Genomic DNA, 72,089 nt, shown 5'->3' on the forward strand with positions numbered 1-72,089 from the left:
AAATAAAATAAATGTAAATTTAAGAGTCTAAATATCAAATTTACAGAAACAGTGCATGATATTAACCACCATCTCGATGATAATTAAGCGATTCTCAGACTGCTTCTCCAGTCCTAGACAACATGATGAGGAAAACAGCAGGCGAGCTCTGAGACATCATCACAAAGAATGTCTGCGACAAATTAGCTCATATGCTGAACAAATAAATTCATACGGTTCAATTTATCATCACTGATTAGTATAACAGTTGGTAACGATGATAAACTACCGACGAATGTCGAATGCCTGTACTGTCATTGCACTCATCACTCGGCTTAGTGGTTCATGATCGGACTAATTCCAACTAAATAAAAGCGTTCGTTTCCCTCTTTTTTTTGTACAGGCAGTGTAAAACCCAGCGCACATGCGGTCCGATGCTACGCATTTTTTTTAATAAATCACATTTTGGAATACATGTGACATATCCAAGAAGCAAACTTATTTTATTTGAAGGTCGGCATAATGATAGCAATTATAAAATCATAATGTTGCTTGGCGGTGAGCCCTTTGTTCGGAGTAAAGTCCAAATCGGTTTCAAGTCGCAGGCGACGATGACGTCATTCCGATTTGGAATTGATTTTGCTTTTATACTTTTAGGGAGGCTCAAACTTTACTGAATTCCGATTTCAGTAGTCCAATCACAATTCTGAATTCTGATTGCTAAGATTTTATTGGTTGGAATGTTCAAGTGTTTGAAATTCAAATCGCAACGAAACGCATATTGTGCGCCGGTTTAAGTGATGAAGCAACCCGCGATACTGCGGCGAACATCCCCCTCCCAACAACAAAAGGGTGGAAATGAAAAGGAAAATTGTTAAGCCTTAAAATCCGATTCTACAGGTCGCCCCCATTACCACGTTTTAAACACGAAACTTAACATACACAATGAAGTTTGTGTTAGGCCACACACACACACAATGGGTCAGATGCATAAAAAAGGTAGCAATTGCTTTTGCTTGACTTTTGCTTGATTCCGTATGTATAAAAATGAGCGAGAAAATACGTGTGCTAGTAAGTTCAAGCAATCGCTAACTGCTAGCATTTTCTTGACTATTAAGTTATTGCTAAAAAGCGTTTGCATAAAGCAAAAATTTCGCTCGTGCGTTTAAGCACTTGCTTGGGGGTTTCAAGCTCTGTCAGAGCAGGTTGAGCGTTTCCTTGATCAGGGCGTTCGCGTTTTTTTTTTTTTTAGTCAAATGCACCTGAGAGAGAATCCAAGTGTTGGTATGTACATGTTTTCTTCTTAATAAGTGCAAACCGAATGCCAAGTACATAAATTCATCAACAAGAAACAAGTCAGTTTGGCACCACGTCTGAGGAAATGATGTTAAAACAAGCGGTAATTTGCACTGCCACACCTTTTGTGTTCGAGTCCTGCCTTTTCTGTGATTCGTGTTCGCACCAGCTTAACGCAACGATTGTCCAAACCACGAGCAATTACTTTCTGAAGGCAAGAAAAGGCTTCAAGCACTATCAAAGGGTTATCCTGCCGTCCCCAAACCACCAACAAGTTGACCAAAATGGTTATTGAGATTTTTATTCAGCTTTATTGGTTTTAATTAATTAAATTGATTTAGCATTAAAATGATATATAATATGTTAACATTGACCAACAATAACCAATACAAGTACTTGAATAAATGCAGAGGAAATTCAGCAAGAGCTTAACAAAATAACTAGAAAACAAGTTTTGAAGTTTGGGTTCACATAAGCATGAGATGTGCATATTAATCTTAATGAAACTTCCAAGCAGTCTGAAAAAGTGGTGTCCAAGAAACTCTTTTTTGTTATTCAACTTCACGACTTTAAATTTTCACTTTAAGAAGAAGAATTGCTCTTTCAGATAAGCTATGTGCTTAATTTTTGGATTTTAGAGACTAAATTACTATTTTGGCTATTGACAGAGAACCTAACCTGGCGACTTAATTTTATTGGTGGTTTTGGGGTGGTAGGTCTCATATGAAATAAAGCAATTGCTGAAGCATGACCGTTTGCTTGGCTAGCTATAGCTTGTGGTTGCAGCAATTGCTTCTTCTTACGCATCTGACCCAATGCCGGAACACCCATTTAGACTCACGAAGGCATTCGACAGAAGATTGAATAAGTAAATTGAAATATTGTTAACAAGTGACAGGAAGATATGAATGAATAAAACATTTTATATTTCCCTTATTCATTTACATGAAAATAAAACATGGTAAATTAAGTGACTTAATACAATGGTATAATAGCTTTAACTCTCGCTATCCACTGCTCATTTAACCACCATGGAAAAAACCCCGATGCTTTTTCTCTCGTTCTGTCTCATTCTCTCGATCATGATAGGCAACTTGACATTCAAAACATTATCCTCCTCTTCTTTTTGAGACGAAAATGTGTGATCTTGGAGTTAGCGAAGCGGAGTAATAGAATGGTGTATGAAACGGCGCGTGTAAGATGCATCTATTATAGCGAGGGTAATCATTGCTATACCCACCCAGCCGTGTATTAAGGACACGTCCCAGCTCAATCAGAAAGACCAGCATGTAAAAGAATCGATGCACGGGGAGATAATGTTGAAATATGTTAACATCTGCAGCAGAAGTCGAGACTCAATGGATAAGGGTAATCAAGAGAGTCAAGAATATATCGAATGCTTCTTCAAGGAACAGCACATTGTCGATCATGAATAGACTCAACTTTGTTGAATGCAACCGTTGCGGAAAAACGTTTTTTGACTCAATAAAATCTACTCTCATTATTTTTGCAAGAATTAATTAATTTGGATAATCCTCCGTGGCTTTAATCCTTAATCGACTTCCATATTTACGTAATATCTTGCTAGCTTACAATTATAGGTTCTATTGTTCATACTTGAAATCTAATGATTATTTTATGGAAGGTGGCTTAGGGTTATTTTCAAATTAATATGAAAGTCAATCAAGATTTGCCTAAATACCAAACGCTGCCAATAGAACGTCCATAATGCAGTACATCTATAACTAATAATGTTGGTGAGACGATTTTTCTTGGATTTTTCATATTACTTTCAATCGAATAAGTATGTTTTTTAAGGTAGAAAACAAACTTTTCCTATACTCGCTACATCACACAAAGCAAGTTCATTTTTCAACACGCACATACACACACCCACACACACACACACGCACACCCCCACACCCTCATTTAACAAGAGTGATTCAAAATACTTAAACATAAGATAAAAAGCACAGTGATTGAATGTGTTGCCCAAGCCAGGACCTAGGTGCCGTGGCCGGGTTTGGAACCTCGGACTTGAATTCCGCACATCCTCACATAGACAGCACACGACACACGTCACACACCCTCACGGAATATCCAATGGTCCAATCTTCCAAGCTTCTGCTCACCAAAAGAACAACTGGATGATGCGTGAGAGAGATTAGACCAAACCGAGCACGTAGCCATTTAGAAAAGAATTGAAAAAGTCACGAACTACTCTCAATTCAATTGTCGGGAAGATATGGCGCTTTCCGCACCTGAAACACTAGAAACGAGAAACGGTGGATGGGCGGTCCTTCGTATTCCGTGTGCTGATGATGCTTGTGATAGCTTACCATAGGCCTGGTGCCGGCTGCAGTCACACCAAGAAAAACAATACCACATCGATCGAAGCCTTTTATACATATTATACCATTGACAGTGAGCAGTTGGTTCCTCGGTGTGACTGTGACATAAGAGATTGTGTATGGTATAACCTAACGTCGTAAATCAACAGAATGTCAGACTAGGAATACAGAATTTTGGCATCCATTTTTTTTCCGGGGGTATCAATCAGTGGCAGTATATCTATTTAAATTAAAATCACGTTATGATATAGGGAATAACCTGTGTTTTATAGAATCTGTACAGTGTCCACTGATCAAAGGTGACGGCGTATCCAGATTCGCAAAAAAAATAAGTACAAGACAATGAAATCCCCAGGCGAGTTCTGGGCAGAGTTGGGTTCAATTACAAGGTAATTGATCAAATACGTAATTAATTACATTTTTTGAGTAATTCGTAATCGTAATTGTATTTAAAATTTAAAAGAGAAAGATTGTAATTGTGATTGAAAAAATGTACATGTAATTGACTTCAATTACTCTTTAATTGCAATCAATTTCTTCACAATAAACTTAATTAAATTATGATTTAATTTCATGACCATTTTCATGTCAACTGATTCAGCATCAAAGAGAACGATAGACATAATCTTTAACATAAACCTTCATCTTGTCAGTTTAATACATGTAGGTGGTGATAGTGCATACAGACTACTAATTGATTCCATTTCTGACTTTTATAGAAAGTTATTAAAATTGGAATCGATGAAAATAATTGGTAATTGTAGGCCCTAATTGGTAGGAAAAAAATGTAATCTAATTCAAAAGTAATTGTTTTTTTTCAATTACGTAATTGTAATTGAAGAAAATAATTGAGCCCTACCTTTGTTCTTGGTAAATCTTGTCACAATATTTCTCATTGGACTACCATCGCAAGACATCACATTCATTCGCCATATCCCGTCAAAATTCTTGGCCGACAAGTTGTCAGATCTGACAACTCTCCTTGATTCTGATTGGCTTAGATGCACTTTTACTACGGTAACTGTCGGATAAATAAGGACTTGTCGGATCAAGTCCTTTCATGAAACGCTCCCCTGGTATATCGACATGTGCACTTCGTCAAGTTCAAGTCACTGTGACACTATTCAAACCGGATCAAAGCAATTATTGTGTGATTTGGAGTGAAATACAATCGGTCGGTTTGGGGTCATTTCTGTGTGTGTGTGGGTGTGTGTGTGTGTGGTTGTAATGTTCAGAGGATAATTTCATATAGTTTTAAATCATTGTTGAATATTTGATACATGAAAGGAAAAGTGTTATTGTATATGTATTTTTTAAGGGGATCCTAGTGTCAGTATATCTATTTGTTTATTGGTTTGTTTTGGATTTGGGTCTCCTTTGTTTGTACTTTCTTTGTATTCCATGTATAAATCGCCCTCCACAAATGAGCAAGGGAAGACTTTTTGTTTGGGGCGGGGGGGGGGGAGGAGTGGTGTTTCAACCATTTTTATAACTGATTTCATTGTTTCTCCTTTAAGTTATATATGATTTATGCTTGTATTAAGTTAGTGAAAAAAGTCCAAATATGAAATGTAAAATATTATTTTACGTGTTTTGAAATGTTAAATTGAAATGTTATATATTTTTGTTCATGGAATCAGAATAAAACAGTATGAAAAAAAAATAGAGGATTTGCCATGAGTACATGAGAGAAAAGAGGACAAAACAGAATCATTCTCCGCGTACAGAGCTAAGAGCCATAGATTACGTGCTCGAAACAAAATGATAGCACGGAACTGGAAACGTCTTCTTGGTTTTATGTTCATGATCATTATATGTGTCGATCTTTCATAATATTTCGAATAATTTTATAATTTCGACCAAACATGACTCTTTTTTTATTTTACCTGAGTTATTTTCACCGTATTGGATCACGTAGCTAATATTTTAAAATAAAAACATAGTAGTGTACAACATGTACAAAGTGTAACGCTATACGCGTTTTTAGAGTGAAAAGTTCTCATTTTAGTTTTTAGCTGTAATATTTTTTTCCCTTTTTAAAACATGATTTCAGTCAAGACGCAGAACATGAAAATATTGTCAAATATCAAAAAATCACACAAGGTAAACATCAAGGCAATAACATATTGATGAGCTACAAAAGAAATGCGTTTTTGTCTGTATACGCACGGGCTTCTAAAATGCAAATGTGTTATTCACTTGACCATGTTAACGAACGGAGCCGTCCTTTTGATTTTCATACCAAATACACATTAGATGATATAAGGATGCACTCTCTGGAATAGTTTACCGAGTAATTCATTCCCTGCTTAACAGTTCCTATAGGAACTGTTAAGCAGGGCCAAATACACCAAGCGTACTATTGTCCAATTACAGTCACATACCATCGCAGTATTCCCCCCCCCATTCCATCATGTACTCATGTACTTCTGATTAGTTTATTGGTTGATTCGTGTCGTTGTTTGAACTAACATTAGTCTTTTTCATTTTGACCCCCACCCCGCCCCCCCCCTTATCCTCAGGTAATACCGCTAGAATACCAAGTGGAGTAGTGATTGCATGGTGATAAAAAAGAAATCAAGGAAAAGAAATATTTAAAGACAATATAGGTACAACACATGTCATTAAGTAACAAATAAGCTTCAAAATATCGCGGGAGAAGAGGGGGGGGTGAAGAAAATGCTTTTGTTTGTGTGATGTGAAACGGAAATTCAGAACAGCCATCCAATCATTTAATGCCTTTCCTTTCAATATTCCAAACTGATAAACATTTTTTTATCCTCCTAGCTTGCACAGATATTGTTGAATTGTTAAGAAAGATGGATTACAAGGCGCCCCTAGGATATAAAAAATGTGGGGTGTTTTGTGTGTGTTTGGTATTACTGGTTTTGATGAAGGTACTTCGTGGTGTAATCCATACTTCGAAGGCACTAATCAATATTATTGCAAGGATAATGGATCGATGCGAAGGAGTTATGATTTCAGTTAGAATCAGGATAGTCAGTAAGACGGGATATGAGGCGTCGATAAAGTGTTGCAGGTAAAAAATATCACAAGAAGAAAAACAAAAGTACCCGGAGATATATCATGCCCATCGCCAAAGACATTTTTTTCGTAGACTGTTGTATCTTTTTAATAATACTTAATACCGTGGTGAAAACAATATTTTAATGGAAAATTCAGGCTTTCTTTGATATAAATTTTGCTGTTTTAATTCTACATCATAGTTTGTATATTGATGTTGATATTTTGAAAACAGAAATGATAAAGGCGGGCTATTAATAGCGAATGCATTATATTTAAATGAGTGAATTTTCGCTCTCGGGGTAATGACTTAAGGGTCACTCAATCTATGGAATGAACTCAGAGTGAACATAATTTCGTGACTGCTCATACCCATAGGTTATGAGTTAAAAGCACCTTGTTTATAATTGAAATAAGATAGGCAGTCTTAAATATAAACCTTAAAATCGTGTTAAATGGCCTTTCCCCAGAAAACAGACGGAAAAAGCCAACATAAATCTATAACGGCCTTCAATGAAATGATGAAGGGTGATTTTAATGACTCTTTACGAAACAATTTGAATTCATCGTCTTGATTAATGCCGGAGCGGAAATTCGAACAAATCATTGTTTTAATATATACGAGGTTATAAAAATTGTGACACTAAAATTTCGATTGAAATAGCATTTCAAGTGCAAATATTTAGCATGAAACCACATACACCACTTTTCTGACGTCAGTATAAGCTGGGGAAATTAAAATAAAATTTCAAATCAATTCATCTTATTACACGTATATAATGAGATTCATCACCATTAACAGTTTGATATTGTGACAGATTTAGATCGCTTAAGAACTAAACATGCTTATAAACTTGACTATTCCAAATGTCATAACCCACGAAAGATGGAATGACTACATTTCGTGTAGTGTGAGCTTGGGCAAACAAGGCGTTATTCGGAAAGCAGTATTATCCGCCGTTTAGAAATATTAAATCTTCAGTTCAAAACATGAGCAATTGCGAGCGACGGTGTAGAATTTCACGCCCAATATCATGGGACAAAGCGAGATGAATATTTATAATGTATGAGAGAAGTTGAAAAGATAATGAACGTCATTGGAGAAGCTCGACTTTTAGAATAAAAAAACCTCTGACGTCTCCGATGGCACATACATAAAACCATACATGCTATATCGGCAAGTTTGTTTAACGGCGGGCGCGAATAAGAGCTGAAATTGAGCGCATTAACCTGCCCCCGTGAGGAACATAAAAGAGGTTATTTCTTATCCGTGTAATTAGTGGCGTAGTTTCCAGCCCTCTATCGAGATTCGCTTTCTTGTATGGTTTATACGGCTCTAATTTCTAATAGTAACGTTATACATTACGTCACTATGACGTCGGGTAAAGGGGAAGGGCCACTGGGGGGAGACTGAAAAGAATAGTCGAGGGAAGCATATAATCTTGATGAAACCTAGGGGAAGGGGAAATGGCGTGCAATAGATCAAAAGATTATCGAAAGTATGTCAGAAACATCTAATTATGGCACAACTCCAACGGAAGCAACTGAAGGGTGTAAATTCAGAAAGACTGAACTCATTAATAATGGAAATTAAACCACTGGTTTTCATACATTATTCAACTAACACGTTCTTCGACTGAATCACCCTAGCTAATTAAAAAATCATAATTTTGAAAAAAAATATTTTGCTTACAATTTGGCAAATATGACTATAATAATCAACAAACAAGCGAGTGTTTTTTTTAATGTAGACACAAATATAGATTGGGGCTTTTTATGAATTATTGCACCCCAATGTTTGGTCAAGAAAAATTATATAGCAACCCCCCCCCCCTCCCGACATGAATAACGCATTTTGATCGGACCGAGCGCCATACATCGTATCCATGTTTAATGGATTCCATAAGTGAATCCCGTCAACATTGCCGTAGAAGAGTGAAGACGGGGTGGGGGTTGAGAAGAGAGAATGGGTATGACCGAAGCCGCAGTCACATTTAGACAAACCGACTCTTAACCGAACAGAACGATCGCGTTTCTTCACACCCTGGATTACCGGTTGGGGCCACACTATCATTTATGGAAGGACGTGTCGGACATTTTATCCGACAGCTACCATAGTAACACTGTCTCTTAGCTAATCAGAATCAAGGAAAGTTATCAGATCTATCAACTTGTCCGAAAAAAAGAACAATTGATGAAACGCTCCCCACGCACTTCTGGTAGATGACTGACCCATCCATGTAAAACAAAGAAATCTATAGGATCGCATTTTCCAACTTAATCACCGAGGTCATTCTAAAATGGCGATGAAATATAGATCCTCACGATATCCATTCCAATTCCCACTTTTAAACAAATGTCATCCCTCAAAAATGATAATTTCTACAAAATTCAGCATTGTCAATAAGAAGGATATCAATGACTTCGGTATTATTATCCCATTTTTTTTTCATTATAGGCACTGTTATCATCTTCAGTTTTGCATTGCAATTTTTATATTACTTTATTTGCTGTTATCATTATCACCATCATCATTTGTATTATCCGAATTTCATGTAATGTAATGATTTTAGCGAAGGAAAATGTGATGTGTGAAATATAGCTCACGAATTGAAACGGAGTTAAAAAGAAAGCAAAAATCTTGTGAAAATCTTTAAATTTTTATAATTTTATTTGAAAAGAAATGTCATGTAGACTAATAATTCTGGTGAGAATTTACATAAATCTAGCACTGCGAGGCAACATCTGAACATTGATTTGTCATTTAAAGTACACACGTTATGATTAATGTTGAAACGTTATGTGACTGTCCTCAGACGAAAAATATCATATGATATGATGAGTATCAATCACTGCATTAATACCTTTTTTTTCAAGTGCAATTCAATCCAAAGTGTTTTTCATATACATGTACTAAAGTGTATTTAAATGGCGCCAAAAGTCTAAAGTGTATTCAAATGGCGCCAAAGAAAGGAAGGTTGAGTGCATTCGTGCACAATGAGATGACATTCGCCTGACATTTGCATTAGTCAATGACATGAAAATGATAACAAAAAAATAAATTGAACTACTTATTTTCGAGTTCATGAAAGTCCTGCTGCTCCAGGAAGGGAATTATGACCGTGGTTTTGATATTTCCCCATCTCCAGTAATAATTATAGCCCCCCTTCCCTTGTGTGCCGCTCCCATCTCATTCATTATGTTTTCATCATGCTTTCACCCGCTACATAGGCATGCTTCTATATGTACTGTCGCTGCGCACCCCCATCCCCTTTCTCTCCCCCGTTCCTTTTGTATTTGTTTCTCACTTTATTTGTCTTTTGTCACATCTGTATCACAAATTCTTGCTTCCATGTATACAATTTCATGTCTGTCAATACTATGCGTCTCTGTAACATACAATCACACCACATCTGTGCGCACACAGACACGCGCACACACACTCACCCACACACCCTCACAAACACACAGTATTTGATTCCAAAGTGGTTAGATTATGTCTACTTCCAAAAGAGTCGATTAAAAAAAAACGAAAATTCGAAAGGATAAAAATAAATGAGGACACGAAGATTTCCAACACTGAAATACAGCTGAATATTAACAAGAAAAACCCCTCATGTTTTCAAAATGGGTTAAAGAGGACCTAACCGCTTTTCGAAACAAACTCTTCATAGTAGGGTTTTATATAACCTACAATACGGAGGGGGGGGGGGTGTATTGATTAACTGAAACTAGGGTTTCCTCCGTTGGAACCCCATATCTCCTAATTTCAAATGTTTGAATCAGTAAATGACAAAGCCTAGGAAAGTTGTCAGATGCCTATAGGGTCTAGAATATAAAATATCTACAATTAGCGTATATTGAGCATACGAACGATTTCATTATCACGTCATGCGTTTGCACAGAACAATTTACTCGCATGGCCGATCGGGCTTGAGGCTGCAGTCCCATTTTCCAAATCAGTGTGAAAAAACCCGTAAAAATGACCATTTGGGGAGCGTTTAATCAACATTTTGCCCGATAAATTTTAAGATCTGAAAACTTTCCTAAACGAAGAGTTTTGTTCCAAAAGAAGCTAAATCCACTTTTGGTATTTTTTTTTCTGTTAAATCAAGTGTTTTTTAATTCAGCACTTTCGCTTCGAACTACCGATTTATTTTGACATGTTATGATAGTACTATCATCTTCGATGAATTGAATAATGATTTAACAAATCATGTATCATTATCAATTTATAAAATTTTATTTTTCATGGATCTAGCTCGTTTTGGAACAAAACCTTAGTAAAATGTCAATTTTTGCAAATTTGAATATGTTTTATGATTAAAACTGAACAAGAAACACATAAATGTGGCTAGCAGCATGCATTTCACTTCTTTTCTGACATGTATCCATTGAAAATTACAAAAAGACAAAAAAGATATTGTCATCTTTTCTAAGAAAGGTGACTTTTCGAAATATAATTTCAAGAGGAGCTAAATCCAGAAATATCAATAAAAAATGTTATTTTTAGCAAAATTTGCACTGATGGTGTGAACTTGTATCCACAACATATACCTAAAATTGAATGCATTACTTTAGGTGAAATAGAAAAAATACAAAATTTTAAATAACTGTATAGTGGATTTAGATCCTTTTTGAACAAAACTGTTTTTTGGTTTAGCTCCTTTTGGAATAAAACTCCAATTTTCAATCAATTTTTACCAACCTTTCCATTGTGATGTGTTGCATTATATCCCACGTCTAAGATACATATATTTGTATTAAAAAAACATAAATTTTGGTCAAAGGTGGATTTTGGAATCAAGCTCTTCAAATGTTGATTAGCCAGGCAGCATTGTTACTAATAGTAACTGTTGGATAAAATGGGACTTGTCGGATAAACGTTTGAGAAGTCCTTTCATAAAACGCTCCCCTAGTTGTATTTTGTGGTCAATCCCTCACCATCCGCTTAAAAAAACCGTAATTGTTTATCAAAATGCTTTACTACAAAAAAATTGTTTCATGAAATGTTCGTCCTACTGTAACTCCCAATGGTTTTATACCCCCTCCCCCATACAAAAGCCTGAACCATTTTTGTTGAAAAGACATTCAATTGTAAGTTGTGCCTCTTTTTTTCCCTAAGAGACCCCATTTTTCACCGAGCTTGTGTTTCGTGATCATCTTTCATATTTTCATCTAACGTTAGATTCGAACCTTGAAGAAGGATAATACTTCATGTAACCAAAATGAGCAACGATCACCCGATATTGAAATATATCTATTATCACAATCAGGATGTTTGGGTAGACCTACATTTTTTCATATTCCTTTATTAATTCGCAGAGAGTCGGGGTGCTAGGGTGCACGAGACTTCTGCAATAATACCACGGGGTGTCTAAACGCTTTCCACTTGTAAAGAGCAGACCGTTTCGAGGTGATAATATTCTCAATGAGGAATATAATTATCAGTGAAACTTCAAAAGCTGATGCCGACATACCTTCGCAGAAAGACAAATCTAATACAAGAACGGGGTTATTTTTTTATTATATTATACAATCATTCGCGTCTGATGAGGTCTTCAGCGTCGCAAATTTGTCTTGTGGGCTAGGTTGGATATTGAAAGAAATTAACTTCTCTTTATCATGTTTATTGATTAAATCCAGTTTCTATCTCGGCGCCTCTTTGTGGTTAAACGCACATGTAGGTTGAAGTATCCGATATGCACTTGCAGGTGACGTGGTTTTTTTTTTCAATTCGTTATACTAAACCAGAAATAAGTAGACCAAGGTAAGTTTAAATGTCACACACTGTCTGAAAAATGTGTCATTTCTGGAAGGCAATTCGTGACTCCGAGGGAAATTCCGTATCTTCCTTTCATTTGTAAACACATATCTGGTGCATTACCTTCCGTGCCTACATATCGAAGAGATATATTATAAGTAAGTATGGGGATATAAACACCTGCAAAATTATCAGACCAGGTCTAAAGGGATATCCCTCGAGGGGTACTTTTCTTGTTCAGTCAAACTAGCATAATGGAGGACGTTATTTGTTTTGATTTTCCTTTTGAGTTCTCGGTGAAAAGGGGAAACTTTTAGAGGTGAATCAAAATAGAAGTTTGGCTGCTTTTCATTTCGCTATCTCACAATATTATTTTCAAACATGTAAATTGTACCAAAACGCAGCTCCTGCTTTGGCTCCATTGCACCACTGAACGTTTTGTGCCTTTTTTAGTTTTGATTGTCTAATTTAATTCAAACAAACGAAAAAAAAATTGTACCAACGTCGGAGATATATCAATGGCAAAATACCTAGACTTGATGTTATTTTATCATTCTTATAAAAAAAGGAACATTCATTTTGCACGTGAAATTGTCTAATTTTATACCGTCTGTGCTAAATGAGTTTTAACAATTCACCCATTATGAGATCATTATGACTTATATTCTTGGTTTTACATGATCCATTATCTAATCACATTCTATAATGTCAGATATCAGGATACAATTGACGTGTTAGATCTCGTCTTCTACAACAGTTCAATTTAGAACGTAATTGGGTAAAAATGCACTTCGGGGACAATAATTGTCGTGCCCACTTGTAGTTAATAATGAAGAGGTATACGGAGGGCCACGTGGAATGAGTATAATATTTCACACAAAAAAAATCGCTTCATAAAACAAACTCCCCAAAATATGTAGAAATGGAAGGGGGGCAAAAAAAAAGAAAAAAAAGCTACTAGACCACCCCCTTGCAAAGGACAGAAAAGGTAAAAGAAAGGGGGGGGGCGGAAAAGGACATTGGAAAAGACATACGGTATAACTGCTGAAGGTTTCCATTGCGAAGGAGAAGAGTTTAGTAGTTTAAAGGTACATCATGCACACTAAGAAATTCGGGTTCAATTTTACATCCCCAGGGGCGCACAGGCTTGTCCCTATACGAGTCTCGTGATTCGTGAGATTTTCTTTCTCTAAGAATTTACCTGTTTTAACCTCATGAAATATCATTGCACCATCAGATAGAGTAAGAAGTTACTCTTTCATATTGGTCATTTGTTTTGTGTACAATATTTTGTTAAATAATGCATAAAAACTGAATTTTCTTCCTCTGTTTTCTTTTGCAAATTGTGCAAGACTTTTTATTTTGAGCCTTAAATGATATCTATATCACCATAAAGCTGAACCTCTGTTTTTTCTCACAATGCCACTCTTGAAATGCAGCACCTTTTAATCGGGTCAAGATAACACTTTTCCCACCAAGGTACAAGACGAGATTTCTGAAATGTTGTACTTGCATGAAATCCAGAGTTCCGATTGGCTGGATAAGGTTCACAGAACAACAGGCGCGGGGTATTTGAGATTACCACATGGGGAGTGTGACCTTCCCACGGACCTAGGCACTGGAACCGTTGGAATTTGCAATTGTGTGGTCTCTTTGACCAATCAGAGTGTAGTATTCTTGTTTTCAAGCTGCTTTATGTACTTGGCAAATGAAAAGTGTGATCTTGACCCGATTAAACAAATTCTTATTTTGAAACCTATATAATTTTAAAGCATACATATTCAGCTTTATCATGATATAAGAATCATTTGGGCTCAAACAAAAATAAAGTGTGAAAATAACAGCTTTTGTCAGGTGAAAATATTTATTTTCTAGCATATTTTAGATCAAAATTTTAACCTATATCATAAAATCTTTGAATAAATTCAAACGCATGACCTGAAAGAATGATTCTTATTCTTTACAATGGTACCAAATTCATGAAATTCGATGCTCAATTAGAGCAGCAATGACTGAAATAAAAGATGTGTTTTGGTTCGCATCAAGCTCATTAAATATGCAAAACATCTCAAGTCATGAATATCACTTGGATGAAAGAAGCCACTTTCTTGGGACCTGCCGTCTGACTGTAGTTACATTATATAGTTGGGACTCGAACTCACCTCGTTTTATCTGTAGTCAAGATTCTTCCCGCTATGGATATGCCAGCGAGAAGCACTTAGACCAGATGAGGTCTCTAGCGACATGATCCGATTTTTAATTTTTTCTTCATTTTTTTACTTGTGCTGATGGTTCTGATTCAAGTAGCTCTATTTACTGTTTCTCCAAATGTATACCTAATCAAATGTGTTGTTGAAACAATTATCATCACATAAATATTACATATATAACAAATCATTTCAGTTAGGTAAAGTGTGGCGTTGGTGCAATGTTTTTTTTTTTCGGGTAATCTTCGATCATTAATCAACTTTATACCATACGTCTAGCACGCAAAGAGTCCATGTGTGCACTACAGACACGGACTCTCGCTTCAGAGCTAACTTGCACCTCGATGGGATTGCGAGGTGTGCACACGTATCACTCACCCCATTTGCACCGTGATTGTTTAATGTGTGTGTACTTTCCCGGGCATGATCATGTTGGTCCTGAAAAGAATCACCCAAGCTCAACGTTCCGAATAGTGTGTTCTTGTCGTCTTCAGGAGAAAGAGCAAAAAATATAAAAGCAGGTTTTATATAAGACACCTTAATAACAAAGTACATAAAGCCTGCTTTTGCAACTTTTACATCAAAGACGACAAAAGCACACCTGTCGAAACACGGCGATATACCATGTTACGTATACTAAAAACATCATGTAAAATTTATCAAAAATTAAGATTTCCATTGCCAAAGGGTCAACATTTTCTGCTCCCTTGCTACTTTTCAGAAAGTTTGCCTCTTACACCATATAGTGCCACCTAACTTTACGTTGCTCATTACGTCACTGCGCCCATTGCTGTACACCCCTATATAATACTCCTATCCAATTTACGGAGTCTTCCACGAAAAAAGAGCCAATAGAATATTTGGCGAGTGCCTTTAGCAATTAAATCCCTCTAAATCAGCCGTCCACGAGCATGACTAGAAATCCTGCGACATTCCGTAAAAGGATCAACGTTGTCACATTAGTTCAAGGGAATGATTACGGAGCACGTGTGTGACTTCAGACAAGAAGTAGTATACTTGTTTCGTTCAATAACAGTATGCCCAAACTGTATCCACCAAAGATTATAGCTAGCTCTTCATCATATTACAGAAGGAAAGCTGAGACGAAATTTCAAATGTTGTAGTGGTAAAACGGGTGATTCATTTTGTTTTTCCATTATTTATCTGTATTTTTTTAATCAATCCTCATTAGGTTCTCGGATAGAACCTTTTGACAAACAATTATGAGGGTAAGAAAAGCATTATTTGGTCATTTTGCAATGGCCTAAATTATGTCAACATTTATTCAAAGACTCGTCCCAGCTAACCAGCAAATCGTTCTCATAAATCTTCTCTTTCTCTTTCACATACTTGTTCATTATTGTTTTTTTTTAACTTGAAAGCATCATGGATATCTTAAATCATTTTAAGATTTGTTTTTCCGATCGGTGTTCACAGCTTTTTTCAGGTATTACTTCCTGCCAGCAATTTACCTCATCTGGGCTTAGTGAAGCACAATGCGGGTAAATTTATTGGTGAAGGAAAACACGCCATGGCTGGGAATCGATCACGCGTCCCTCAGATTGAAAGATGGGAGTCTTAGCCACTTGACCATGATTTTGGCATTTGTGAAAATCTTAAATCATTCATGAAATTCTGATTGAGTAAATTGATCGAAATAGTTTCTGCAGTCATCCAATTAGATAGGTAAAGCACCACCACCGACTGGCAATATCGATAATTATTGTTCAGTTCATATCAGGAGAGGTAGTCATAGCTATTCCCGCCAGTCAAACTGATTTCCCACGGCTGGGTAAATGATGGCTGAATTATCTAGATAATATTCTGATAGATGATTGGATTAGGTTTTAATCTACACGAAAACAAGATCTTGACCAAGTTTCTTTTTACTTTCCTAGAATGTGTCCATGGCTTGAGGCATATCAGTGGTCGAGTTTTGAAGTATATAGACGGGGTAGTACATCGGGGAGGGGGGGGGGGGGGGTAGGAGCAGGGATGACAAAATGAAAGAGAGACAGACGGACGAAAGAGTGGAAAGTCCCTGACAGTCGCATCTGCGTTACCCGATTCAATATAGCAGCACCGACCACAAACAAAAATATTCTCAAAAAAATATATATTCATAATACATGTATACATGTACCTTGTTCATTGAACCCAACTGACCTTTAACCTCGATCATGTGACCTGGAAGCCATGCAAAATAATCAGTGATACTTAATCGCTCTTGATCGTCCAAGTTTAATGGAATAGTCCTATATACAAAAGTTATCTATGTAATGACATGTCATGGAATTATACTTAGTTAAAATATCAGAGAGTCAAGAGGGGCCTAAGCTTTCGATCGTAGCAGAATCTTCTTCGGAGGCAAAATGACAAATATATAAACTGGAGCAACCATAATATAGACCACAGACATTCAACAGCAACACTAGAAAACATCAATGTTGATACCCCCAACATGGTCAAAGTTCACAAGAAACGTCGCTTATCGGAGCCCATTTAACTACCATAAAAGCATAGCATTTCTTCTCATGCATGTGGTAGGGTACTGCAATTTGGGTTTTGATCATTTTGCGTGACCTGTACTATTTTGGAATGTATAAATTTGGTCATGATACTGCTGGTTAGACGTAAGACGTTAGATTGTAAGAAGCAATCATTTGGGAGATTTTCCTCCTCTGTTGCAAATTGAAGTTATGAACAGGAAAAAAAAATTTTGATAAACAAATTTATGCACCGGTATCATGTAATGAACGCCTTTACTGTCACCTGGCAATATTCAATGTAAGGTTTTCCTCATCTTTCCCCGTATGGATTGCAAACAAAAATGTTAAGAAAGGTAAAGGCCAACTCGTCCAAGGCAGATTTCTCCAAAACGCACAATTTATAAGACCATCCAAACTATCCGTTGCCATGGTGAGAAATCAGGGAAAGGCGATTTATGACCATTGATAAGTGCCAAGTGATGGCAAAATTATGGAAATGGAATATGAGCATGATAATGATAAGGGGACGAAATCATTGAATAACCGCATTTTGTTGACGGAAGACATCGATAATTCTCCCTATCCCCCACCCCCACTGCGTAATTGAAGACATGAAAGCCTCCCCCTACCCCCACACCCGCTGCTCCATGACAGTAGACATCTAAGCATATATATCACTACTCCCCCCTCCCATTACGGAAAACATGCAAGCACATATCTCGCCATCCCACCCCACCATCGCAAGAGATTCAATAAAGAGGAAATATAGCGAAAAGAAGAGTATACTAAGGGCTAATATTACCTTTGCCGTGTAAAAAGTGGTATTTCAGAAGCACACGATGTTGAATTTCGAAAAATGATGAAGTCCCAAATGTCCTTAAAATGTTTTGCTCTATGAGTTCCCTGAATTTGCAGTTTTCTTATTTTTTCAGAAGTTTTAGAAAAGAAGAATAAAATTCCCCTATTCATCATTTCTTTTATATGTTCTTTGAAGTAGCTTCAAGTTTGGGTGTGAACGAAATTATAATCCATGTGTTTCTTTTCTAATCGGATTTGTTCGACAGAAAATAACGAAAAAAATAAGATTTTTGGTAAAGGAATTGCTGTTGCCATTCGCGACGCGCCATGCACACCGCAAGAGATCTTATACATCTGACACTCGGTACATCTATTTCATCTTTGATTTTGTTTAAGATTCTTCCTTAAAGGCAATATCAAATGAACATTCAATTTGGTTACTGTTACCGTTACCGCCCTAAAAAATGTAAGTTCATTCTTAACATGTTTGCTAAGGTGAAATGATTGATTAGAATAATGTTACCCACTAACATTATGTTACCTTTACTTCCTTAAACTCATCAGATCGGTACGTCGAAAGAAAAAAATAATTCTCGAAATTACATCAGTACATTCCGGCTTTTGTGTCGTCAAACTAAAGGTTTGCTTTTTTCCGTGAAACGTAACTTTTAAAGTAATGGCAAGAACATTCTGTAGTCACCAGATGTTAAGTATTTCGAATCGGCGTTATTTTTGGGAATAATTTGATGAAAACAATTGGCAAGACAAATAAATAAATGGTGACATAAAAACCTTTCAGCGCTCTTTCATGTGATCAGTTTTACAGAATGTGTTCATATCTCATCTAGATTTCTAACATTGCTATTCTTTCCTCGGTTAACTATCATGACTATAAAACGGTGATATTGACCCGAAGCAATTCTATTGGCTGAATTCAATCACATGACCAGTAATTTATTCTAATAGTCAACAGTACAATTAGCTAATGACTAGTAGATCTATTGACCGGTTATGTTGGGGTTTTTTTTGATGAAGATGGTTTATCGGTTAACAAGGGTCTACATCATAAAACTTTTTTTTCTCTCGGGCATCTTTTTTTTAAACAGTCCAAACGCCCACGTATACACCTCGGGAGTGTAAGAACTGTTTAAATGGTAACCCTGGCGTGTACTACAATTCTTAGTAATATCCTTGATTATTAGTATGTTACTATTGTGTAATCGTCAACAGGGACTCATGGAGGACCACCATCAATGGTGAAAATGATTCACCCTAAATATCACTATTTAGTAAATAGATGAATAAATCTTTGTGTATGATACTGTAACCATGGTCAAGTTGCTCAATTTCGTGTGCATTTCTTAAAAAAAAACTATGTTGATGATGAAAAGTACTAAAACACCCCCCCCCCCCTTTTGATACTATATAGACCAGGCAACGCTTTACACACTTTCGCGGCTTGTATTTATGCTGTTCATCTTATTGCTATTCCATCTGCACCCCTTGCCTTTTTTTTCATAGTTTTTGGCAGGGGAATCTTTTGTCTGGCCCATCCCCCTTCGAATGCCAAATGACATTATATAGGTCTACTCCTGTCCTCTACATTACATGAATGATATTCACCTCGTCTACTTATATTCTAATTTACATCTAAATTGTATTAATCACAAATAAAATGAAAGTTTCAGCTTAATTTCTTTATTTCTCGTGTAAAGAACAATTAATATGTTTTTTACGGATTCAAATTCACAGCTTTTTTTGTTAGAATTTAGCCTATTCATCCACACAAGTTGCTTAGTAAAAACATCTTTAAAACGGCGAAACATTTTACTAAAACAAGTGTAATTGTGTGTACTTTGTTTTCAAATATATATTACATTTTTGGTTCTTTATCGGAAGATGAGTGAAAGACAAAACCCCAAATGATCGAATTGCATCTATCCTATCAATTAATGTATCCATATTCGCTACAATATTGCTTTCTATTGTAATGGAATCCCCATTTTTATCAAAGTTATCATAGTTCCATCACACTTCCACATTTCTTGGAAGAATTCTCGATTGAATATTTCAGTCGTATTATGGGAACTACTCGCTGGTTCACCTTTTCTTCAGGGGGAAAAAATGAATAGAATGAACTTTCAGCGAGGATGAAGTTGCGTTGGCACGTAAGATTGACACCGTCGTGAAATTATTACCTCTAATTGTCTGAAACTCTACGCCCAAATTTGTGACCCGACCTGGCCGAGAAATCGCGCCAAATTGAGGCGGACATTGATTTCCATTTGACATCGATTTTCTGCCCCTATCTTTCTCCACCCCTCAAACTATTTCTTGACGAAAATCGACAGTTTCGGGAGGAGAAATGATTCTAAATGCCCGCGACCTGTCCAGTGGACATGTCTCACTTTCGTCTTAACCGTCATAACGTTTCAACACGAGGAGATCCATTATTGAATTTTGATTTTATTTCAGGCTTAAAAGGGGATGGCATGTGCCCCGGAGGACGTCATACAACCGACTTTAGATCTTTGATGTTTTGATTCAATACTTGTTAGCCTAGCTAATGAAAGACATTAATAAATAAATAAGTATTTTTTTATTAATTTGTTGATGGCTCGCAACTAAACGATTTGACCGATAATTTTGGGCTTGGAGCAGTGTAAAGTTTTTGGGATGACATGATATGGGTTCTTCATATACCTTTTCAGTTTTTTTTATAATGATGGGGATAATGATGATGATGATGATAGTAGTAGTAGTAGTAATAATAATAGCATTATAATAATGGCAATGTCATTATTAAAAAGTTAACAATAACATTTGGAAAGAAAGATTAAGAATGAAAAAAAAACAGAGTAGAAAACATGGGAGCTCGTCCTCCGTTGTCTTATGTGTATAAGAATTGCTCAAACATCTTGACATGGATTAACGAGTACAGGAGTGGTAGGTGGGCAAGGGTGTGAGTGTGTGTATGTATGTTTGATTGAGGGTGTATACATTACCTTAGTATTACTCAATATCCTCCCCCCTGTATTCGTCGCCCTTTCTCCCTGTTCTCTCCCTCTTGCTATTTTAAGTTTCCCCTTACATTCACACCCATACACACACCTTCAAACACACGCACGCGCACAACCCACAAAATACACATACACACACATCATCCCACACACCCTTACATGCATACATACATGGGGAGCAGGAGGAAAAAAGAAAACAATACCAGTATGCATACATACATACTACTACTAATAATGATTATAATCATGATTATGTTCCATTTGTAAAGCGCTGCTACTATAATTGCATATTATGTACTCTACTTTGCTTGATACTTGGTATCATATTGTTACCCCGGCTGTAGATGAGCCGCCGTATAGGCGCTACAGCAATCCGGGTACCCATTCACCTTACCTGGGTCGAGTGCAGCACAAGTTTTGTAAATTTCTTGCTAAAGGAAAACAAGCCATGGCTGGGATTCGAACCCACGTCCCACTGATCGAAAGACGAGAGTCGTAACCACTAGATCACGACGCCCATTATGTTATATATATGTGTTTCATTTCCAATTTTTCGCGGTGTCTAACAGTCTCAAAAAACCTTTGCCATTTGTCTCATTTTTTTTTACCACTCCCTCATTTTCTCTATCCAGCTAGTGGTGCACGAGCTCAAGTCGCCGGCATTCGACCCGATGTTCTACCAGTGTGTCGACTACGGCTTCAGGGACAAGTATTTCAAACTTTGGTGGCTTTACCATATCTTCGTCACTCTCATGATGTACGTGGTTCCCTTGGCAACCATATTCGCTTGTTATTCGGCAATCGTCTGCAAGATATGCAGGAGAACCAATGGTTGTAAGTTTTTGATATATTTCTAATCTAGAAAAAAAATATGTTCTTAGTATTCAGTCGATATGGATCTAGTATTACATACTTGTTTCGTTTCATTTTTCATCTTTTGACTAAACAGATAAAAAATACAATGAAAAAAAATCATAGTTATTACGATCGCCGTCATAACTTTTCAAAGATATAATTATCACTAACGTTATCACTGTCAATGTTATATTATCATTATTATTGTAAGCATTACTTATATTACTTTGACTGCCATCATCATACTCATCATTGCCATCATAATCACCATTACCATCGTCACCATCATCATGATCATTATCATCATCATCATATACAAGCGAACAATTCACGTGTATGCCCTACATGGAGAAGTTGTACACACACGCTCATCGGGAGTAGACCAATTCGATAGATGAGACTACTGCACAAAGTGTAGTCTTTGTCGATTTTTGTTTCGTATTTCTGTTTCTATATAAGGGCGATTCCATGCTAAGAAATCAGCCATTTTCGCAACATTTTTCAACCTATTTTCCAAACAAACGAAGAACTTAATTTTTTTGTGGTAATAAAAGAGTATACTACTGGGTAGACATATGAAAAATTGACAGCCAACAAAAATATGCCGTCCATGGGTGAATTAGAGGTGAAAAATGTTGCGTGTCGTACGGGACATTTCTGAGTCCCGCACGACACACAGTATTTTCGCCCTTAATTCAGCAATGATCAAGTATTTTTTGTTGGTAATCAGTTTTTCACATGACTACCGACTATAACTTTATTAATGACCAAAAATAATTTTTCATTGCTCAAGCAATCAGCTAAGAGACTAGAAACTCTGGATTAAATATCCCGTACAACACGTATGGAATCGCCCATAATCTGTACATTCTCTTAGATGATACATGTATATATTAGTTTTCAAAAACATATCTCCACTTTCCCCCGAGGGGAGGTTTGATTTTGTTGACCCCATAATAATCAGAATAGAACTGCAAATAACTGTATTAATGTCACATCGGTGGAACCAGCTAAGCTCGCTGTTCCTTCAAAATGCAAGCTTCGTCTTTCCATAGCCTCGGGCCTTTTCGGCTACCGATAGTGATACAATAGGATTACAACATACTGTAATGTACGAAATATGCAGCACATCACATAATGCATGTTTGTCATAGTCAATCATGTGCGATACACAACATCCTTTTCTTGATTATGGTATCGGATTCCCCAGGATAACCAACGATAAAATTGCTCTCAAGAAAGTCGATGCATCTTGCACTAAGAAAATGAAGCAAGATCCAAAGAATGTTGACTCTTTTTTGGTGCAATCCTTAGGTGTAAAATTCTTCCCGCGCAAATGACGATCTCAAGAGTGCAACACTATATAGGTGACTCCTTTTATGAATTACCTGTCATGCGGGTCTATCATGTACAGTATATACCTCCTCGGGTGGCTGTTCCAGTTCGTTCTAATCAGGCTACGTATCTAATCCCATCAGGAATATTTAACGGAGTCGTTTACACGCCAGCCAAAAATTCGGAGGAAACTAATTTGACATGGTTAGGGGGTTAGTGCCAACTTATAAATCGAATGGAATACACCTCCACGTTCTCGGCGGGCTAAAACGAAGCCAATGCCCGAGGATTCCACAGAGGAAGTGGTGATTTAGGAACGAGCTTTACTGGTTGCTGACAAGGAGGCAATGGTTCTTGTCATCCTCGATTATAAAGAGACATGGACTGTTTATCCATTCAGACAGGAAAATACCTCACTCTATATGATAGTACGTGTCGACACCGTGTACTATTTTCACAATCACCTTGTACTTTTCATAAAGTTTACTTTGAGCCAAGAGGCAGTTGCGTTTTGCTCCGGTTCAAATGTGAAGAAAAGGTACTAGAACTTGGAACATTAGATCTTCTTATAGTTTCCATTTAACTGTGGAGTAAACTTCAAACTAACGTTGTTCGGCACATATCTTGTTTAGAATGCCACAAGCAATAACTACAAAAGTTACGATGGCTCTATTCAGCATTCCATTGAATATTCATATCGCAGTGTTTTAAGCGCCCATCAAATGTTATTTGACCATTCATTGCAAACTAAAAGGAGACCGCAGTTCTCAGATTAACCCACTCGGATATTACGGATGTTACTTCCTTTCTTATTTCCTCCTTTTGGGTTTCCTTTCTCCAATTCACATTTTGATTACTATACAGTGCGTATCAAAAAAAAGTTTACACTTAGAAAAAGTCCTGTAAAATTTTATATTTGTAATATCCTGAAGACTTTATCACATTTTAACGTTGGTGATGATTTGCGCAGAGCTTTGAAAAAATTTATGCGAATAAAAGAAGCCCTTAGTCATGAAGAGCACATTGAATTAAGCTAGTAAAATTGATTTAAAGATATCTTTACCTTTTTTAACTTGTTTTCTTGCCCAAAACACTTCGAAGAGTGCATTGCGCCCCACCCCAGTCCCCAACACACCGAGGCCATTGTGACGATATTTCACTGTAAAAACTGCGGTGTTAAAACTGACACCAATTGGTGTTAATAGAGGACCACACCCTGAGGTGTTAAAATTACACCCTCTTGTTTGTCCGTCGATGCGACGAGGACCATCAAATCATCCTGGGGTTTGATCATTAGCTTGATGGGTCCGCAGATGGCTAGTCAGGCCAATCTGTGCCCTAAATAGTCTCTGGCAGTGTGGACAGGGAATATTGGCTGCTGCTACAGGGTTGGCAGTCCTTGCCTTCCTGGCCTGCCTGCGGGCTACGGCCACTATGGTCCTATTGGCCTCACATGTTACAGCACCCTTATGTACAGCTGTTCGCCATGCTCCTCTGTCTTGGGCTTTCTGTTCCCATGTGTCATGGTTGATGTTAAAAGACTTAAGTGATTCTTTTAGTGTGTCTTTAAATCGCTTCTTTGGGCCTCCATGAAAGCGTCTTCCTTCCTGGAGCTCGCCAAACAGAAGTTTCTTTGGCAGACGTTCGTCCGGCATACGAGCTACATGTCCTGCCCACCGGAGCTGAGACTGCATCAGGACGGTGTAAATGCTGGGCAGGTTGGCACGAGTGAGGACCTCAGTGTCTGGTATCCTGTCTTGCCACTTGATGCCTAGAAGTTTTCTCAGACAGGTGGTGTGGAAATGGTTCAACTTCCTGGCATGGCGCCGATATACTGTCCATGTTTCACAGCCGTACAACAATGTGGTAAGAACCATGGCCCTGTACACCTTGATCTTGGTTGTTGCTGAGATTCCTCTCCTGTTCCAAACGTTCTTGTAAAGTCTGCCGAAGGCAGCGCTTGCCTTAGCAAGTCTGACATTGACTTCATCGTCAATGACAACGTTTCTTGAGAGTGTGCTGCCGAGGTATGTGAACTTGTCCACCACATTTAGACGTTGTCCGCTTATTGTGATGTTGGGTTCAACGTAAGGCTTTCCTGGAGCTGGTTGATGTAATACTTCAGTCTTCTTTGTGCTGATGATAAGGCCGAAGTTGTTGCAGGCCTCAGAGAACTTGTCAACACTATGTTGCATGTCAACCTCTGTGGAAGCATTGAGGGCACAATCATCAGCAAACAGGAAGTCATTGATAGTGTCAGTTGAGACTTTGGTTTTTGCTTTAAGCCTCCTAAGGTTGAAGACAGAGCCATCAGTCCTGTACCTAATGCCAATGCCCATGTTTGTGTTGCTGAAGGCATCAGTCAGCATGGCTGAGAACATGAGACTGAACAAGGTGGGAGCAAGGACACAGCCTTGTTTCACTCCGTTGGAGACATGGAATGAGTCAGAGGTCTCGCCGTTGTCCTGAACTCTTGCCAGCATGCCATCATGAAGCTGTCGTACGATGGCGATGAACTTTTTTGGGCAACCATACTTCGCCATGATTCTCCAAAGACCCTCTCTGCTAACAGTGTCGAAAGCCTTGGTAAGATCGACGTAGGTGGAGTAGAGGTCAGCATTCTGTTCCTGACACTTCTCTTGTAGCTGTCTAGCAGCAAACACCATGTCAACAGTGCCACGTGCTTTCCGGAAGCCACATTGGCTTTCAGGTAGGAGGCCTTGTTCAAGGTGTAAGGTGAGGCGATTGAGTAGGACTCTAGCAAGGATCTTGCCTGCGATGGACAACAGAGATATTCCACGATGATTGTCACAAGCTTGGCGATTTCCTTTGCGTTTGTATAGATGTATGATGGAGGCATCTTTGAAGTCCTGAGGCACTGTCTCATGTTGCCAAATTTGTTGAAACAACTGGTGGAGTTTCTTAGACAGGGCCATACCACCTTCTTTGTAGATTTCAGCTGGAATGGAGTCCAAACCCGGAGCTTTGCCACTAGATAATGAATGGATTGCTTTCTGAGTCTCATCCAAGGTTGGTATGGCATCCATTGTCTCATCGACCGGGACCTGAGGTAGCCTGTCAATGGCTTCGTTGTTTACAACTGAAGGCATGTTCAGTACACCGTTGAAGTGCTCTGCCCATCTTTCTAGAATTTTCTCTTTGTCTGTGATTATAGTAGACCCATCAGCACTGAGGAGGGGAGACGATGATCCTGCGGTAGAGGGACCATAGACTTCCTTCAGGCCATCATAGAAGTTTTTCATGTCATTTCTGTCTGCAAAGCCCTGGATCTCATCCGCTCTGCTACTCAACCAGGAATCCTGCATTTGGCGCAACTTTGCCTGAAGATTGCTCCGCACACTCCTTCGTGTATCTTTCTTAGCTAATGACGTTGGGTCATCAAGATAAGACTTATAGACCCGACGCTTTTCCTCTAGCAACTGCTTGATCTCAGTACAGTTTTCATCAAACCAGTCCTTGTGTTTCCTGGTGCATGGCCCAAGACACTCCATGGCTGTGTTATGCAATGTGTCACGAAGTGCAGCCCATGCATTCTCGACATCCTGGCCTTCCAATGAAGTGGACTGTAAGCGTTGTTCCAGGGTGTCGGAAAAGGACTGTTTGAAGTTGTCGATTTTCAGTTTGTTGATGTCCAGACGCTTTGGCGCTTTCATGCCTTGTGGTCGTCTCTTGGGCTGAACATGGAGATTGAATTTGGAGACGACAAGGCGGTGATCTGTCCAACACTCTGCGCCACACATAGACTTAGTGACACGTACATCTTGTCTGTCCCTCTTTCTTACTATGATATAATCAATGAGATGCCAGTGTTTTGAGCGTGGATGCATCCATGAAGTCCTGTTTCGGGTAGGGAGGTTGAACACTGTATTCGTAATCAAAAGGCCATGCTCTGCACAGGTCTGAAGGAGTAGCAGACCATTGCTGTTGCAGTTTCCGACCCCATGCTTCCCGATCACACCTTCCCAGGAGACGCTGTCATGGCCAACTCTCGCATTGAAATCACCAAGGATAGTGAGTTTGTCAGCATGGGGAACAGCTGTGATGACACTGTTCAAGTCTTCATAAAACTTGTCCTTGGTCTCATCAGGGTTTGTCATGGTAGGGGCATATGCGCTAATGATGGTAATGAATTTTCTTTCCCCACAAAGGGGGAGTCTAACTGTCATAAGGCGATCATTAAAACCCTTTGGAGGACCAGCTAATTTGCCAACCAGTGCTGTCTTCATCGCAAAGCCAACTCCAGACTCACGTTTCTCTCCAGGTCCACGTCCACTCCAAAAGAATGTATAACCTGCACCTCTTTCACATAGTTCTCCCTCACCTGCCAGCCTGGTTTCGCTTAGAGCAGCGATGTCAATGTTGTATCTTCCAAGTTCACTCGCAATTAGTGCTGTGCGTCTTTGGGGTCTCTCTGAGACATCTCTGTCGAGAAGAGTGCGAATGTTCCAAGACGCAAAGTTAAGATGTGTTGTCTTTGTTTTCTTCTTTCCTTGTTTTCGACCGCAATAGTAGGGCCCCCACCAGACGCGGTATTCTGGTTAGGGTTAGGTGGAGCAGGCAATGTTTGGGACACCTTTTCCAGTCCTCTCCTCATGCCATGGAGGTGAGCAGTGCGTTCCTAAAGATCCTAGAGATTAAACATAACACCAAAGAGTGTAAATGTAACAACAAAATATGTTATAATAACACCTATAGGTGTAAAACTAACTGTTAGTTTTACTGGTGTTACACCACCAATTTAACACCGGTGTAAAATAACTGGTGTGGTCCTCTATGTACACCGGTTAACACCACAGTTTTTGCTGTGTTGCTTTACACTGAGCTATGATTTACATGAAGTGGGTTAGGCTTGATTTTCATTTTTTTAATCGTTGTCATGCTTGGGAAAAGTGTGGGGAAACAAAGTATTAAATGAAAAATAAAATGTAACCCCACTTTTAATGATAAAAACTTAGTAAAAAAATGCTGGATATGTCTGATATAAACTTTTGTTCAGATTCAGTTATTTTCCTCAGATCCAGCTGGCACAAAAAGGGTAAAGGTTGTACTTACTAAGTGTTGAAATTTCAATTTGGGTGGCAAATTTGTTACAAAATGCTTGAATGTATCCGTTTCATTTCTTTTGACTAAAAGTGCAAGGGAATTGTATGAGAAATGTTTCGCAGGGTAAGTTTGATTTCGCCCTTTCCCCTTGACACAGCGTGAAAACAAGCATTTCTGCGCAAACAGAATTCTGCGAGCTTTACAAAAATGGACAGTGCTCACTCAAGTGTAACATTCTGTCGAAAATTGTACTTTCATTGGATAGATGAGACCCAAACCCAAGATTATATGTGAAAAAAATACCCACATGCTGTATATTTTTAAATTCCCAGGGCTTTTTCAAAGTGTAAACTTTTTTTATACGAACTGTAGAGGGCGTCCTCCTAACCCACCCCACTAGACTTTGCTACACCCTATGAAATCTTAAGTAATTTCTTGGGATATTGTAAACTTGTCATTTCCGAAATAACACCGAAACTGTCTCCAGTGAAAGTATACAATCAAGGATTTCAGTATCCCACTATTATTACAAATTGCATTTGCCAAATCATTAGATGTTGTATGATAGGTTTTATAACCCTCGAGAAGTATTCATAATATTCTGTGGCGATGAAATCTATTACTATTATGCCTTTTGAGACGAAAAATTGGTTGGATAAACTACGAGCAGGAGATTAAATATTATAATGTTTGTCGCCATGGTAATTTTGCAAGGTGTAAGATTCACTGCATGTTTGACCCCCCCCCCCCTCTCTCTCTCTCTTTTATTTGCCTCATAACATAATATATTTATACTCTCGTTCCAATCAATATGGTCATTCTTTTCTTTCTCTTCTTCTTTCTTTCTTTCTTTCTTTCTTTCGGGCACAATGTAAATAAAATGAAGGTTGATAACGCATATAAGGGCTACCTAGCTTCCCCTCTTCCAGAAAAAGTTACTAGTAGAATCATTTCAGTAAAAAACCCTCCTCCTAGTGATACATTTGTGGTGTTATATACTCTGTGTCTTACCCAAGTCTACACAGCTTGATAAAGCACAGTTAATATTTTCAGATATTAAAGTATTTTTTTCATTTAATGATCATTTTGATGCCATAAAAACATTTTTAGGATCACATACACACTTCTTAGGCATGTGAGAAGCATATTAACACATAACACAAAGTTTATAAAACTACACATTGTTTAGTTCAATTTGTCTTTTTCACAGATATGTTTTAAGTAGCCAAAATTTGGTATCAAGGTGACGTCATGTCGGTTTTGAATTATATTCAGTCGATTATACGCCCAAAATTACCCATAACAACATGTTAAAAAGAAAATGTAACACGGAATATAATGTTGGCGCACTTTCAACTCATTCTGGTCCACTTTCGATTTGTCACGGTAAACAAGGTAAACAACGGTTGAAGGAATAATGTGACCGTTCTAGACCGTACCTCTGCCGTAATACAACGGCACATATCCGTAATGTACACCATAAAAAATTATACAACGCTGTTAACTATATGAACCTTACATTAATTGTTTAAACAGTTTAAACAAGTGTTTAAATCTTGAGCAAACAAAGTTTTAATTTTCAATATCTAATCTTCAATAAATTAAACATGATTGTTTAAACGGTTAAACAAATAATGTAAGGCTCATATAGTAAACAGCGTTATATACAATCTTAAACAGCACATTTATTGTGTAGAATCTTGGAAATTTTAACAGGCCGAACACGTTCAAGATAGTGATTCAATCGTTGGTGAATACTACAGGAGGACATTTAATTTAGTGTCACACTATTGGCAATGGTTACCATGGTTGTAGTCGGCTAATGTCCCTTTTAAAAATCTTATTGAACCATAATATTGAGACGGCTTTTGTTCGGTATAATCAAGTGTCATCTACGGTCGTATTGCGGCACAATAAAGGTGAAAATTTTTCAAGAAAGTCACTTGACTGCTTTTTAGACATTTTCGTTCTCATTTGAGAACACTTTTAGGTCAAAAAGTTGTAACAGCATTGATTTTACTAATGAACGAATGGCCTGTCCGTGCTCTGTTATCGTACTTTGAATATAAAAAGGGACTCTTGAATTAAAGGGGGGAAAAGCAAACTTGCATATCCCTGTGATAAAATGAAAAACGTATAAACCTGGAAAGTTGGACAAAGACAGGAGGAATATAACAAGTATTTGTTTGAAATCTTAACTCGGCATTCCATGTTTCAACGGCCTTTTCACACATCATCATGAATCATCATTGTGATGATGATTGCGATTCGTCTTTCGAATCATAGGACCTTTCACACTCTCACTTAAAAACTGTGTGGTTTCACACGTGCTAAACATTCGTCATTAGCCTTGTTTTTCACTGGAATCATCATTTAAACTACAATTTCTTTCAACGTGTGAAAGGACGGAAGAATCATCGATCTATAAAGCCTCATTCAAAACTGCATGACATGTCGATAAAAAATGAAATTACGCTTGAAAGGTTAGAATGGCTAACAGCTGGATGATGAATTTTCGATCTGTCTCGGAGAAACACAAAACTATTATACCAATCAAGCTGACAAATTGCTGGACTATAAAAAAAATAGATGGCAGTGACTCTATCATTTAATTTAGCCGCGTTTCCCCTCGCCCAAGGCGGGATAAGAGATGGGCAACGTGGACGATAATTCTGTCTGATACCATTCCTCTCTCAACAAACGTTAACTAGGTTGGCCGTATTTACAGAGCCTAAATGCTTCATTACGGACTGGCTGCAAGCAATGGTTCTCTGTTGCAGCATAATTACGTTTTATTACCAGAAGAGTGTCGTAAGAGATGCGCATATCAATCGCCATATCCAATACGAATCCGCTGCGTTGTGATAATAATAATAAAAAAACGGAAACAATGAATATCAGTACCTCTACCCCGTCTCCTTCTTTTCGCTACATTTACTAAATTAGATGTCAATACGTTTGTTATGTATCACAACAAGAGACCTTATCTTTACTACATTAACATGAACATTGCAAAGACCCCCAGTTCCATTAGTGTAGCATCGCGAGAATTCTCCCAAGATTCCTCCCATCTCTCGCGCAAACAAAGGTCGACAAAAAGTGGATGTGGGTTAATAATATTTTATCCCTTTCGGTGGTTCTCATCGGGGCAATCAATATGATAACGCATTATGACAGATTCGTCTAAAATAAAACCCTGGAAATGAAGAAGTTAAATCAAGACATGATTGATTGCATTTAAAAGAGTCCAAATTAACCTGGGGCTATGCTTGGTTTCTTTGATTGCACGTTCCCCAGCGCACTACCATGACTACGTCAGGCTGGCGGAAATTGAGAGAACGCCCGACACTCCATCACCTTTTCTTTCTATTTTCAGAATGTCTTGATGTCATCCTTTAAAGATATGATATTGTATTCACCTTATTATTTTATCTATTCGCAGAGGGTTATAAGTGAAATCTAGCGGAAACATGGCAAAATAAAGATCAGTATTTCCATATAATTGACAGGTTTATGTTTCGAGACGGTGGTGCTGAAGCTGCCGCTTAGGTCATTTTTTTTTCTAAAAAAGCTAATAATGTTTCATTTTTGTATTTATTCATTCCCTTCTTGGTGCCTCATCGTCTCATAGGCCTAAACTAAGTAAAACAAACATTAAGGAACTGTTTGGTAAAAAAAAAATCAGGAGATTCGTATAATACTTGAATATTAGTTTGAAATATGCGATGGAAAAGCAGTTTAATAACTACAGTGGTTACCCTGGGTAAATAAAACCTTACTTTAACACGTTTAATGTTTCAACATCGCCCGTTGCATACTGTCTGTGTTTTCTTTCATATTTTGACAATGATAAATTTACCTTCTTTTCATTTGCAAGACGATTTAGGACTTCAAAATCGACTATTTTTTTATCCTCTTAAATGTTGAATCAAAGATCTTTCAAGAAACGCTCTAGGCGTGGTTAAGTTGTTCGAGTAGTAAAATCCATGTATACCTGTCTTGCGTCAGACGTACAGCGTGTTCTATTGATTTATGCTTACTGGACAATACTCCTGTGTGAGGAAAAAAAATTTACACCTCACAAATCTCCAATTTAAGGAAAAAGAATATGTATTTCTTTCTTTTAATCTTTATTGTTCAAAAAATGAATTACAGTACAAATCAAACAAATCAACAAGCTATTTACATGATTAAAGGGAGCAGCACTTACGTACATTAAGGTATATACTTGTCAAGACAGATGCATAAAACAAATTAGATATCAAATCTCCACTTTTTAAAATGTACAGGTAATTTACCATTTTTCTTCGCCAAAACATATTCAAAAGAATATGTAATTGACGTAATATCATTTTATGGCTGGAAAGAGTATTTTCTCCCAAACAATTTGATACCATATTTACATGGTACGTCTTTACGTTTTTATATTCAGTTGGCATTGTTTACAGTGATTTAAATTTTGATTTGCGCCGAACTGACATGACCGCAATGAATGGATCAAGGTGACAATGATGTCATAATCATACATTACTTAGTAAACATAATGTTTGCAAATCCATTTTAATGAAATTAACTTGGGAATCGATATTAAAGAGTGTAAACTATTGAAAATGTGTTATGAATTTGATTTTAATGCAACCCTTGTGATGGCGCCTTCGGCATCATGTCTTTCAGTATTGGCGACCTCATCATCACATACTTTTAAAATTCTTTTTCAGTATTATGTACATATAATTTTAGTGGCAATGGAATTGAATGATTGAACGAAAAACATTTCCATGTGGAGCTATAATGTGGACTATTGGTTCTAGGTCGTGGGTTGGTTCGAATTCAAGCCATTGAAATAAATTGATCTTTAACGTGTTGCACGCAACCAAGGTGAGGCGAGACGTGAAAGTAAAAGGTCAGCGAGCGACGCGGTCAAAAATTTTGCGCGCCAGATTCATCGTGAAAATGTCGAGGGGGGGGGGGAGCTGAATCAGCCCCCAGTCTCATTAGGGTTAAGTCCAAGAAATATTGTGCGCTGTCAAATAGGCCATTAAACAATCGGCGTCTGACAAAACAATCCTTATCAGTTTGTATGATAAGTTATGTTTTCCTATATCATTTTTATAAATTGTGACTCTTTTTTTATTTTTATTCCTTCACTGTCTCATCTTGTTTTAATATTTTTACAACTGGAACCTTCATTATCCTTCCTAATGTGTTTCTTTCATTACATTACTATTCAAGTTATCTTATAAGAGGCGATTATGAAGAATTTCTTGGTAATTCTTAGTTTAAGCATGGACCTATTACTCGTAATAGGTCCATGGTTTAAGGCATATTTAATTAATTTTCTCCGATTTTTTTTTATTGTTACATGAAATCAATTATTAGCGATTCTAGGACTAATATGCATTTACGTAACTGAACCGTGTATAATCGGGCATCGCAGAGTTGGGTTCAAAAGTCGCATAAGACTCCGCCGCTAATTTCCCTTGCAATGTGGGCCAATTAAAAACATTTTTAAAACAAAAGATTGTAAACGATAAGTTTTAGTCCGCGGGGCTGAAAATGCTATGAGTTAACTTCAGTGTGATGTTGTTGTTGTTATGATGTTCTTAAGCAACCCAACACACCTGCCTATCTCAAAGCCGACCTTCCTAAAAGTCTGAATATGGATGTGATATAATGATTACAAGGAGAATTATACACACAACATTCGTGAATAAATATCGATTGCTGTATTGATAGACATTCACACAGATTCCTGTGTTCAAGGTCATAATGATACATTCAAACTAACGAAACCGATCAGTAACGCCATTAGCTTCGATCGGTCTCGGGCCTTTTTACATGTATGTTGGTATGCCTGGTATATATATGGCGTTGTTTATTTGTGATGGTGATAGTTGCTAGGTGGCATAATGTTTATCTTTTTCTATCTCATTTTATTCATCCTTCCGAATCCTAATTCGATTTTGCTATCTAGCCTCTATTCCCTGTTTCCATCATCAAACAGGTGGATTCATCCGTAACATAAACAAATAGGCTGACATAATTTACAAACATAATTATATATAAGCCATTTTTTTACTTCCCTATAAGAAATGTATTTAATGAATAATTCATCAGCATTTGTTTTTCTTCTTCTGATTTTTATTTGTTTATTTCTTCATGCAGTATTGAGCTGGAGTAAGAAACCTAGGAAGACCACGCTACGCATGGCGGGAAATGACGGCATACCTCGTGCACGTATGCGCGCATTTCGTCTCACCGCCGCCATCGTCGGAGGTTTCGTCATCTGCTGGTCACCTTACTACATCGTCTCGACGTGGTACCACGTCGACCACGGCTGGCAAGACGAGTCCGACGCACCGGATCCTCCTTGGCTGTTCGATGTCCTCATCGCCCTCGGGTACCTAAACACGTGCGTCGACCCCGTCCTCTATGGCATCTTCACCACCAAGCTAGCCCGTGACGTCAGACACTGCTGGCGCTCTCCCAAGCCGGTCGCTAGAGGGAGGCAGAGGTTGACGAGTCGACGGTCGACCTCATCTTCGAACAACAATCCAATGACGGCGGGGTCCTCGGTTCGACTTGGAATGACTACGGTTAATGTGGTCAGTGAGGAGAGGCAGGCAGTGCACTTTAACATTCCAGACGAATATGAGGAGAGAACGGTTATGTCTTAAAAGGGGATTGGGGTACTTGGTTTTGCCCGGTCCATTTTATGGAAGACAAAAAGTGATTTGGTTTACGTAGGATATCTGTTTTACTTCCTGAATCAGAGTGCCCCGATCTTGTTTGAAGAAATAGGAAATGAACTGAAAGTTGTCGCCATTCTTTTTTGCAGCGCGACCAACCAAATTTAGGAGATCAATTTTAAAGTCCTTGAAAGCTTTCCATGAAAGAAGTAGTCAGATATATTCGTAGGCTCTAAAATTTTTGAAGTTAATTGGCTGCTGCCAAATTCGTGAGCGAAAAATCATCGACAAGATGCTCCACAAAACACTCCCAATGTCGATAGTTTGCAAATGTGGAAGGAAATGGGCAGGGCATCTGCTTCACTGATCTATTTTTATGTTATAAATAGTGCAGTGTAAGTACTCAACGTGTAGTAGACAACATAATTGTACGCAGTGAATCATTAATAGTGGGAATGAATGGTGCTGTACCGCATTCACAACAATCATTTCGTATAGGCCTATGCCTGTTTTTTTATTTGATGATTTTTTTTCATTTCATCACCATAACCACTGACCACAAACACAACCGATATTATTTGAGAGAGTTCTGTTTTGCGAGGTCCCCTTTTAGCGTTTTACTGTAAAGTTATTTAAATCCAAATCACTCACGTGAAAACTGGTCTTGCTAATACATTTTGTTAGGTTATTTGGATTGGAAAAGTTATTTCACGATATCCTTTGTGAGTAAACTATGAGGAAACTTTCATGTAATGCCCACTGATCTGAATATTCAGTATAATACCCCAGAGTACATGTAGGGTATATCGACGTAGATGGCGCCAGAGTTCATGGCAATACAGATGATGTTAACTGATGCAAACGCTGGTTCTTATTCAATTCCTTGGGTTCTCATCATTTAATGACATTTATCAATTTTATATTATTTAGTTCGAATGGAAAAGTGCGACTATTGTGTCTGACATTCATTTTCAAATGACAGAATCTTCTACTTCCTCATTTTCCTTCTTCTGGTTTATTCTTTTGGGTTTTTACTTGTTCTTATCTTTCATTCATCATCTTCTTTCATTTTTTTCCCTTTCTTTATTCCTTCCTTCCTTTACTTCTTTCTTTATTCGTTTATTTTTCTTCTTGTTCTCGTCCTTCTCTTCATTCTTCTTCTTCTACTTCTCCTCGTCCTCGTTGCATTTATTTGCATTTGAGGGAACTAAGGACATGACTTACTATCCACTATCACTTACATGTACTCCCGCAGGCACTACCATGACTGTTAACATATTAATTTTCATCATCGTTAATTCATCCATACCGGCCATGGTTGTTCGATATAGGGTAGGAGAGAAATGGCTTAATACTTTAACTTCCGCATTTCATTTGCAAATCTTCAGCAAAATAAAACCAAGATACGCTCCGTTATTTGTCACATATGCGAACAATAAAAAGAAACCGTCTTCGTGGAAAATTTTGTTGTTTTCGTCGTAATCCTTGCCTTTCTGTTGATCAAAACAAAATATAAGTATTCCCTTACAACCGACCCCCCCCCCCCCCATCCTCGCCTTTTCTTAATACCAAGCTCTAAAAAAATCCGGCCCTGATGTCTAAAAGAAATAACTAAAAAAATCCCTACTAAAACGAACGGGCTTTGAAGCTCCTTCCTTAGACCAAGACGACAGTTTACTATACGCGTCAACCCGACAGATGGCGTGAATGCAAACTCCTACGAGGTGACTGAAATCAAGACATTATTGAAAATCTGTTTTACCCAAAGGGGAAGGGGGCAGGGACCTGCAGATACTCCAGTCAGCTTGATTCGCATGCATGGCGATTTCATGAGATTTTTCAGTCGCCTCAAGGGGGAGGGGGGGGGGGGGGGGGTGAGCAACCCTGTCTTATAGGCTGCTGTACAAATTTCCAAAATTCGGAGAGGGGGGGGGGGGGGGCAAGTCCACCGGCCCCCGGGATCGCCGCAATGATATTGTTGAGTAAAGTAGATGATTCTAAAAGGGTACGACAAATTATACTAGGACTAAAACTCGAGCGGATTGTTGAAGGGAACAGTAAAGTTTCCTTGCTTTACACCTCTATAAATTCAAGGGTCTTTAAACTTTTTTTCAAGGGTGGGAAAGCCTTTTTGGCCAAAAAGGGGACTCTCCCTCCGCATCCATGGTCGGATATGCCATGTGGGGTATAAAGTTATTTCCATCCATGGACAACATTCGCACCTCTTGTCAAAACAAAATACATGCCAAAACGGAAAAGGGTAATTCATTGGAAATAAATTGTTGATATCGCCAGACCACAAAACAATAAATTACATGACATTTCGGAACCTGCCCACCTTTTTTCATCATTTATTTTTGTTTTGTATGCGTGTGTGAGGGGGTGGGGGCAAAATCGGAATTTAGAGAAGTGAACTTTTTGACTAATGTACTTTCATATGGGGGTGGATTGTTGTTACTATTTTATATGTTTTGTTGTTGATTCATGTTTGAGTGTTTTTTTATTTTATTCATTTCTTAATTCATTTATTCTTTATTCAAATCGGGATTTAGAGAAGTGAACTTTTTGACTAATGTACTTTCATACGGGGGTGGATTGTTGTTATTATTTTATATGTTTTGTTGTTGATTCATGTTTGAGTGTTTTTTTTTTATCTATTCATTACTTAATTCATTTATTCTTTATTCAAATAAATAAGGGCATTGTATTGCCATTTGCCCGAAGGATAATAACACTGTGTAATGTGGTATAGATATATACCACCCAATGCGGAAAGCCTCAGCTCAGACCCGCCACTGTCGTGGCAGTCACATCGATGAATGTTTCGAGGCGACCTCGAGTATACGTTCACTACTTTATCATGTTTAATAATCACTCTAAATTCAACACTATTTATTCGAAATCTTTTCTTTTAGTCGGTCCCTGTTGACATGTGCATTCTTAGCTGATTGATGAATAGAATTTCACAAATTTTAGCACAATCTTGTTTACATTGTTTTTATTTATGTATTTACTTTTTGAAACCAAGATATAAGTCGGTTTCATATTTAACCAAAGCGACATTGCATAGGGAATTTGATTTTTCAACCAAACAGTCGGTCAGGTCATATGTTAACCAACTTTAGGGTTGGTTAAAGATATCTGCGAGTGTTATACGTCATGATCTAACTTGATTTAGCATGTTTATTGTGATAGTGTGTGATAAACGCTATTGGCATCAGGCACGTTTGAACAATAAACCGTCTTGGTGAAGATTCAACCTAAGGACTTGCGCATACAGGAAAACACATTTTGACCTTCACTGAAGGAAATCTTTAAATCCTTTCTCCTTTTGAGATGAAACCCATGGAAAATCACAAAATGATCTAATCGGAAATATGTTGCACTTTCCTTCGAGGCTGAGTGCCTGGTTATTCGATATAGAACACGATTAAGGAAGTTATTGAAACTCGACTCGGACTATCTGGGGCCTGGGCCAGAGGAATGTTTTAAGAAGACGTTAAATGGATGCTCCGGGTTGAAAATATCTATATCTAAATAGAATTCACAGAGCAAAATGATGAAAATTTCACCAAAGTTTGATAACAAATTTCGAAGTAATTGAATTTCAAAGTTTAGTTATACACTGTGAAAACAGTAATATATATATGCACGTCGTCATGAAGATTCATTAGATGGGCTAATAAAGTCACACCCCCACATTCTACATACATATACAAACACGCACACACATTAGTATGCCTGTCGTTATGTCGGTAAATGTTTGCAACGTAGGATAAAAGATCGCCGTTTTTAATGTTGATTATGTGTCTTAATCTGATTTACTCAAAGTGGTAAGTGTGGTAGCCGGGTATCGAACCCAAGACTTTCATTTGATTATTCAGGCGACTTAAACCACTCGACCACGACGCCTCCACTTGTTTCAACCAACAGGTCTCACACGCCAAGTCACAAGAGGCCAAACAAAATACTCATTCGGCCCATTTCACCCCAAAGGCTTAAGATTTAATAAAATTGACAAATTTGAAAAGATTATGCATTATGATTGCACTGGCAATCTATTCACTGATTCTAGAAAGAGAAAGTCATTGAAAATGAGTGAGTCTTTGTCATGAGATGTCTCCATACATGTCGATTTAATTGCAAAATGAAGCAAATAACATTACCCTTAGGTGGTCACATTTTTAATTCCTGTCTGTTGATAATTATTACTGCCCCTAATTGGCTGTTTTACATGAACTAGATGTGACATATTCACCAACTGTATGTTTTTTTAGTTCTAACAGATGTGTATCATTAAGATTTGATTATTTAATTTCGGGGGAGACATTTAACGTCACCATCCGAAGGACGTGACCAGGGTTCGACGATCGAACCTCTGCAACTGCAATTTGAAACTTCCTCAAAGGCGCACGTACGTCGCGACGCGTCGTGACGCCAAGTTAGTTCAGAACCAATCGCCTTGACGCGTTATAGTTCATGGGCTCGCGGAACGAGAAAAGAACTATCGCCACCCGGACAGCAATAACGGACAGGGCAACTACGCCAAGGGGTCCGTTGCAGAAAGAGTTGCGTTTAAACGCAAGTCAAAAAATCAATCGCAAGTCCCAAATGCGCGCTGTTGATTGGTTGAAAATGAAGGTTCGCATTATTTTTAGAGTTGCGATTGATTGCAACTTTTTCTGCAACGGGCCCCGGCCAGGACTGGCTACAAGACAGACTTTGACACTTCACCTACAGTCACATTTGGTGGACTACGCAATACAACCATTTTTTGCAAAAGTTTGACTTATTGAACAATGAACAAATCAATTTTACCTGCTTGAAATATAAAAGAGCTACCATACCGAATACGTTGAACTCTCTCACTTGGACAATCCTATACATTTTATTGACCCATCATTCACATTCAGGAGGGAATTCACCTTGACGTGAACGTTTGCTTAAAGGCCAAGTCCCCCCAGGAAATATTGATTTTAATCAATAGGGATAAATTAAACAAGCATAACACTGAAAATTTCATAAAATTATGATGTAAAATAACAAAGTTACGACAATTTCAAGTTTTGCTTATTTTTTTTTACGAAAAAGGTATTATGCACATCTCAGCTACATGCAAATGAGACAGTCGATGATGTCACCCACTCACTATTTCTTTTGTTTTTTTATTGTTTGAATTATACAACATTTCAATTTTCCATATTTGACAATATTTAGGACCAACTTGGCTGAACCATAAGATTTTGATGATATTTTCAGTGCTATGCTCGTTGGATTTTTCTCTTTTTATTTACATCATCTTTCTGTAGGGGTGACCTTATCACTGAAATAAAAACAGACTAAAACGTGTAAAAAATGCATATTAACGAAATATTGTTTCAATATTATTTTTCAAAAAAAATCAAAGGCCTTACTCTTAGATTGATATGAGTTTGGCTAACATAGTGGATTTATCATGAAGATTGGTTAAAGAAAATTGCGCGTCAATATTAAATCAAAAAGAAATTTATCTTAACCAGTAGTTGGTTTATTAGGTTTACATAGCTAACCAACCTAACTTGGAGGATTGGTCAAGCAATTCAAGAAGAGTTTTGTAAAAACTCTTAAGGGAAACGCGCTGCGTGAAATGGATCTACTTTTAACACGATTTAAAGTCACATGTACCTGTGTACTGAGGCCTCAGTACCACACATCCATAAAAATAAATCATGCTGTCTTTTCATTTTAATAGTATGAACATAGGTTAACATCTGATATATTGTACATTTTGTAGATTTAAATTATATCATGTTTATGTATCTATTGTATATTTCAGTCATGCGTGTATTATATTGATATTAAAAAGTGATGTAAAGAATAATCGGCCTTCATGTTTTTATGTGTCATGCCGTGCTTTATTTTTCATGATATTTAATATTCATGGTTTGGACCAGCCGATGGGATGTGTTGAGTAATTAGATTGCATACAACTTTGGGTGTGTGCCAAATAGGTCCATAGCCAAACGAACCCCCATAGACGCCCCCATCAGTTCGCCCGACTCATATAGGCCTTCTATAGTGAAGATAAAAATGTTTATTTAATATACTTTAGAAAGGTAGAATCTCATCATAGCGGTATTGCTTCATTGCAAAACCAGATAATGTATCTTTCCTCATAGTCTTTATTATAATACTCAAGCACACGTACAATCCCGAGGGCAACTATCCCCTATAGTACTAACCATACTTAAGGATTATACCCCCCCCCTACACACACCCACTCGTGCGCACTAATTACCCCCAGGGGAATTGCCCCCATGGACAAACGGGTCCTCCCCCAAATTTACTTATCCCTTCGGATTACAATCCCCAGCCTCCCCCTTCACCCACATACTGTACATAGATGCACACATGAGCAGAGACAAAACATACACTTAGGAATTTGTTATGAAGGGCAAGTCACCCTCGGACAATCACACTCACAACAGATACTTCCTGATAGATAGCAAAGACATTCACTAAGATGAACATTCAACAACAAAACACCAATGGCGCTTAACACTTAAATGCCAAGTCTAAAGCTGAAGATTCCATCAAAGTCAAATGTACACTAAAAAGGTTACGACAATTTGAAGTTTTGATTTTTTTTTTCACAAAACATTTATGCACAACTCAGTGACATGCAAACGAGAGTCGATAATGTCACTCAATATTTATTTATTTTTTTATTGTTTGAATTATACCTTACAATATTTAAAAGTTTTACAGATTTGGCAATAAGGTTCAACTTGACAGGTGGACTTGTCCTTTAATATATATATAGGCCTTTACTCTATAATCATTATTATATCCCAGTCATCAAATCATGGCATGACCCGCACACGATGTATCCCTATTTTGTCCACTCCCGGGGAGCATTCCAACAAGACTAATGCTAGGTACACAAAATAGGCTTTCTCATCCTGCAGGGTACTCACACCTCGGTGGAGAGTTGCAAAGTATGGATTGATACCTTGTCTAAAGTAAGGACGCTAGGTGACTGAGGTGTGTAATTCGATTTAAAGGTCAAGTCCACCTCAGAAAAATGTTGATTTAAAGCAATAGAGAAAAATCAAACTAGCATAACACTGAAAATTTCATCAAAATCGGATGTAAAATAAGAAAGTTATGACATTTCAAATTTTCGCTTATTTTTAACAAAATAGTTATATGAACGAGCCAGTTACATCCAAATGAGATGGTCGATGATGTCACTCACTCACTATTTCTTTCGTTTTTTTTTTGTTTGAATTATACAATATTTCAATTTGTACTTATTTGATGATTAGGACCTCCTTGCCTGAAGCACAAAATGTTAAAATAATGGAATTCCATGTGTTCAGGGAGGAATGAAACTCCATTTCACATGACAATGACGAGAAAATCAAAATATTTCATATTTCATATAACAAAATACAAAAGAAATAGTGAGTGAGCGATGTCATCAGTTTCCTCATTTGCATACCGACTGAGATGTGCAGATAACTGTTTTGTGAAAAGAATCGAAACTTTAAAGTGTCATAACTTTCTTATTTTACATGCGATTTTGATGAAATTTTCAGTGTTATGCTTGTTGAATTTATCTCTTTTTTATTCAAATCAAGTTTTTGTTGGGGTGGACTTGTCCTTTAATAATAATCAATTTCACTTTCACCATTTAACATGTTCTTGTATCTCAACAATCTCTTGTCTTGTTTTGGTCACACTAATAATCCCTCTCATTTGGAAACAAACGAAAAAATCCTTGAAATCTTCATAGGCCTACGCTTGTTTCGATATTCAAAGGCTGTAATTCTATATATTTTAGTTTATTGAATATTGTGTGAAGTGTCATAGAGTAAGTTTCTGAAACTTACTTCTGACGATTTGTGTGACAAGCATTACAAGTAAACAAGTTGAAGTCCCATTTGTTCTATGTCTATGTCCTTGGAAATTAATTTTATTGGTTGAAAGAATAAGAACATCCCGCGCCTGCGCGAAGACAGATGATGGAAGTTTTAAATTATCAGACTAGTAAAAGATAACCTACTTCTGTTTTTTTTTAACTTTGTGAGCAGCCGATTTAAAGAATTCTCAAACCAAGATGGAAATGTGTACAAGTGCATGAATTAGAACTAATAAGCCCTGAAAACATCCATTATTGAGAATGAAAAGCTAAAACTACAAGGCAAACTCCGATTTTGTAAATAGGCGTCTTATAGACGCCTAAATAGTGCACATAAGTGTATGGGATGAAATTAAGATGGTGTTTCCGGTCACTTTATATTTCAATTTTTGAAGCACTAAATAATTATTTTTGAACGCAATTTTTTCTGGGCTTCATTTTTGTAACATATCACAGACACAGGTGACAAGTGTGACCTTCTAGCTCAGATTTTTAACAAGTCAAACCAATGTTAACCAATCACTTTAATGATCACTATATAAAACATCAATTTCAAATCAATTAGAATTATTTTCGAATGTAAATTTCAAATTGATAATTTGGTGAGAAGATCGTGACATGAGAGAATAGATTGTCACTTGTGAGTAAATTGTGACGTGTGAGTAGATTGTGCCATGTCAGTAGATTGTGAGATATGAATAGATTGTGACATGTGAATAGATTGTGACATGTGAGTAGATTGTGACATGTGAATAGATTGTGACATGTGAGTAAATTGTGACGTGTGAGTAGATTGTGCCATGTCAGTAGATTGTGACATGTGAATAGATTGTGACATGTTAATAGATTGTGACATGTGAGTAGATTGTGACATGTGAGTAGATTGTGACATGTGAGTAGATTGTGACATGTTAATAGATTGTGACATGTGAGTAGATTGTGACATGTGAGTAGATTGTGACATGTGAGTAGATTGTGACATGTGAGTAGATTGTGACATGTGAATAGATTGTGACATGTGAATAGATTGTGACATGTGAATAGATTGTGACATGTGGATAGATTGTGACATGTGAGATTGTGACATGTGAGTAGATTGTGACATGTGAATAGATTGTGACATGTGAGTAGATTGTGACATGTTAATGTATTGTGACATGTGAGTAAATTGTGACATGTGAGTAGATTGTGACATGTGAATAGATTGTGACATGTGAGTAAATTGTGACATGTGAGTAGATTGTGACATGTGAGTAGATTGTGACATGTGAGTAGATTGTGACATGTTAATAGATTGTGACATGTGAGTAGATTGTGACATGTGAGTAGATTGTGACATGTGAGTAGATTGTGACATGTGAGTAGATTGTGACATGTGAATAGATTGTGACATGTTAATAGATTGTGACATGTGAGTAGATTGTGACATGTGAGTAGATTGTGACATGTGAATAGATTGTGACATGTGAGTAAATTGTGACGTGTGAGTAGATTGTGCCATGTGAGTAGATTGTGACATGTGAATAGATTGTGACATGTGAATAGATTGTGACATGCGAGTAGATTGTGACATGTGAGGAGATTGTACATGTAATATGTGAATAGATTTTTTCAGCCAAAACAGTGATGTTAACCGGTGTACATAAAGGACCACACCAGTTATTTTACACCGGTGTTAAATTGGTGGTGATAGTTTTACACCTATAGGTGTTATTACAACACTTAGGTTGTTACATTTACACTCTTTGGTGTTATGTTCAATCTCTAGGGTGTTATTTTAACACCTCAGGGTGTGGTCCTCTATATACACCAATTGGTGTCAGTTTTAACACCACCGTTTTTACAGTGTGAGATGTGAGTATATTGGGAAAGGTGAGTAGATTGTGAGATGTGAGTGGATTGTGACATGTGAGTGGATTGTGACGTGTGAGTAGATTGTGACATGTGAATAGACTGTAGCCTGTGAGTAGTTTGTGACAATTGAGTATATTGTGATATGTGCGTAGATTGTGAAACCACCAGAGATTGAGACATGAGATGAGATTGGGACATGTGAGTAGATTGTGGCGTGTGTGTATATTGTGACATGTGAGTATATTATGACATGTCAGTAGAGTGTGGCATGTGTGTAAATTGTAATTGATGAGTAGCCTGATTGTGACAGTAGGTTGTGATGCGTGAGAGTAGATTGTGACAGGTGAGTAAGTTATGACGTGTGATTAGATTGTGACAGGTAAGTACAATGTAGATAGTGACACGTGATTATATTGTGACATGTGAGCAAATTGTGACAGGTGAGTAGGTTATGACGTGTGATTAGATTGTGACAAGTGAGTATATAGTTACATGTGATTATATTGTGACATGTGAGTAAATTGTGAAAGGTGAGTAGGTTATGAGACGTGAGTAGATAGAAATATCGATCGAGATTTTGAAAACGGAGAAAAAATTTAAGAGTAATTTATATTAATCTATGTAAATGCTTCCAATCATCCATTCAAGCTGCATAAATTGCTCTAAAAGCAATGTTTTACCCTCCAACATCCTAAGATTGTCTCTCTCGGATGCTATTAGCGCTGTCACACACTGAATCGTGGCTCGTACTCTGACTTTTCGGTATACTTGCTAATATTTCTTGTCCTCCCCCCGCCTTCGGCCTCCATAAAATAATCCGTTGTCATCCACTGCACCCTTAATAAATTAAGTTTTTATGAAATGAGGGCCAAAGGGCGTGCTTGGGGTTTAAATCCAACATAGAAATGGAGAGGGGGGGGGGGGTCTTCGATAACTGATAGCTGAAATAGAGGATTACGAGCGGAGAAGAACGGGTAGTTCGTTGAAAAAAAGACAAAATTGGTGAAGGTGATATTGCTCGAAACTGTTTTCAAGGCTTAAAATGGGGGTCTTGATTACCGCATTAATCCATATTGCCGTGCGTGAACCCCCCCCCCCCCTTTCCCCTACGAGCGTGTACCCTGGTCAAATTGTTTGTGCTAATTTTGAATTGAATTTATTTTCATACTTCACAAGATAACAAAGTAATAACATAATACAAGAAATACATTTGGTTACATAGAAAATACAAAGATAATGGCAGTAAATAAAGAGAAATATGAAGGAATCTGCATGAAAAGCAGAGCTTGTAGTGTCTGCAGGTTCCTTAAAGTAATTATGAAGTTCGTAAGGAGATCGGACACTAAAGAATAATTAGACTACAAAGGAAAAGCCAAACATTAGCACAAAATCAAGGGGTAAAGAATTAGAGGAAAAGTGGACAATGTGAAATATAGGAGGGGGATGAGCGAAGAATGAAAAAAATAAATAAATAAAAAAACTATACCACATTACACCTTTAAAAAGGTACAAACATATATTCAGCCAGTGCGTCTTAACGGTGTCCATAACTGGACAAAAGAAATGATTTCAGTTTACATTTAAACATACTTAGAGATAAACAGCTAGTTATTTCGCTAGGAAGATTATTCCAGAGCCTTGGTCCTTCGAATACAATTGTTCTTTGAGTAAATAACGTACGAGTACGTGGAAGGTGAAGTGAGTCCCTTTGGCGGGTAGGGTAAGAATGGATGAGGTTGTTTCTTTGAAACAAGGAAGAAAAACATTCAGGTAGATCATCTTTTGAGAGTTCAAACATGAATGTACCAAAATGAACTTCGTAAAGATCATGAATTTTCAGGATTTTATTGTTTTATAAATAATGGATTTGTGTGTGCATAAAAGTCAGATTGGTTAATTGCCCGCTTTTGTAATTTGAATAACATTATACAGTCTTGTTTGTATTACCCCAAGCCAATATACCATAATTTAATCGTGATGAAATGAGAGTCATATATTAGTTTAATAGTATATAATCAGGGAAAAAGAATTTTAGCTTGCTTAAAATACCAATACTCCTATTGGTATATACTCCTCCTTTTGGTGTGATATCGGCCAGTAACATTTACCCCATCCTACCACCCGTACCATTATGGTCCAAGCAAGTGGCGAAACCAGGATTGATGAAGGTGTGGTTTCTTATTTTTGGGCGGGGGGGGGGGTAGGATCTGCAAAGGGTAGAGGTGTCGGGGGGGGGGGGCGGACAGGAATCATTAGCATGTATACCGAAAAATCGAGTACGAGCCACGATTCAGTGTGTGACATCGTGCCTTTTTTAAACTTTTTTTTTAAATATCTAATCGCAATCATTCCACAAGCACTCTTCCGCCAATCCCAGGGTGTTGTCCTTTCTGTTTACATATTTTGCTGAGAACGAATCATGGAGTAGTGCCAGTCAGACCGATGAAGCTGGCTCTAGATCGACCAAAGCTATTGCGCCATTTGCAACGACAGAACATCGATTGATCTGCAGTCGGTTTCGTTGGTGTAACTGCATCGTCATACCGCTCCGGGTCGTCGCCCAACCCGGGATATCAGTCAAAACGATTAGTGATAGTGATATCTAAATTATATTACAAAATTGGGAAAGGGTTGTCGTTCGAGTGGGCGTTTCCCCCAGTAACTGCTCCGTTTTTTTCTAAATCCTTACTGGGGGATCTTGAATATCGAAAATATTTTGCTGGGCAAGATATTGTATCGTGTAACTTTTTAAACAGCGGTCAAAATATGACTTTACATTATCAAGCATTTTACAGTTACAGGCATTCACTCAAATTTCGCTTATCATGATTATTACCATATCCAATTGTTTCAATAAATACGTGAATGTGATTACAAATCATGATCTTGTATTATTGCGCCACACATTCAAGAGGGTTGAACAAAATAGGGCCTATATAGATATACAACCCATGAAAAATCTGCAATTTGGATATAAAATGCAAAGCAATTTTTCGTGAATACATTTATTCATTATATTGAATTACTGAAAAAAAAATCAATTAACGAATCATGTGCGGCCACACTTTTTAATTATTAAGATTAAGATGTCGTCTACATGCATGAAAAATCCTCGAGTACTTCATCCCATACATAATTTATGTTAGCTATAGTAAATGGTGGGGAAAACAATAAACTGCAATCAACATCACGGAGTAGAACTGACAGTTTGAAACTTTATATAAATGTAAAAACAACAATAATTACTAATGTAAAACCAATCAATATTAGATCATACACTGTGGATAACTGTAGCTCTAAAATGATAGATTCGGAGGCATACAAAATGTCAGTTTACCTCTTAAAATTAGAATGGAATTCCCTCGGCTTCAATAATTATTGATTAAGAGTAAATCACAAGATCATACAAAATTATTATACCAGCAATATAAAAAGATAACAATAATCATTAACTCACTTGCAATTTATTTTGACAAGACGCTGACGAATCAACCTGTCCAGCTTCCTCAACAATTCAATCCTTCAGTCCTCCCGCCAAAATCATGCCCTATACGGGTACATATCCCCAATTGATTCTCGACCGGTCATGTCCATTGATCAACCACGGCAAGCGAAGTAATTCCAGGGATGCTTGAATGCATTCATGAATGCATTTTGGACAAAAGCTATTGTTAACGAAACTTGGCGTAGCAGATTTCACAAGCCCGCACTGATGTCATTCCAGGGGATGGAGAATACCCCCCCCCCCATATTTCAGTTTGGGTGTTGCCCTTGTCATCATCCCTATATAACATGGATAATTTACGGTCAAACATCACTCTTCAAACACACACACACACGATTTAACCAATCATATTAAAAAAATATATTTTTTATCCAGATATTCATAAATCCCTTACCTGCACTCGCACCCACTAGCACACACTTCAATTTTCATTTTTCAATTATTAGTTTTCGCCGTTCTCTGATGATTTGTGACATCTTTTCTTCTTACAGACTCGATTGATTTTAAAGATTTCCATGTAGCCCTTCCCTATATATATATATATATATATATATATATATATATATATATATATAATGCGATTGACCATACCTTTTTTCCCTCTCTCTCGCTTAATTTTCTTGTGCATATTGTTATTGAATGACACAATTTCTTTCAGAAAAAAAATAAATGAAAATTAAAGTCACACGTTCGTGTTCATGATTCCAATACATGATTATCTTTTTTGTACAATCCTCTGGAATATTACTTAATTTTTGTTATTTTTCTTTAGTGGTACATGACGTGAAATAGCTGGAGAAAATACAAATAAATGGGATTTCAAAGAGTGTTTAAAAAATGAATTAACCAAAGAAAGTCCTCAAAACGGCTAATTTTCAAGGTTTTTTTTTTTAACCATCTCTTCGCATTATTGATGAAGTCATTGAGGTGAATAGACCTTCAGTCCTAAAGACCCCTCCCCCCCCCCGAAATAGTTTGAAGAACAAGAAAGAAGAGAAGAATAATTTTTTTTTTCAAATATCATATCAAATTCTATATTACACAAAATAGATTTTAGTAATAGAAGGGTGTATTTTTCTGGCTCACTCTGTTCGCACACATTTTTTTTAAAATCAAAGCCCTAATGCCATGTCTACCTCCCTATAAAATGTCGACTCGTTATATCACTGATCCCATCCCTAAACTAAAGAAAAAAGAATTCCACACAAACACGATATTTGTGCAAGCCCGCCAGGGGTAGCCAATTTTAGATTACAAAATTACTAACTAGAATTTTAATTCGTCATGAGGACGAATTAGGTGATCTGTCTCTGATTTTATGATCACGAAGACAATCAGCATGTTTATTGAGATAAATATGATCATCATGATGAAAGCTAAACTTTTCTTACGAAAAGAACATGTTGAATACTCTTGAAAAAGAGGGAAATGAGAATATGTGAAATACATGTAGGTGCAGGCGATACATGCACATTGTACATGTTATAGGCCTATTAAAAGCGAACTTATATACCTTGTAATTTGCAAAATGTTGAAAAGAAAAAAAAAAGAAAAAAAAATTATGTCCACTTTTGGGTTTGAACCGGGGACCGTAAGGATGCAAGTCTGATGCCTTACCCATTGAGCTACACACTTCCCATAGACTTAACACATAAGCAAAACGAGAGGATCTGAAATCCAATTTTACAAGTGATATACGGGCATGATGATCCCGGCATCTGATCGGAAAATGGAGACCACACTTGCGATAGCTTACAATCCCAGCTACAACATACTCAAAGCTCAGAGAAAACCAACAAACAGAAATGGAGATATGGCTCGCGAAATAGAGGAATGTAAAATCCAGTTTTGAGAAAAAGTCATTTCCCATAGAGATTGCACACAAAATGAGCGAAAATGACATGCCTCTATAACTTGCCATTTTTCAGGATGATCCATTCCTTTAAAAGTGAATTAAGCCATCAAATTAGAAAGAGCATGTTCTCAGCTACAACATATTGAAAACTGAGCAAAAATTGACCAATATTTACAGAGTTAGAGTCAAATTTGCATAATTATGATGACGTCATAAGTAGCAAAATGGGAATTTTGAGTTCCGACGCCATTTTGATGACGTCATGATAAAATTTCGGGTCAAATGTGACATGAAATCACATCTCCCATCCATACTCTATTCGAATATGAAAAAAATGGGGGTCAACGGACTATCTTAAGAGCTATAATGAATTTTGTATAGGCATGTTTTTGCACATATATTGTCTATGGTTAGTGCGCGCGCGTGCTGTAAACTTTGATGGAGGCTAATTCCTTTATTACTCGTCGTAGAAGATTGATCAAGGTATCAAATTGTTCAAAATTATATTATCGGTGCATTGATATGAAAAAAATGGCAATCCTATGTTTTATAGTGCCGCTACGCGCGGGAACGCGCGCGTAACCGTGCGCGCGCGCAAATTTTTGAAATGCTTAAAATCACCTGAAACATACTCTACTTTGGTCAAAAAGCGATTTTGAGCATTTTAAAATTTTGATGCGCGCGTACGCGCACGTCGTGACCTTTACATGACCTTTGATGACATGGACAGTTGACCCTTGACCTGAAGTTAATGTGATGTAAATATGGTTAATTTTTGATAAACGATAATGAAGATACGATTGATAATGTGATTTTACAAAATGGCGTCTAGATGACGTCATGATGACCTTTTGACCTTGAACTTGTTTCGTTCACATGACATGATAAGTCCCCATATCTGATGATATTTTGAAGATAATTGATGATGTAGATTTGGAGATTTTATGGTAACAAGAAAAGGGTGGAAAAATGAAAATTAAGAAATAAATAAATAATAAAAAAGAAAATTCTTACGAAATTAATAGTTGATCTGTCGATTGACAGATCACCTAAATATAATTAGTGTATACAGAACCATTCTGGTGAATTTGTATTCGAAGGGTAGATAATAGGAAGAAAGGGAAGACCAGCGAGAAGAATAGCGAGGGAGAGAATGACAAAGAGAGAGGGGATGGGGAGAGAGGGGAGGGAGTGAAGGGGGAGCTGCCACATGAGCCCTTAATGCAGATTTTGAAAATAGGACATGTTAAAGATAATGCAGCCTAAGATGGTGAAATTGAGATGTGTAGGCCTATTCGACATTGACATTATATTCCTTTAGCTCTACAATTATATAGGCCGAAGTTCACCGTTAACGTATCCTTCAACACCGAGGCCTGTTACCTTCCGACAGTGTTCGCTGTGAAATATCATACGTCACATCAAGTATATTAATTAACCTATCAACTTTCAATCGAATCCGAATACAATAGGGTCGAAAGCATTTTAATCAGCATAAAATAGCGTTATCAGAGGATGCATGGCCGTAAAACCATAGCACAGGCAAACCACTGTGTTTACGTTTGTTGTTGATGTTGTTGGCCTCTATTTCACAAACAATTTTTCTCTCTAGAAAAAATACGCAAGGGATAGTTGTTTTTTTACGAAGACGTAACATAAAATATATACATCACTTCGATTTTGTAAACCTACTGATATCTTCCGTGATTGCATGAATTAGGTAAAAACATTTGTTTCATTTATCATAAAGAAACACTAGATTCTTAACAAGGAAGAGTTGAAGTAGCCTTGTTTGCATTTACTGAGTTTAATACAGGGACGGATCCAGCATCCGTCAATAGGGGAGGGGGCGAAAAAAATGTTCACCAATATTTTCCCCGATCGGGCCATTTTAAGCACTGTTGTAATTATGAATAGGATGCATCGAGTTTATATATTTCTAACAATTAATGCGAGCACAAATCGCGAGCCGAAATTTTTTGATAAACTGTCATAAAAAGGTGAATTTTAAATAGTTTGTTATACAATCAAGGTATACTTAGGCTCACTAATCAAAATGCGAGTGCACAGCGCTAGCTCATAGCTACGATTTGACAATCAGACACCTGAAAAGGGCTATTTTGAGAACTATACCGAAACACAACGACAATATTTACTTGGCAAGTCAAATAATGCAACCATAAAACGGACATTTTAGAGAGCAATTAAGAAAAAAAAAATGTAAATGAAAAAAATAATGAAAGCTCGATGTTCGAATTGAAATATGTTTTGTTTATTGACTTCAAAACTTGATATTTTAAGTTCCATATCAGCCTTTTGAGCAAGATATGTATGTCATCGAACAGTCAATGCGAGCGAGCGAAAATTTTGACCTGAAAGGTTTTTGTTATTTTTAGAGTCTTCCTCTGACCTTCTTTTATTCACTCGTCTTCCTCCTCTTATTTCTTCCTCTTTTCTTTCCCCTTAATTTCCTTTTTTTCTTTCTTTCTCCCTTTTTTCTTTACTTTTTTTTTCTCTTTTTTGCTCCGCCAACAGGGGGGGGGGGGTGGTCCCCTCTCCCTATTGGATCCGCCTATGTAAATAGTGAAATCATATCCCATTATACCTTGTGTTGTGATACAATTCCAATTTCTAACTCGATCTCGCGTTTCAAAAGAAAACAGAAATAGCCTTCCTTGTTTGTATGCGACTGTTGTTGGAAATAGAAGTCTTAGTCTAAAATTTATAGACAAGATTTAAAATTTATAGTGTCTGATCTGCCCACTGTGCGTGGAAGTATGCAGGTGACTAGAGTGAAATTACAAGCTCTCTCTCTCTCTCCCTCTCTTAGGTGATCCCTCCACTGTTATGGAGATTCCGAGAAACAAATATAACTAATCCAAGCATACGATGAATTAGAGCCTTTATAGACAAGACTACCAACGTCTTCGCCTTGGTATCATGTTCGCTCATGCGCAATACTGACTGAGCGCTATATTCATAAACAGTATTATTGTGTGGGTATCTCAACAGCTGATCACGTACTAGTAGTTTTCCATTGACCTCAACGGGGAATTTCCAGGTATAATCGAATACGGCATACATGTATTGCTCGCAGCAGTAGCTTACGGACTCGCGGAATGCTCTAACAGTTTTATTGTGATATGTATGCAGTTGATTTGTAATCGCAAGCAGTTGATGGTGTTTAAGTGCTACTGGAGGTGATTTGGACGAAGATTTGTCAAAAATTTCGACATACAGCGTCTGCTATTTTTCAGATTTGAAAGTACGGGCGGAACGGTTGCATTTTGGAGGTGTGTCCCCGAGCGCGCTGCCCATTGACGCCGTGTAGTGAAAGGAGACGTACGCAATATCCAGGGCATTCAGCTGCCAGCTGAACGCGATCAGCTGATAGCGTCGTGCTGACCCGAGTCAACCTCATTACATCGAAACGTAAGGGGTAAACATCTTATCAAAATATTACTGGATTGTATACATTACAATGTTGTTGGATCATCCGCACGCGATGCACTGATCTAATTCTACTTCATTACCACCTAACGTTAGTCCGAAGAGATTTTTAGTCGTTCTCCAACGAATTTAAAGATTTAGTGATGCGAGGACCTCACACGCGTGCATTTAATATAGAAGACTGCTCTTAGGAACGAAGGTAATTTATTCGATACTGCCCAGTGAACTACTAGCGAAAGAAAGGTTAATAGCTATTTCTGACTGGCAAGTTTGGGTCTCGTTTCATTTATTAACTTATTTTGACTCGTCGCAGTTGTTCCCTGATGTCTGCGAAGAGTGAATATTTTACTATGGAAGAACAAACATCCAACATGACCACACTGGGCGGGGTTGTGGATATCATCCACGAGACGAACTTGACGAGACTGGTACCTTCTACAAACCTCGTCAACATCAATATCGAGGATTTCTGTGCACAATATCTCCCTATCAACATGGTGGTGACAATTCCTCTAGCAATTGTGATCTTCTCAATCATGTGTGGCAACGTCTTGCTCATTGTGCATGCGTGTAAAAACCAGCATCCCAACTCGAAACCTGTGCATCTCCCAACTGTGTGCTTTGCCTCCGTGAATCTGCTCCTCACAATGTTCATGATGTTCCTCCAAGGGTATATCACTGTCCGGAGCAGCTACTCCTGTTGGATTGTCGACATCATCGAGCAGTACCAGATCTTGGTCTTGGCCTGCTTTGGTATCCATCTGTTGGTGTCTGTGGTGAGGTTCTGTCTGATCCTGAGCAAGCCATCCTTCCAGCTTACCCAGAGCGTCCCGTCACCTCACGTCAGGACCACCGTTGTCGTGCTCTGGTTCCAAGCCACGAGCCACAGCTTGTGCGTTCTCGTCAACCTCTTCGTCTTCAAGCACTTACCAGACGTCCTCAACCTTTTTGCCTGTTGCCTCGTCCTTGCAGTTCCTGTGCTGACTGTCATTCTCTTTGTCTTGTCTCAAGCAGCCAAGCATTATCGGAAGATGAGACGATACCGCGAGTGGACTGGGGAAAATTTCAACTACCCACCGATCAACAAGGACTGTGTGGTCTTCAAATGGGTTCTCACCACAGCCTGCATCCTGCTCCTCTTTTGGCTACCGTTCTGGACAAAGAACGTGTATGACTATATCAGAGAGAATGCCAATGAATCCTCTGATTCCTTTGAAGCATTTAAGTTTTACTCATGGATTGTCGTGGACATCCTTCTTGCATCCAACTCATTGCTTATCCATCTCGTCTAAAAATAATGCTCCGATTATTGTTGTTTTCACGTTAAGCCTTTATTTTCTTCCATTGTGCTGGCACCATGCAGAAAGTATAGCCCTGTTCTGTAATTTATTAAGTGTATATTAATTTGGCATAGCCTGTAATCAAAGATGTTGTGTCATTTTTTGTCAAAGTATTCCAATGTTATCAGTATCTATGCACTTATTTCGTTTATGAATTACTTTTCATATCTGTCTTCTTGCTGCAAGCTTAAGTGTGGCCTGTAGGGCCTAAACAAGACGTAAAAAGCGGTATATCTAGAATGTTACATAGATTTTCTGTTTTTGTTTGGTCACAAGAATTCGTGCATTATTTTCTTGTCTATAAAATTCTGAAATGACTGGGTTTGCCAGAACTCAAACGCATGCTATATAGTGCTTCATCATCATGCATGGGATTGTTACAGACTCAGAGTTTGAATTCTTCTTGTCTCGTATATTCGCCAAATTTGTACCAAAGAACAAATCAGTACAAGTCGTAATGATTTTCTCACAAATTAAGTTTGTTTGTTAAAATGTTGATTTGGAAAGTTGAACCCCTTTCTCTCTTTAATTAAAAACGGGGATCAAATGTAGTTATCTACAGTAGTCTATAGAACGCAACTGAATAAGAAAAAAACCCTCTCAGCTGTCATCTGCGAATACAGTGAAATCATTTTCAAAATGTTTAATATTCTAGATGATAGGCCTATTTGACGAAAAAAATTCAATACTACCAAGAATGCTATTACAGAGACTTATCCCATTTTCCTCGGCATATAAATACCTTTTCCTGTATACTCTAAACAATCATAATTATTGTGAAATTAATGGCTCTCGTGAACGCCTGTGGATTGAAGACGTTCGGAAGGGACTTAAATAATACTCATGGTCACTTAAAACTGTTAATTCGAATATGTTAATTCAAATGAAATCTTGTATAACTCGAACACCACGGGTAGCCGCCCACGTAATAAAATTAGATTTTTTTCCAAGCCAAAGAAGTTGAGAGTATTAAGATAAATTTCGAAAAGCAGCGGTCTACTGTTCATAAACAAAAGTTGATTTGATTAATTTGGTATACATGTACTAATTATATGATCAGACAGGGTTGACAACTGGCTAAACTCATACAAGCTCGATCTCATCCTGTATATATCAGTAATTTAATTCTATTTTCTCAGTCCAAAGTATGAATTGTGTATGTATCCTGAAATATAGTCGTTATTGAAAATCCGGTATGCGTGCGAGAAAATATCTATCATAAATACGACACTGGAGCAAATTACATATTTGAAAGTTTACCCTTGCAACGACCTGAGGCCCGTCTTACAAAGAGTTGCAATTGATCCGATCGATGGCAACTATAGAAAGCCAGCAAAGTCAACATATAAAATGCGTGTTCAAAAAGAAATTCTAGATATGAATGTATGTCCATAAATTCATTGATTTCTTGACAACTTGGTGTGATCTCCTTTGTTTACAAAGGACATTTTTACAAATTATTTTGATGCCATTCATCATAGCCATTGAGATGACTGGGGCGGTTTAAGATAGAAAACACATATTAAAATGTATTACTTTACATGGTGTGTCAACGTGCTATATCTATATTGAAAAACATGTTTAACTTCGTTCAGAATACCATTGAATTTAACTCAGAAATGTTAGACGGTTCTGCATCTATTTGAATCTTTAATTAACATATTAAAACAGTAGAAAGTAGAAATTGTGCAACCTAGATGACAGACAACTCTACATTAAGGGTGTTGATAAAACAACGCTTTGGCATCTTTGCCAGTTGGCGTGCTTGGATTTTAGGTCCCACCACATAATTATCATCAATTTATTCATTTACCGTAGTACTTGCATGCATTGATATATTTAGTTACATAAGAATAATCGTGCACGTATGATTTGTGTCTTTTATCATGATTTTTTTTTTTACAGATGCGTATACTGTATATGGTATGATTTTGTGCCGAAAATACACAACTAAATTCATTATAAGTATTTGTTTGTGTGCGAAAATGGCAAACTCTAAATGTGTGCAGGCATAAATATGACACATAATTTAAACGATGACTCTGATAATGATGGATTTAGGAAAAAAAAAGAAATCGGTCATAAACTAGTTTTATGTTTCTCTGATTCTCATTCTTTTCTCAAGTAAGCTTTAAAAGTTTCGTTATTTTTTTTCTGGTGAAATTGGAATGCTGCCTTTGTGTCTTGCCAGTTTTCTTTCTGTTAATAAAACTTAATGTCACACACGCATAAATTTAAGGAACCAAGATTAAATATGTAAATAGTAAAGTCCTTGTTTGTTTACATTTGACATTCGAAGAAAGAACACGACATTATATATTAACGGTATATGAAGAAATAAAGAAATAACGAGGTCAAATTGCTTTTAATGGTTTCGATCTTTGTCCTCATACATTCACATCCTAGCAAGGGGTAACTTGGATTTTTTCACAGTTGTGGATCATGCAGCCTTGATATTTTTTACAAGCTACACTGCTGCATCTATATTTACATAGCAAGTTGACTCATAGAGGGTGTTTACTTATAACGTCAATAATACTTTATTGACGGTTGAAAATTCCCCAGGCCAGTGGTAGTTTTATGAATTAACTTTGATACCTATACATGTACATGCCTGTATTTCATAAATTGTTTTCATCATAGAGTAACTGAAAAAAAAACGATAGCGGAATATAATCTTTCTTGCTTTCCGCCTGTTCCACACCAGTTTGACGTAGTCTGCAATCGAATAAAACATTTTAACCAAACCTTGTCTAGAGTGAAGACTACTCCAAACCCTCTATCTGAGCCAGCCTCATTACATAGTGAATCTAGTCTCACTACTTCAGACTCTACATTATGCGAATTTGCGAAAAGGGGGTCTGTGCCTGCAGACTAGTTTCGTGATATCTATTTATAGGTCTCTTGGCAAATACATAGATCAAGTCATCTTTCCTCCTTTTACACTTTACATACACTGAAGACAATGTTAAAAATAACCGCACATCGCTTAGGGACTCCGTATAAAGGATTATAATTATGTATTTATTTATTTTCATCTTCATTGAATGTATACCGAATATCAAATCGGATCTATTATGTTTGACAGCAACGTTCATTTTTGTATTTTTGAGAAAAGAGCATCAATAAAGATAAAATGTTCACCGTAAGCTCTGAGTTTGTCAAGTTCAATTTGTTTCTTGGTATTATTGATTCCCAATGTACAGTGTATAGTTAATAGATTAGAACATTTATCTAAATAAGTTATGACCGAGAATGAGGTCTGTTTCCTATTAATCTCCGATAAGAATAACCATTATTCAGTTTCAGGGGCGGTGCTACAGGGCACAGGGATGACCCCCCCCCCACCATGATTGTAGTATAGGGCATGGAAATGGATGAAAATGAGAACAATGCAAAAACTCCGGTGTTGATTTAAAACCAGCCCGGTATTTATATAATGTCCACACCAGAGAAGTGCAAAACAACACCAGTTTGGATTATTTTGGTGTAACACCAGATATTGTGTTTATACAACACCAATTTAGAATTAAAACAACATCGGTTTGATTCCAAACTGATGTTTCAATACTTCTTTGGTGTGGACATAATGGATTCCGGGATGATGGTAAATCAACACCAGAGTTTTTGCAGTGAAAGAGGAGAGCGAGGAAAAAAAGCAGAGAAAGTGGAAGAAAGAGGGGTATCAACAAAAGAAATCTGAGTGGCTTTCTCCCAATATTCAACTGAGCAGGAATGATGAGTTTTGCCCCTAATATCAAAATGACCATCCGTCTCCCCCGTTTTCAGTTGTGTTTCAAGCGTGATTTTATAAATAAAACATATATCCTTGACATTAGCCTCAAACATACCGAAAATATCGCAGCGTGAGCATGGTGAGTCATTGAATCGCAGCAAAGAACCCCCCCCCCCCATGAAACTAAAGAACATTGCAAACACCATTAAAAATGAAGTGTTTGTTTGCAAAAGGTGTTAGATCCACTTTAGACCATTCCGAGAAATTCACTTTTTTTTCTCCCATATTTTAATATTCTTATATGCGAAACTATATCGGCATGATACACTACCATGTGAACATAAAATTGGGTAAACAATAAATCTGTCTCCATACTTTTTGAAGATATTTTTTTTCTTCAAAATATGACCATTGTGGATCTAACCCTTTTTGCGAAGGAACTGAAATTAATTCAATCCCTTTTGAATGAACAAGTGATTTTTTCTTTGCCATTCTTATTCACGTTTTAATGTGAATTTCAATTTTTCTTTAGTATCATCAGAGCGACTAAAAAATCTATACATTGAGACCCCCAAAAAAATTGATGAAAAATTAATCCAACCCCTTTTGCAATTCAGCTCTTCAAATAGATATAATAATGAATACATATCCGCTGAATTATAAATGAGAGAATATTGATCTACGAAAATTAATTTCAAAGAATAAATTCAAAGTTGTAGTGACAATTTAGAATATATTTTTTTCCTAAATATCGTTTCCTGCTTCATCAATCAATATTAAAACAATAATTGATCGATATTTAACAATAAACTTTCACAAATCAATTCGTCATCACTATACATCACCACTGATTTGAAAAGCAAAAACCAAAGGTTTATCCTACTTATGAAGTTGATTTTGGTAAATCAGCATACCGACCTGATTTCCTGGGGGTGCTGCCTACACAGCAAAAACTGTGGTTTTAACCGGTGTACATATAGAGGACCACACCAGTTATTTTACACCGGTGTTAAATTGGTGGTGTTAGTTTTACACCTATAGGTGTTATTACAACACTTATGGTTGTTACATTTTCACTCTTTTGTGTTATGTTCAATCTCTAGGGTGTTATTTTAACACCTCAGAGTGTGGTCCTCTATAACGTCAATTGGTGTCAGTTTTAACCCCACAGTTTTTACAGTGTATAATGGATATGGTGTATAACATATACGCAGCGCGCCACCCCCAGAGAAAAAAAAGAAAGAAAAACAGTTGGTGTGCTTCAGGAAGGCCATGCTTGCCAGCAGTTCGAAAACATATAATTTTCACTTTTTTGTTCAAAGTCGATTACATAAGGCACGTAAGCAAGGGCGCCGGAAGCGGGGGGCAGGGGGGGCACTTGCCCCCCCAAATAAAATTTTTTTGGGGGGGGGCAAAACGAGATTTTGCCCCCCCAACGTGCCCCCCTGAAAGATGAAAAATGATAAATTATTTAAGGACAAAAGTAAATGAAGGCACTTTTCTGCCTGAAAATTGTCATTTCCATTGTCAAAAGTGAAAAAATTTGCCCCTGACGGGGCAAGTACATTATCATAGTAAGCCTGATCGCGTCTTTTGACGAACAGTTCCTCTGTGAAACATAGCTTTGATAAGCCCCTTTTCCATCTTATTACAGTGTGATAACGTTTAACCTTTTAATGAATACATTTCAGACTAAAAGCGAATGGCAAATTGATAGTGGTCCACCAATGATTAGGTTTATAATTCTATGATGCTGGCTGTGTCGTCTAACAACGCGCGGTCGCCCAGAAACGCTCAGACCGGACTCGATATCGCTAACGCGCGTGAACACTACTCGAGCAAGATATGGAATCTATGTCATAGCTGTCAAGCCCAGAAATCATAACATGTCGAGAAACTTGTTTCAATTATTTCATTTTGAACTAAATATAAATTGAGTTAATACAGTGATAACAAGAGAGCGGTGATGGCTCAGTCGGTATATAACGCGTCTGCCCGTCGAAGTCGAACCAAAGATCGTGGGTTCGAGTCCACCCTGGGCGGATAACTGAAGTCAGTGCGTTGTGTGTAAACGTCTCTCCCATGTTTCATAGATACAGGCTATGTTACAATGGAAAACACTCCGTCCCTCGGATAGGACGTTAAATGGAGGCCCCGTGAAGAGGAGAGTCACCACCTTTGCACGTTAAGAACCCACTGCACTATTCGTATAAGAGTAGGGGGACACCCCGGTGTCGAGGTCCACCTGCATCCCCCAGTAAGTTATATCGGGAGGAGAGACCTGTGGATCATAGTGATTCAGTTCGCTTTTCGCCTCTCAGGCACAGGTGACGCCAAACAAATAATAATAACAATTCAGTGCCCTAAAGAAAATACCAAGGTCATTTCAACTCAATATAGATGTTATCAGAAAATTACACTCAGAATAATCATGTGTAGAGGATTATAATTTGTAAAAATGATGAATCCCACTCGAAAGCAACTTAGAGATGTTTAGACATGAAAAAAATAAAATCATCTGTGAAAGTGTCTTCTGACCGGACTCATATTATCCGAGATATGAATAAAAATGTAAAGAATATAAAAGAAAAAATAAGCAGTATAAGTTACAGTACTGCTCTACTATAAAAAAAAAATCTTAAGATATTTTCACAGCCCCGTATTTTCCTCTATTCCTTTTCATTGGCATGATTGGAAGGCGTTTTGTCTGATAATATTTCAGCTCATATATAGCACTTATGTATTTTAGATTCCAAAACTTATTCCCATTACCTGTTACTAATCATATCGAGATGGCAGCTATGTTCTCTGGTTCATCCCAGCTTTTGTTATTCATGGACGTTTGCAAAAATAAAAAAAAAACCGGGAGTGGGTGGGGCTGCAAGACCTAAATTTTCGAAGAAACGTAAGAGCGAGGGGATTTGTGATGGGGGAGCTTTTGCATTTTCTAGAATAAAATTGAAGGATTTCGTGCACACTTTGGGTGAATTTTGTGAATTTTGCCCTCTCGATCGGCGGCCCACGGCTGCGTAAGGTCATGTTTGTCATCTTAAAGTCTTTAAAAGGCCTATATTACATTGGTTTGAAACAATTTCGTTTGCAATAAGGCTCGTAATTTGCTGGAACTGCGACCTTGCATCATGAAGAAACACCAGGCTGGGCCAGGAGGGAGGAAACAGAAGGAGCAAAAAGAACTCCAAGACTGTTTAATTCTCAAGAAATTTATTTTTGAATGCACTTAGAAACGCAACTTTTATACTCCATTTTTACACAAAATCCTTACCGTGGGGGGGGGGGGGTGGGTGGGGGTCCTATAGCCTCTCCCACTCGATCGCTTCGGTATCTCACGCTGTCAAAAATATTGTGCCCTCTTCGGGATTTTGCCCCCCAAAACTGAAAGTGTTCCGGCGCGCCTGCACGTAAGGATATGGTTTCAGATTCTGAAGCTAAATATCCATACCCTTTCCAAGTCCATGAAATCCGAGTTGTCCCCACCCCACCCCCTTTTCTCTTTACCAATTTGAAGTCAAGATTGTCTTCTCTTCTTTCTCATGTGTTTCTTTACTTATGTATCATCATCACCGGTATCATGATCACCCCACTGGCAAAACCACCTCCACTCCACCTCCTCGTCATTTTCAGCTCCACTATCATGACTATACATGTTGCCCCACTGCCACCTCTAATTTCCAAAATATTTATTAATGTTTGAAATAATCATCTTAATTTCTCTGTGTGACTATACGTATAAACTATATGCAATCTGTCGTTATCCACGAATTTCGTTGACATTATTACTTATGTCTTGTTTGTATACCGTTCTAAAGAACCCCACGGAAGATTAGTAATGTTAAATCAGGATAAGTGGGACTTTCCGTCGATTTATTACTGATATTTAACTAATCACATTGTATTACGTTCTGTATTGTTTTGCCGTTATCTGTTTGGAGATAAAACTAATAAACAAACAAAGAAAATCCTTGCCGCTTCGCTCGCTTGTAACTTGATTAATATTCACATACTAAGCGACAAAGGAAAAATATGCAAAGTAACAAAATTACGCAGATAAGCACAAATGTCCATCCAAACCTTCAAATTCATTTTATTCGTGGAAAATCTAATAATCATATTAAACATAGTTCTCTTTTCAAGACAACATTTTTTCTGTGATTACTACCATGTTGACTGAAAATTGGGCAACAAGGTAACCTAAATATATAGTAGTGGGCATTTCAAGAATATGCGTTATCAACAAGCAAAATGATATAAATTAAAATACACATACTTTACAGGCATGTATACAGAATGAGTATATTTCACAAATGATCTATAATTTACAAACGACTATATATATATATATATATATATATATATATAATTTCAATATTACAAATGCTGTACATCGTTATACGAGACTACTTGAAAGACAGTGGCATTTTAAACACGTATTATGTCAAAATAGTCTTTGTTTTAGTATTGTGTTTTACGAAGTACAATGAATCATCCATCACTGAACTCATGAATATACGCATAAATCTTCACTTAAAGCGTTTATACAGCTCAGCTTTTGGATTGCGTTTAAAGGTCCGAGAGTGGTTTAAAGTTTTGATACTATGATAGCAAATTGTTTTCTTTCGGAATTAAATGAGGACGTTGACTTATTGTATAAGTGTTATACAATCTAGTTCAAATATAATAGGAATCTATTAGCATTGTTATATCATCATTACTAATATTAATATTATTATCATTGTTATCATTATTGTTATTATTATTATTACTATTATTATTGTTATTATTATCATTATTATATCATCGTTATTATCATTGTCCTCTTCGGACATGTCGTAAACAGGGTTGAAACGGTGACGAGAATAAATGATAATTCCCCCTTATCAGACAACAATAGAGCAGGCACATTTTATTACGATAAAATTATCGAAAGAAACAACAGCATCATGTTTAAAAAAAATGTCAGAACTTCCTTTTAGCTTTTAGGCCCCCATTAGGGAATCCTGGATCATCCTCAGGTACCTCTAAGAATGAGGTTAATATTAAATAAATAAAAGACTCAGCAGACATAGGCGGCGGAAGCGGCGGGGACGTGTCCCCCCTAAATTTGAGGAGGGGGGGGGACGGTCCCCCCTAAATTTGTAGTTGATGACCTTTTTTTTTTTTCGCTTGTCAATTTATTTTCCTACGCGTCCCCCCTATAATTTTTAGGTTGAGAACCTTTTTTTTTTTTTTTTTTGCTTGTCAAATTTTTTTCTTGGGTTGTCCCCTCCTAAAATGTCAGCAGATTGTAAATACTTTGACTGCCTCCTATACAAAGATAAAATAAGTGCTTGGGAATCTAAACAATGAAATATGATGTAAACACGCAGCTTTCGTTTGAGCTCTCGCGATTGATGCTGCAGGATAATAATACTATATTTCGTCAAGAGGTGGCGCTATTTAAAATGTCACAATTCCTAACATTCAGTTTGGCATGTACAAACTTTAAGTGCAGTGCGAAGAAAATGTCGCACTGTTTGCATCCAAACAATTCAAAAACATTATCAATCATTTATTTTAAAAAAGTTTTAAAAAAATAATAACATGGAGGTTATCAATGACGTAGAAAACAGAATCAGTCACTATGGTCAAAGTATAGCACAGTCAATCTAATGAAATGGTAAACAATATGTAAATCAAATTCAGTGTCCTCGGCCATGGTCAGGACTGATAGTCTCGTTTGCTTTAACAAGAAAAGAGTTGATAATAATCAGGCGTTCAATGAAGATAATATTTATCAAGAAGTGATTTTGTTTTCAAATAGATAAAAAATATAAATACATATAGATCTATATCCATCGCAAATGATTTACTATGTTTTCTCATATGATCAAATGGCCACCTGGTCTAATCCTCACTTCATCCAATCACCAGTCCATGACAATTTCGTCAACTAGTTGGTTTAGTATGCATTTCTTTTTTACCCCTTTCGCCCAATGAGCGCTTAGTCCAATTAGATCAAATGGTATATGGACTAAGTTCGACCAACTTGTCATTACGGGGAGTGGACGAAATGGCAATAAGACATTGTGGATAGTTACGAACTGATGGTAGGCAAAATGATGGTAGAAGAGTTGATGATTGGACGAACCGGCATTAGATCAATCGAAATTAATCATCAAAACAGGCGCATCAGAAAAAAAAAATATATATATATAAATCTGTCCGGGTTGTTCAAGTTGAGCTAGCATCGATTTTGTCCGTATCGGTCATGTATCTAAGGAGCTGTCCTGTACATGCTCTAGAAAAAAATTAAGCAAAAAGTTGTGATGCATAAAGTGAATTTTGAGCATTTCTGAGTCTTTAACAGGTATGAGAAGGTCTTTGGACGGTGACGTCGTAGGTCGGCCCTCAGTCTAGTTGTGAAATATATAGTCATCTCTTATAGTGGTGTAATCTCTTTAAAAAAATGAGTGAATAATTCACTCTTTGGAGGGATTTAGTAGATTTCACTAGATTAAAAATGACTTTCACTCGTTGTTGATTGAATTTCACCCGTTTTAGAGATAAATATTTGTGAAACATCGTATGTTTTAGTGTAAATAGACCAATACGCACTACCGAGGAGAGAGAGAAATGCGTGTGAAAATGCATTCATTCTTATATAAGAGATTTTGGATGTACACAAATAACACAATAACACACAAATCCATTAACAAAATATAAGAAAAAAAAGATATATAACTAAAAATCGAAGAAATCAATTTTGGTTTAAATCATGTTTGTTTTTTTTTCTTATCGCAGATAACATTAATCTTGTTAATAAAAAACAATAATAATAAGACAGTTTCATAACATGTCATGTGCGTTTCACAGACATGAAAGTAAATAATTGTCAAAATTTAGAAAAAAAGAGAAATACTGCATGCTGAAATCATAAGATTTCATATAAAATCTTGTCTTAAAAAAAGCTGTGTAATACCACGAATATCATTGAATATACATGTATGACTATGTAACAGTGGCGTAAATCTGAGAGGTGAACCTCTTGTCCGGGGGAATAATCTATGACCCCCCCCCCACTATGACGTCACGGATTCACGTCAACGCTCCGTGAATTCTGAGGCATGGACAAGGTGATATTGCATAGTAACCATGGCAACGTTTATGGCCTTATGCAGCTCATAAGACATGTACGAAGTTATCAAAATTTCGGCAATCAAAATAAGTGACCATTGACCATTCGACTATAGATGTCTGTGTCAATTCAAATCACCACTCTATGGCTTTACCTTGGCCGGGGCTCCGTAACAAAATGGTTTGCGATGAATTTCAAATTATGAAAGAACCGCACCGATTGGTTCCTGGTCAGTATTTTAAACAGAGCACGCATGCAACGACGATCTTGATTGGCCACTGGTATTAAAGCGATTGATTGCAAACCTTCGTGTCGCGGAGCCCAGGAAATGCAAGCATTTGCGTAGCGGTATACAATGATGTGCGTGCAGTGTTTGACCGGATGTGTACAAACAAAATTATCAAACATGCGATCACACTTAAAATCGGAATCAACCTTGCAGATTTATGTACAACACTATTATAAAAAAAAATCGAGATTGAAATTGAGGTTGAGATTTGTGTTCGGCATCCTAGCGCCTATTAGGCATATCTCATAATTCTAGGAAATTGGAAACACACACTGCAAAAACTCTGGTGTTGATTTAACACCAGCCCGGAATCTATATATGTCCACACAAGAAAAGTGTTAAACAACATCAGTTTCGTTTTGGTCTGACACCAGGTAGGTGTTTGTACAACACCAATTAGTATTAAAACAGCATCGATTTGATTCCAAATTGGTGTTTTAATACTTCTCTGGTGTGGACATACATGTACATAGATTCCGCGCTGGTGTTAAATCAACACCGGAGTTTTTGCAGAGTAATATAAGACAGGGAAACACTGATTATAACATATGAGTATTATACAAGCAATGTTTTTTTTTCACATCCTACAAAGAGCTATAAAATGATAGTAGTTTAGCCCGATTATTTGAAAAACAAGGAGAAATATCAATATACAAAAGTCATGTAGAGTACACATATAAAACATATCACAAATAAAATAAAACGTAAAAAAATAAACTTTGACGATGAATTAACATGCCAAGGACGGCTCGAGCCCAAAATAACTGTGATGACGCCAAATAAAGAAAAAAAAATCGATTTTTATCAGTTTGAATTATAAATGAAGCAAACAAACCGGATTCCCTGGCTTGATTATCACCCCCTGCTTTCAAAGATTGTATAGCGCCATCTTAAATTCCGTGTAAGCAAGTAAAGACAGGCAACTATTTTTTTTGTGTGTGTGATTCATGTACAATGCACAGAAAAAAAGAAGATGATTCAGTCAGATATTATGTTCTGCTTTAAAAAATATTGTCACGATGTTTTTTTTATTTTAGCCCTGCTGAGAGTGTCAATCAAAAATAGAATTTTCCCCTAGGATCATAGTATTTTAGAAGATTTTGAATACATAGTTTCTCCGTAACTGATAAGAGTGATATTTGACTATTTTTTTTTTAAAGATAACAGTTACAGAAAACACTCTACCAGAACAAAATATATAACGATAGAGATAATTAGGTTCTAATTCGAACGTCCGATTTGAGAAGTCAAGCGTCTAGTAGACGTATCTGTAGCGACGCCGTTACGTCGTTGTCGATGTCTCGCGCCTATTCACGAATATATTCCTTCTGGCGTCCCCGTCTACGAGCGGCGTGACCGTGTCGATCGCCGCGTGTGTACCGCTGCAACTGTTCTTGCTTGAAACCAACGTGTGGTTGAATCTCACGGAGGACGTATGACCGTCGTTTGTGATGACCTTGGAGTTCAGGGTGGATCGGCGGTAGGTGGTGAGCGGGTGCATGACCGCGGACTTACCGCGGCGGTGGCAGAGACTGAACCGCGTCACAAATATACCGTAGATGATTGGATCAAGGCAGATATTGGAGTAGCCTAGCGCCATCATGATGTGGATCATCCAGTCGGGGTTTGGAAGGCCAGCCCCTGTTTGCCATCTCGTGTCGAAATGATACCTGATGGAACAAGTAAAACAAAAAAAATAGTGATAATGGAATTAATTTACATGTCATCATAACAGCTAAAATCATCATGCAACATTTAATTATGCAATTATTTTTGTTTTTCATTAATGATGAAGGTAGTGTTTGCCCGCTGTTGTACCATGTTTCACAAATCTTAGCGCTTTACAGAATTTGTATTAGCACGTACTTCAGAATGAGGCATTGAATGCACAGGATACGTGATGACTTTCTTTCTTATCTTAATGCCTTTTAAACTTGTTCTACATGTATAATCATCATATGGTTCCCGTAGGGTGACCGTATCCGCCTATACCCTTAGGTAGGCGCGTGTCATTATTGTAGGGATTCGAACAGATTTAGATTCATCGTAGGGATCTTATCATGTTTAGCGTGAAGTTATACATTTTCTAAACCGATCGTACCCCCTTTAATGCATCGTGAGGGCATCGTACAGTAATCGGATGGTCATCGTACCACCAGTGCAGGGCAACATGCAATACACGGACATCGTTCTATCAGCGCAAGATCGTGGCAAGGGCATCCTACGATCAGCGCAAGGTGATCCGCAGAGTATCTGTATGACTTTGTTTGGTCCCTCTAAAATTGAACTATGTCTAGTCTTCTTGTCATAGATCTCTACTGTGAAAGAGCCGTGGGGGGGGGGTGTTTGCACCATTTTTTAAATCGTCGTGACGCCACTTACCATGTGCTTAGGACGTAATATGGACCCCAGCACATAACGAATGCCGTCACAATGGTAGCCGTGAGACGGAGGGCTTTCATCCTTGCTCGAGGAAGACTGCTCGAACATGACCGCCTGAGGACGCTACTTTCATTGTTATTGACGGATTGACGAGCTGAAATTGATCAAGAGGGAAATAGGAAAGATAAAAAAAGATGAATTTATAAAGAAATGAAACGTATGGTGACTTTATGAACTTTACGATGCGTTGAGACTATGATTGCATTAATGATGATAATGATGATGGTGATGATGGTGATGATGATGTCGATGATGTTGATGATGTTGATAATGATGATGTTGATGAATGATGATAATTATGACCGTAATGACGATGATAATGGAGATGATGGTGATTATGATGACGAGTGTAATGATAATGATGGATTTTGCGATGAGGGGATGAGGGGATGATGGATTTGATGAGGTTGATAATAATGAATGATGATGACTAGTAAGGTGATGTCTTTTTTCTCTCTATTGAATTTGAATGGTATTATCATGATTATAGAGTTACACTATACAGACTCTCTCTCTCTTAAACTATAATATCTTTTGTCGTTCCCTTCTTTTTCTTCTTCTTCTCTTCATTTTCCTTTATCTTCTATTTATCTTCATTTTTACACTACTTGAGAAAAATACCCCTCCTCTTTAGCCCCAACCCCGGATGAAAACTGATTTTCAATCAAGATGGATTGAATAATCATTGGAGTGGTTGCGACACTAGGGGTCGCAACCATTCTGCATTAGGTCATCCTTAACCGTGTGCAAAACAATTAATATAGCGATATAACATGTAAATCGTTACAATACCTTGCTTCGTTTTCCGGCAAATCTTGTATATGATGGCTGTGTAGCAGGTAAATATAGTAATGAGAGGCACGACGTACATGGCAAGTGTCACAAAAATATGGTAAAGCCACCAAAGAGTCTGATGTTCAAATGCGAATCGGTAGTCGACACACTGGGTGAAGTCCGGAGCCTCATACGGTGACAGAACTTCATGAACCATGAACTAAAGGAGGTGAAAAGAGATAAAAGACAATTTTTTTTTTTAATTACTGAAGATGATATCCATTTTCCACGTCATTTTTAAGTCCAGGTCGGCATATGGTTTCGACATCCACTTGATAAACATATAAATAGATCAAAAATACTATTAGAAGGAGATCGATATATGTAAAGCAGAAAATGAGTATTTCCCCAGTCAAACCACCTCGATCACCAAAATCATATTTTCATTTTATAAAGTCAAAATTGGTGCTTGCTCGTTTCGCTCGCTCGGGCCTTGAAGAAAATTTGACACAACACCATGTTGTGCCCCACATTTTTTAACTCAAATTTTGGCTCCTTTTTTTTTGGGGGGGGGCGATGGGGGGCATGTCACTCACCCCCCCCCCCCTTTAAGAGGCACAGTTTAAATTTTTAATGTAAAAATGCCGTTAAAAAAGAAGTGTGCCCGCTCCTTTAGAAAGTGAAGACTTTTTTTTTTGTCAAACTGTTTGCGCCCCTGAATGGATCCGCCTCTGATGTCACTACTGTACACCAATGAGTTATATGCACAGTTTGGAATGCATCTCATTTAGGTATTTCCGAAGGCTTTTGAAATTTCACAAACTAAACAAAACTTGAAATACATTTCCGGTTGTTTTGATAAAAATGTAAAAGCATAATTACGACCCGTATGTACACATTATTAGATTCATTGTGTTCCGAGGTCAGTACCTTGTGGTGCAAAACAGAGATGTTGACCATTACGCCATGCACTCAATTGCCCATATAGTTGTTCATGAAGGTGTTTTTAACAAATCATGACCTGACAGTCTGTCCTGACTAGTATGATATAAACCTACTGGAAAGAAGACACAGTGTGTTCATATTGTGGAACACAATGTGAAATCACCTCCACACTGTTAAACTTGAGCATTTTAACAGTGTGAATCACATATATGAACATAGTCTACTATGCCAACACACTGTGAATATCCAAGCCATAATGATAGCCACAGTGTGGTATCCCTTTTACACTGTTAAATCTGGCCATGTTAACATTGTGAGTTATATTTTCACAAAGTCCACTATGTGATCGCACTGTGTTCTTTCCACCAAGGGGGGGTGTACTTTTCCGGGGAACAAGCCCCATATTATAGACCAAATAATAGTGATGCCACCATTTCCATCATTTGATGATTAATGTCTCGTCACAGGGCGTAAGTGAACAATGTTGTTGTGTTAAAAAAAGCGCAGCATGTTGGTATGATTCCATGTTGAGTTGAAACATTATTGATGGCGAGTTGATATGCAGTGACACGCCATTTATTTCACTTAATCGGTATTGTGTGCCACCAATGCCAATTCGGTGACTTTCTAAAGATATCAGACTCCCACATACTTCAATGGTTTAAAATGCCTATAGTCCCAATTTTGACCAAAATATTTTGTTTCCCCATACATCAAGTGCTCACGGTATAAATGCATAAAGTAAAAATCTTTGGGGTTTTTTTTGGTGGGGGAGGAGGGTTCCTTTTTTTCTTTTATTATTTACTTTATTTTGGTTAAGTGATAATGGTTTGGGGTTTTTGTTTATTCTTTTGTTTGGCTAATGTTTAAGGGGGTGGGCTCCCGATCCCACGAACTCCTAAGTAGGTTATCATCAAATCAAATATGTCAAACGTGTCCTCCTTAGCCGTGTTATTATCGATTAGAGCGAGGAAATCTAAGACGTGTTACTTTCGTGACTGACATTCGTGACTGACATTCGTGACCTAAATCAGAACATTGGAGAGGGAAATGAACAAGGTAACGCGAGTATCGCCAAACCACACTGGGTTTTTTTCGCGTGAAATTGTTTTTTTTTTCTCACAGCTAAGCTAGCGATGTTACTCCGAAGGTGCATGATAAATCCATGATCAATGGCATTAACACATGAACCCGTGAAATACATTCGTGACTTGGAAGAGTAACCGAACATGACAAGAAAATGAACACGTATATTTTCATTCTCGAGGGAAGATTCCGCAATTAAAAGTCGCATTTATGCAATATGTTTTTCTTGCTATGTCTGGATGCCAATGGAGTCGGAGATGCAAGACACGTTACCCTATATTTCTGTACTAAAACACGGAATTGACAATGTTCCAAACATGGAAAATAAAAATCGGTTGATATTGATGCATGATTACATTTCTTTCATGTTCATGGGCAATTTTGCATGAAATCACATCAATTCTGGTCACGTTTCTGGCATCTCTTTCCACTTAACCAAGGGCAAGATTGTAGTGCATTTTGAAAGAAGGAGAGGCGGATTAATTGTGACGCCATTTATACTCAAGTGAATAACATGGGGATGATGAAATTACATGTACCTATCTGTTTGATACTTTGAGCCTTTCTTCAATATGCCCTCATTTTCTTCAAATTTCTTCCCATTTTCTTTATTTTTCGCTGTAACAATGAATAAGTCCAAAACTCAAAGTGCATGTTCGGCCTTGAGCATCCCCCACACCTCCTGTGGCGCCAAGCCCTAGGAACCACCCCCAAAAATATTTAATTTTTTATATCTGGGAATGCTGCGTATTTTATGCACCATAAGAATCGACCCCCCCCCCAAAAAAAAAAATCTCGCTGGTATGCTTTGAAAATATAGAAATATCACATTTATTTTGGAGCGAACACATTTTCTGTTTTCATAGATTTTACTTTATCATGTTTAAAGAGATTTCTGTTGTGTCTC

The 72,089-nt window shown here is 37.4% G+C and overlaps 2 protein-coding genes across 2 annotated transcripts in view; one reads left to right on the forward strand and one right to left on the reverse strand.

The window, feature by feature from the left end:
- Positions 1-21,461: 21,461 nt before the first annotated feature.
- On the forward strand, positions 21,462-35,252 carry LOC121415788 (gonadotropin-releasing hormone II receptor-like). The gene is made up of 2 exons (XM_041609116.1): positions 21,462-21,762; positions 34,348-35,252. Exons 1-2 carry the CDS (start codon positions 21,600-21,602, stop codon positions 34,857-34,859), a joined length of 675 nt encoding a protein of 224 aa, XP_041465050.1. The 5' UTR covers positions 21,462-21,599; the 3' UTR covers positions 34,860-35,252.
- Positions 35,253-67,166: 31,914 nt separating this feature from the next.
- Positions 67,167-72,089, reverse strand: part of LOC121414835 (gonadotropin-releasing hormone II receptor-like) — an 8,943-nt gene continuing 4,020 nt past the window's right edge. The window contains exons 2-4 of the mRNA XM_041607890.1: positions 69,170-69,371; positions 68,318-68,471; positions 67,167-67,605 (exon numbers count right to left, since the gene is read on the reverse strand). Of these exons, the coding sequence (XP_041463824.1) occupies positions 67,218-67,605; positions 68,318-68,471; positions 69,170-69,371 (744 nt within the window). The 3' untranslated portion in view covers positions 67,167-67,217. The remainder of the gene's footprint in view (positions 67,606-68,317; positions 68,472-69,169; positions 69,372-72,089) is intronic.

This window comes from Lytechinus variegatus, chromosome 5, assembly GCF_018143015.1.
Source record: "Lytechinus variegatus isolate NC3 chromosome 5, Lvar_3.0, whole genome shotgun sequence".
NCBI classification, from domain to species: domain Eukaryota; kingdom Metazoa; phylum Echinodermata; class Echinoidea; order Temnopleuroida; family Toxopneustidae; genus Lytechinus; species Lytechinus variegatus.

What these genes read in the sequence shown, in the direction of transcription:
- LOC121415788 (XM_041609116.1), top strand. Translation starts at nt 21,600, where the DNA reads ATGTTCTACCAGTGTGTCGACTACGGCTTCAGGGACAAGTATTTCAAA. An exon ending in ATGCAGGAGAACCAATGGTT is followed by an intron (nt 21,763 to 34,347) that starts GTAAGTTTTTGA and finishes TTCTTCATGCAG; the next exon opens with TATTGAGCTGGAGTAAGAAA.